This window comes from Bubalus kerabau, chromosome 13 (genome assembly GCF_029407905.1).
Source record: "Bubalus kerabau isolate K-KA32 ecotype Philippines breed swamp buffalo chromosome 13, PCC_UOA_SB_1v2, whole genome shotgun sequence".
NCBI classification, from domain to species: domain Eukaryota; kingdom Metazoa; phylum Chordata; class Mammalia; order Artiodactyla; family Bovidae; genus Bubalus; species Bubalus kerabau.
Genome location: NC_073636.1, coordinates 82,343,448 through 82,414,473, shown reverse-complemented (window position 1 = coordinate 82,414,473; position 71,026 = coordinate 82,343,448). Strand labels below are relative to the sequence as shown.

At 48.4% G+C, this 71,026-nt stretch overlaps 2 protein-coding genes across 4 annotated transcripts in view; one reads left to right on the top strand and one right to left on the bottom strand.

The window, feature by feature from the left end:
• Positions 1–1,604, bottom strand: part of PFDN4 (prefoldin subunit 4) — a 12,287-nt gene extending 10,683 nt beyond the window's left edge. The window contains exon 1 of one of the 2 annotated variants that reach the window (XM_055545348.1): positions 1,388–1,604. In XM_055545348.1, the coding sequence (XP_055401323.1) occupies positions 1,388–1,411 (24 nt within the window). In that variant the 5' untranslated portion in view covers positions 1,412–1,604. Of the gene's footprint in view, positions 1–312; positions 335–1,387 lie in introns of those variants that run through there. The other variant, XM_055545349.1, reaches the window with a different exon arrangement.
• A 24,143-nt stretch (positions 1,605–25,747) lies between these two features.
• On the top strand, positions 25,748–43,770 carry LOC129625148 (1,25-dihydroxyvitamin D(3) 24-hydroxylase, mitochondrial). Of its 2 annotated transcripts, XM_055543280.1 has the most exons (11): positions 25,748–26,005; positions 26,224–26,414; positions 27,200–27,293; positions 30,013–30,109; positions 32,461–32,552; positions 33,526–33,637; positions 37,408–37,553; positions 41,742–41,908; positions 42,669–42,747; positions 43,224–43,421; positions 43,519–43,770. In XM_055543280.1, the coding sequence occupies exons 1-11, from the start codon at positions 25,748–25,750 to the stop codon at positions 43,627–43,629; spliced, it is 1,545 nt and encodes a 514-aa protein (XP_055399255.1). In that variant the 3' UTR covers positions 43,630–43,770. The 2 variants fall into 2 exon arrangements, with proteins under 2 accessions (XP_055399255.1, XP_055399257.1); XM_055543282.1 differs by lacking the exon at positions 43,224–43,421.
• The last annotated feature ends 27,256 nt before the right edge of the window (positions 43,771–71,026 follow it).

The window sequence follows — 71,026 nt, the reverse complement described above, 5'->3', positions numbered from 1 at the left end:
ACCACGACTACTATCTTCCGTGGAGTTAAAGGTCATAAGTGACGGAGGGCTCAATATAAACAGAAAACAGGCCAGATGAATCTCGCTCAGCTTCTCAATCACCAAGCCCTAAACTCTACTCTGGAGCCCAACAAGAATTTGTGGATGACAGACCAGTAGAACGAGCGACTCGTCTTGGTTTGCCTGGAGCTGTCCCAGATTCAGCAACCCCTCTGTCTCGGACAACCCTGAACAGACTGGTCACCCTACACCAAGAGCGGGTGGCTAAAGTTGTGAGGCGGTGTGGAGCCGAAAGCAATCGAAGCACATTACCATGCGGTCTCAGAAGCGGACTGAAGGAAGCAGACAAAACCTACGGAGCCAATGCCTTCAGCAGCGGACTCTCATCAGACACCATGGAAGTTAAACACAGAGACTCTGGAGGCAGAACTTCCATCTTTATTTATTTCAACCCTAACTTTGCCTCTGTGGTTCAGGTTCTTCACTTGCAAAATAAAAATAAACGCAGCATGACCCTAAAAGGAGTAGAAGATTAAAATAACGTGTGGAATGTGCTTAGACCGGCGCACAGTACCGCCTCAGTACATCAGATGCTCTCACTGCCTTGCCCCTCTCCGTGTTCGTTTATTTCTATGCGGTATCAAGCATCGGTAGACTGACCGAGCGATAAGCCCTGAACAAGCGCTTTGCTTGCTTAGTGGGATAAAAGGTGGGCTTTGGGGAAAGACTAAATTAAACCTGGGTGTGCACTCGGGTTCTGCTTATTAGCTGAGTCACCGGGAAGCCGCTGATGGCTCTGTTTCTCCGTCCCTCCCCGGCTAGACTGGAGGGAGCAGAGGGGACATGCGGGCGGCCCGGCCTGCGGGGCGCGGGGCGAGGACGGGCGCCAGGGCTGCGGGCCCCGGCCCTGCGCGCCGACCGGCCCTGGGCCTCGGCTCCCCGGGCGCCGGCGGCCCCGCGTGAAGCCGCGAGGGTTGGCTGCACGCCGGCCGCAGTCGGCCCCTCCGGCCACAGCCCGAGGCGGGGCCCCGGCCTCTCCAGGGCCCTCGGCGCCTTCGGGCGGACCCTGCTCCTCCAGGGCGGGCGGCCGGGCCTGGGGACCCCGCGGCGCAGGGAGCCGCCCCGGCCGCCGAGCCCCCAACCCGGCTGCCTGCGCCGGCCCTCCACTCTGACCCCCGGCCCCGGCGCCGGCCGCCCGCCGAGCCCCAGCTTGTCCCCCGGCCGCCCGCCCGCCCACCTCCCCGGCCCCCCGGCCCCGGCCGCCCGCCCGCCGAGCCCCGGCGCCCCGACCTCCCCCGGCCCCGGGCCCCCGGCCGCCCGCCCGCCGAGGCCCCCGGCCCCCGCCCCCGGTCGCCCCCGGCCCCGGCCGCCCACCGAGCCCCCTCACCGCCTTCTTCATGGTGGCCGCCATCTTGGGACTGCGCTACGGCGCGAGGCGGGGAGGGCGGCCGAGCGGACCCGCGGCCCCGCGCCCGCCCTCGCTCGCCCTCGGCCCGGACCCGCGGCGGACGCAGCGCCGGCTCCACATCCCCCCGCCCGGGCCTCCGGCCGGCGGCTCCTCGCGCCCGGGCTCGGGGGGACCTGCAGCCGGGAAGGACTTGGTACGCGCCAATTAAAGGGGCAGGCACACCTGTGGGCCGACAGAAACCGCGGGCGGCGCGGCTGCGGCGCGGGCGGCGGGCAGCAGGGGGCGCCGGGCGCGGGCCCGGGAGACCGGCCTCCCGGACGCGCAGAGCCGCGGGGCCGCCTCCCCGACGAGCGCGGGGCGACGCGCGGGGAGGGGCTGCCCTGCCGGGCTTCATTCATTCTGCGCTTACTGTATACGCGCACACGTGTGCCTCTTGAGTCTTCACTGTCCTTTTTTGGGGGGAGGATGTTGGGGTCTTTACACTTTCAAAAGTCGTTGACGACCCCGGAGAACTTCTGTTCTATATTCATCGATACTTATCACATTAGAAAATAAAACAGAATTTTTGAATGTACTTGTTAATTTAAAATAATAAAAGATCCCTTCCATATTTATCATAAGCAGCACTTTAAAAGAACCATATTTTCCAAGAGAAAAAAAAATCTTGAGAAGACTGGCATAGTTATACATTCTTGCAAATCTCTTTAACAGCTGGCAATGAAAGCTTAGGTTCTCACACCTGCCTCTTTACTCACTTCCTGGCAATATGTTGTTTAATTGACACAGATGAAGAAAACCTGATCTCACATAGATATGAAGTTAGAAAAAGGAGGCCCTCTGGAGACCCCCTGAAAAAATCTCAGGGACAAGTTTGAGAATTGCTCTGGACGAGTGTCGTTTCTCATAGCCCCAGTTTCCTCTTTGGGAAATGGGGATTTGGGCTAAGTTGCTTCAGTTGTGTCCAGCTCTTTGCAACCCCATGGACGGTAGCCGCCAGGCTCCTCTGTCCGCGGAATTCTCCAGGCAAGAAGACTAGAACAGGCTGCCATGCCCTCCTCCAGGGGGAGAAGGGGACAAGGACGCCCTACAGCACCCCTGCTTCCCCACCACAGCACTCAGCCCCGCGTGGCCCTGCGCCTCTGTCTCGGTCCCAGCTCCAGATCCAAGCTCTTTGCACTGGGTCACCCCATGCACAGCTCATACGCACTCAGTATATATTTGTTGAATGAAGTTTTTGCTTTTTCAGTGTTAAATCTCTTCACAGGATCTGCCCTGTATTGGACTCTCCATCAATGACACTCATTCATTTCAAAGTTCATTAACTAGCAACATTTAAAGGTGCTCCAGAAACAGTGGAGGGGGAGATAAAAGATACAAGTGCAATATCAGGACTTCTCTGGTGGTCCAGTGGTTAAGACTTTGCCTTCCAATGCGAGAGGTTTGGGGTTTGATCCCTGGTCGGGCAGCTAAAATCCCACATGCCTCAAACCAAAACATAAAACAGAAGCAATATTGTAACAAATTCAATAAAGACTTGAAAAATGGTCCACCTCAAAAAAGAAAGCAAAGTCATCACAGATGGTGCAGAAGGGCGGAACAAGTGCAGGGCTGAGACAGAGAAGAGCAGGAACGATGGTCAGAAGGGGCTCTCTGGAGGTGGCCATTGAAAGTGAGGAGAAGATGGAAACTGACTTCATTTTCGTGGGCTTCAAAATCATTGCGGACAGTGATGCAGCCATGAAATTAAGACGCCTGCTCCTTGGAAGAAAAGCTATGACAAACCTAAACAGCATATTAAAAAGCAGAGACATCACTTTGCCAACAAAGGTCCATATAGTCAAAGCTATGGTTTTTCCAGTAGTCATATACGGATATGTGAGTTGGACCATAAAGAAGACTGAGCGCCAAAGAATTGATGCTTTTGAACTGTGATGTTAGAGAAGACTCTTGAGAGTCCCTTGCACTGCAAGGAGACCAAACCAGTCAATCTTAAAGGATATCAACTCTGAATATTCATTGGAAGGATTGATGCTGAAGCTCCAATACTTTGGCCACCTGATCCAAAGAACTGACTCATTGGAGAAGACTGTGATGGTGGGAAAGACTGAAGGCGGAAGAAGAAGGGGACGACAGAGGATGAGATGGTTGGATGGCACCACTGACTCAATGGACATGAGTTTGAGCAAGCTTGGGGAGATGGTGATGGACAGGGAGGCCTAGCATGCTGCAGTCCATGGGGTCGCAAAGAATGGGACACAACTGAATGAGTGAACAGCATTGAGAATGGGAAGCGTTACTTTTGGGGGACAGTCTCTCACAGAGGAAGGGAATGCCTGGGCTAGATCAGCAGCTCAGAGTCACCCTCTTCCTGTGTTCAGGCCTCTGTAATAAAACGCACCAGACAGGACAGCTTATAAACAACAGGAAGCTGTCTCACCACTCGAGTCTGGAAGTCTGAGGGCAGGACACCAGCGTTCTCAGCTGAGGGCCGCCCTCCGGGTTCACCGCCCGCACCTGCACCGCGTGCCCAGGGAGGAAGGGGCGGGAGCGCGCTGGTGTCCCTCGCAGGAGCGCCTAGCCCTTCCACCGAGGCTCCGCCCTCCTGAGCGCTGCGCCCCCGAAGACCCCGCCTCTTAGCGCGTCACAAGGAGCCCTAGGATTTCAAGGCATGAATTTGGGGGTGGGGGCCCCAAACATTCAGACAGAAGCAGATGTCATGGCTCCCAGCTGGATGTTCTGTCAGTCCTTGACCTTTGCCCCATGGCAGAGCGGTCCTCCTGGGTCCCCTCACCCTCCTGCTCTCTGCCCGGGTGCCCCTTCCCCATAAAGTCTCTTACTCTGTCAGCTCGTGTGTCTCCTCGGACACTTCTTTTCCAAGCGTTAGACAAGAGCCCACTTTCAGGCCCTGGAAGAGGGCCCCCTTCCTGCAACAGTTGCACCCTCAGGCATCAAGTCTTCATCTGAGAGGTGCAAAGGCAGAGAGGAAAGGGGTCCGCAAGCAGCTCTGTGCTCCGGCCTCTTCTGACTTGCTGTCCTGTGCTTTCTCGCTCTCCATCTTGCCTTCTCTCGCTCTCCAGGAGAGATGTATTTCCCAGACTCTCCCAGCCCCCTTTATGGTCTGCCTTACACCCACTTTGGGCTTCCCTGGTGGCTCAGACAGTAAAGAATCTGCCTGTGATGCAGGAGACCAGAGTTCAATCCCTGGGTCAGGAAGATCCCCCGGAGAAGGGAAGGGCAACCCACTCCAGTATTCTTGCCTGGAGAATCCCATGGACAGAGGAGCCTGCCAGGCTACAGTCCCTGCGGTCGCAAAGAGTCAGACATGACTAAGTGATTTTCACTACACCGACTTCAATCACTGGCCAAAAGCAACAGGATTAATGATTACCTTAAACAGTGATGACGAATTCCTCGAGGCTGGAAATGTGGCTTCCTGAAAACAAAACTAGCCCGGGCTTCTCAACACTACGAAGAGGAAGAAGGGAGCATTGTTGGGTCAGCAGCCAACAGTCATCACTCATCAGCTAGGGCTGTTCAGAGAGCCAGGGCAGACCGGGGTTGGACAGGGTCTCAAGGCTTGGGAGAGTGTCACTTAACCTGGGTGGATGGGCAACGGGCAGGCCCCCAACCTTGGTGCTGAATGGGCCGCCTCTGGTTCAGAGGTCTTTCTCCTTCCATTTCTCACCATCCCTTTCCCCCTCGGCTCCCCATTATACTCCTTGATATTGAGTATTTCCTACCTGTGTTTCTGTTGTGTGTTTTGTTTTTTTCCCCTCCGGCTTGAGACTGGCCCTATCTAGTTGGACCCACAAAATAAAGAAACCTAGGGTCCAAATAGGGACAATCAGAGACTCTAGGTCAGGAAGGAAAATCCCAATAAGCTCTTGAAAATACTGTCCCCAGTGGATGAAGGAACACATTCCCTTATACTGGACTGAAAACTGGCCGCCCAGTGACCGGATGCAAGATATGCTTTGTTTGGGGTTCTTTTTTGACCCATACAGTATTTTTTTTTAATTGAGCCAACATTTGAAACAGGAGAGTTCACTCAACAATATTCCAGTTTTTACAGAAACAGATTCACAGACTTAGAGAACTAACTTATGGTTAGTGGAGGAAGGATGAGAGGAAGAGATAGTTAGGAGTTTGGGATGGACAGGGACACATGGCTAGATTTAAAATAGATAACCAGCAGGGCCCTGCTGACGCAGGAGGAAGACGGGCCCCTGGGCTAAAGCGGTTGCAGCTTCACTCCCTGTGGTCTGAAATGCCGAGATAAGAATAGCAGGACAGAGAAGGGAGGGGGCCTGCCGAGACCACATATTTCTCCTTCTCCAGGTCAGGAGACCTGGCCCACCACACATGCGCAGAGAAGCTCCTCGGAGGCCAAGGGGTCAGTCAAGGGATGTTCTCTACCCATACGCTGTTCAGTAAAATCCATCTTGGCCAAGAGATGCCTGCGCACAGGTGGGAGGATCCCGAGATATACCAAACGTGAACTTTGAACCGGGCAAACCAAGATGACTGGCCAAAACCTAGAAGTGCCCCGTGAAAGGGACTCAAACTGCCACGAGGGCGTGACTCGCGGATGCTCCCCTGCATCTGTCCACACAGAATGTACTCTCTTCCCTCCTAATAAATAATTGACTTGCTTCTCTGCTTTCCGTCTTTGTAGAGATTCCTCTCTGCAAAGCCGAACGTCCAGGGCCCTCGTCACTGACCACTGGTCTAGGAACAGGTGCCTTCACCACGGCCACCAGCCTCCATCTCTGGCTGGGAACCCAAACCTCACTCCAAGCCGCTGCAGGCCGAGGCCACCCAATCACCGCCGCAGTGCAGAGAACTCTTCTTGGTACTGTGTAACAACCTGAATGGGCAAAGAATTTGAAAAAGAAGAGATGAGTAAACTGAATGAATCACTTTGCTGTACACCTAAAACAATCACAATAATGTTAACCTGCTATATTCTATATAAAATAAAAAGTTAAAATAATAATAATCGTCGAGTTTTTATTTCTCTCTTGCTGGTAAAAGCAGAGTCCTGGTGACCCTCAGCCTCCATTCCTGCATGCTGGCCACTGCTGGTACTGATCCGACGCGGACCCTTTAGCTCACAGGCCTTGTCCAGGGCACCCGCAGGCCCCTGCCTGCCTCGTCTGTGTGCCTACCTGTCAGGCCCTCCAGGTAGATGGCCTTCGCCACGCCCAGGCTTGGCCCCTGCCTGCCTCGCCTGTGTGCCTACCTGTCAGGCCCTCCAGGTAGATGGCCTTCGCCACGCCCAGGCTTGGCCCCTGCCTGCCTCGCCTGTGTGCCTACCTGTCAGGCCCTCCAGGTAGATGGCCTTCGCCACGCCCAGGCTCTGCTCTAGCAGACGTAAACGCGGGGGTCTGTGGGCGCCTCTGTTTTCGATCTGTCCTGTTGCAGATGCTACTGCAACGAGAAAGATGAACCCGACCAGGCGCCTTGCTTCAGGGAGCCTACAGTTGGCACGCACAGATCACCACAACCAGGGCGCCTGGAGCTCAGCCCTGAGACCACCTGAGGGTCCTGGCGAGGACGAGGCTGTGTCTGGCTGGAGTCGCCAGTGAAGCCTCTAGGACTGATCGAGATGGGCAGATGGTAGGCAGGGGGGCTACAGCCCTGAAAAAATAAACAAAATTCCTTGTCCTTATGTAGCGTGAAGTGAAAAAGTGAAAGTGTTAGTCACTCAGTGGCATCCAACTCTTTGTGACCCCACGGACTGTAGCTCGCCAGGCTCCTCTGTCCACGGGATTCTCCAGGCGAGAACACTGGAGTGGGTTGCCATTCCCTTCTCCAGGGGATCTTCCTGACACAGGGATCAAACCCAGGTCTCAGCTAGTAATGGGAGACAGACCATGTTCAAAATATATAAATATGTTACACAGTATGTTAGAAGGTGTTATTAAATATGCAGCTTTAATAGCTATAACAAGAACACATAAAAATCATAAAAGACTACGTAACTACCAGTATGAAAAGTGCATGAGGAAGATACAAGGATAGAATGTCGAGCATGTGGAGGTGGGTGGGGAAATTCTATTTGAATTGACATGTAAACTACAAAATTGTCCAGACACGTCCCAGCTTAATTTAGATTCTGTCACAAAGCAATAAGGAGCTCATTTCATAGCTGTCTGTGCATGAGTGCCCTCCAAAACCTGCAACATCCGTGCCAGGCTCCCAGTTCTAAAACTTAAAAGGAAAATTTGGAGATTTCCTTTGAGGACAAGAACAGTGAGGGGTAAAGAGGAGTCCAACATCCCTGTGGCTCAGCTGGTAAAGAATCCACCTGCGATGCAGGAGACCTGGGTTTGATCCCTGGGTTGGGAAGATCCCCTGGAGAAGGGAAAGGCTACCCACTCCAGTTTTCTGGCCTGGAGAATTCCACAGACTGTATAGTCCATGGGGTCGCAAAGAGTCAGACACGACTGAGCAACTTCACTTTCACTTTTCAACCTCTGTGATCATGTGGTGATTTACTCATAGGCAGGTGGATTATTTACATCTGAGCCATCAGGGATGCCCCTGACAGCCACTAGCTAATGAATAAATAAACATGCGTATGAGTGAGTGGGCTTCCCCGTTGGCTCAATGGTAAAGAATCCACCTGCAATGCAGGAGATGCAGGTTCAGTCCCTGGTTTGGGACGATCCCCTGGAGGAGGAAATGGCAGCCACTCCAGTGTTCTTGCCTGGAGAATCCCATGCACAGAGGAGCCTGGTGGGCTACAGTCCATAGAGTCACGAAGAGTCAGACATGAGTGAGTAATTAAGCACACACACACACACATGAATGAGTGACTGTGTGTTTAGGAATTCATGCAGTAACATATAATACAATATATCTGCCCATGAATTCATTCATTAACAATGTACAGGAGTCCATAGAGGATTTCCATTCCCTCTTTTTTTTTTGCTAGTAGATCTTTTACTATGTCCCTCACAGATGGCTATCCTGTGGGCTCACTGGCTGAATAGCTTTTCTTTCCCACCAGGTGGTGCTGTGACCTCAGAATCTGAGATTTTATTTCCTATTTGCAAACCCTCAGGAGGGCTTCCCTGATAGCTCAATTGGTAAAGAATCCGCCTGCAATGCAGGGGTCCCCAGTTCGATCCCTGGTTGGGAAGATTCCCAGGACAAGGGAAAACCTACCCAGTCCGGTATTCTGGCCTGGATGATTTCATGAACTGTAGCCCCAGTCCATGGGGTCGCAAAGAGTCAGACACGACTGAGCCACTTTCACTTTCAAACCCTCAGAACAGTCCGAGTTCTGTAGACACTCCACAAAGCAAGATTGCACAAAAGCAAGGAAACCTCTCTGTTTCCTGGCCAAAAGGTAATCCTCTCTCTTCAGTTTGAATTCTCAACTTAGTTTTTACTTGGAAAAAAAGTGTTAACATTTCTCCAAACCCCTCCAGAATGTACACTGGTTGAAGGTTTCTGTAAAATAGACCATGAAAGAAACTGTTTCAAGGTTTTGTGCTTACAGCAATATATGGAGAAAAAAGTCAGAACTTGTTATCAGGAGTAGTCACAGCATATCTTCAAATTAAAACATAAATTCCTGAGTGTGATTCATTCCACAAGAATTCACCCAGAACCTGGGTTGCATTCCATACTGAATTCCAGCAGCCTCTTCACACAGATGCTGCTCATAAAAAGATCTGTTCTATGGTGGAGAGGGGACACCTTACATATCTGTGACCACCTAATATCTCCTGAATACTTTTCTCTACATTTGGGGAAATTTCCAGGTCATGGGTGTCAACTCTCAATTTCAAAGCATCCCTTAAGCTAGGATGCAGATCTCTCAAATTCACTGGGCTTCTCTCCTAGCTCAGACAGTAAAGAATCTGCCTGCAATGCAGGAATCCGCCGGCAATGCAGGAGACCCGGGTTCAATTCCTGGGTCTGGAACATCCCCTGGAGAAGGAAATGGTAACCCACTACAGTATTTTTGCCTGAAAAATGCCGTGAACAGAGGAGCCTGGTGGGCTACAGTCCATGGAATTGCAAGAGTCAGACATGACTTAGCGACTAAACCACCAATCAGATTCACCAGTGGGAGACTTTGCTCTAAAAGGACAAGGAGAAGAGGTGTCCGGTGCCTTGGGGGCCCACTCCTGGTGATGAAGGCAGCCCAGCAGAGACAGCTGGGACCCTCGGAAGCAGCAGGGAGACAGCCCTCATAGAAGCCACGGCCTTGGTGACTCCAGCTCGGAGGTGCCAAGATTTCAGCGGCCTGCAGTCCTGCAAGGGTGCTTCAATGTCATCCCCAGATGCTTGCCTCCACTGTAGATTGCTCGGCCCTTACACAGGGTCTGTGTGCATTCTGACCCCCTTTTCCAAATCCTCTGTCTGCTGAATCTAACACAGGGGTTGTTGTTCGCCACAAAGACCCCAAAGAGATGTTATTTTTAGAGAAAAGTAATTCCTTTGTTAGTGTAAGTTCGGTCAAGACAATCAGGAAGGGATGGACAGACAAAAGGCTATCATACTCTTTAGTCTGTTGTGAGGTGCTGCTGGTTTGATAGCTGCAGAGGTCAAATTCTACCTGAAAATAAAAACATCCTTCCGACATGGCACAGCGTGCACCAATTACAGTCAGGGAACTTGTGCCGACGTTCACGGCTTTTTATTGTATAAAGCACGCGCTCACGTAATCGGTAGGTTGCATTTGAGTTACGCTGACACAGACTTCAGTGGCTGAGGGGAGACAAAAACCACACAAAGCCACCCCCAACCCCAAACCAGCACGGCCACCCACCAGCCCTGCGTCACAATGAGCGGCAAGGTGACAGGTATGAATGCAAAGAGCCGTCAAGAGAGAAGTGACAGCTCAGCAGGTGCTTAATGGTTGTAAAGCCTCAAAAGGCATCAGGACTAATCTCTGGAGAAACATGGTTTGCGTGGGGTGATTAGCAAAGGATGAGAAGGAAGATGCCACGGCAACCATTGCTGTGAGTCGGTGGCAGCGCTTCAGTCTTTCCTGGAGCAAAACACTTTACAGACCCTGAGACTGAAGAGAGGAATAAAAGAGAGGAACTACCCTAAGGGTTCGGCTTAGGAAACTTCGGTTTAGTCTTCCGTGACTCCTAATCAAAAGAGTGGCCAGTGATACATTTTGGTGACATCAGTGTCTTAACAGCTCCTGGGGCAAGAGCTTGCTGCAGGGAGTCGATCTGAGGAAATGATCCTGGGGAAGGAAGGGGTGGGGTTCAGAAAATTTTAAAAGGCGAGGATGGGAGGCCCCTCTGAGGGCTGGTCCCTGATCTGGTTACCCCAAGCAACTGGAGACGGTTTCTCCTGGGAACTCTTTGGAGAAGCTGTGTACCTCATGTCTCAGAATGTTCTCACCCCAGAGATGGCATTTCTCCGTTCATCCTTGTCTGGTCAAGGGTTGCCCTGCAGTGTCAAATCCCTTGCCCTTTCGGGATTGTTCTTGCCTCTTCATGTCTTCAGGAGTTTCCTGTACCCTGTGCGTGAGCGCTAAGTCACTTCCATTGTGTCCAACTCTTCACAACCCCATGGACTGTACCCACCAGGCTCCTCTGTCCATGGGATTTCCCAGGCAAGAGCACTGGAGTGGGTTGTCATTTCCTTCTCCAGGGGAGCTTCTCAACCCTGGGATCAAGCCCGCGTCTCTTGCATGTCCTGTATTGGCAGGCAGGTTACTTACCACTAGCACCACCTGGGAAGCCGTCAAACAGCATGAATCCTTGTTTGGACTTGAAGCACCATGACGACAGGCACCATATATGGGGTTTTTTTTTGTTTTTTGTTTTTTGTTTTTGCTAATCGTGCCTGAAAATTAGCACAGGGTTTGACCCCATAGATGACATTCACAAGTCACATGTGATCCACACATTCACACAGGGCCTCTTGTTCAGAAGATCCCCATACTTGGTTCAATGCTTTGCTGTTGCCCTATTGAGATTCTTAATAATGTTGTTTAAAAACCTTTTTATTTTGTATTGGAGTCTAACTAATTAATGGATTTCCCTGGTGGCTCAGACCGTAAAGAGTCTGCCTGCAGTGCAGGAGACACGGGTTCGATCCCTGGGTCAGAAAGACCTGAAGAAGGAAATGGCAACCCACTCCAGTATACTCGCCTGGAGAATCCCATGGATGAAAGAGACCTGGTTGCAAAGAGTTGGACATGACTGAGTGACTAAAGCTTACGACACTTATAGCTGATTAACAACGCTGTGATTGCTTCAGGCGAGCAGCAGAGGGACTCTGCCGTACACGTGACATGTATCCATTCTCCCCCAATCGTCGCTCCCATCCAGGCTGCCACACAACACTGAGCAGCTGCTGCTGCTGCTAAGTTGCTTCAGTTGTGTCCAACTCTGGGCAACCCCATAGACGGCAGCTCACCAGGCTCCCCCGTCCCTGGGATTCTCCAGGCAAGAACAGTGGAGTGGGTTGCCATTTCCTTCTCCAATGCACGAAAGTGAAAAGTGAAAGTGAAGTCGCTCAGTCGTGTCCGACTCTTAGCGACCCCATGGACTGCAGCCTACCAGGCTTCTCTGTCCATGGGATTTTCCAGGCGAGAGTATTGGAGTGGGGTGCCATTGCCTTCTCCAACACTGAGCAGAGTTATGTGCTATACTGTAGGTCCTGTTAATTAACTGTAACAAATGAACTTACAAAACGGAAAGAGACTCACAGACTTAGAGAATGAACTTATGGTTGCCAGGAGGAGCGGAATGAGGGAAGGGGTAGGTAGGGCGTTTAGGATGGACATGTGCACACGGGATAACCAGCAAGGAGCCCCTGCACAGCACAGGAAACTCTGCTCAGCGTTATGTGGCAGCCTAGATGGGAGGGGGTCTGGGGGAGACACACGTCCACGTGTACGGCACACTCGTTTTGCTGTCCACCTGAGACTGTCACAACATGGTTAATCGGCTGTACTCCAATACAAATAAAAAGTTAAAAAATTATTAAAAGTCTTAATATGGCAACAGCAGAGCACTGAACCAAGTGGGGGGATCTTCTGAACGAGGGGCCCCGTGTGACTGCCCAGATCACGTGTGACCCCGGATGTCATCCATGGGGTCACACCCTGTGCTAAGGTTCAGGCCTATGTTGGCTAAAAAACACTATGGCAGCGGTCCTCACGGGGCTTCAAGTCCAGGCAAGGAGTCATCCTGTTTATTTCATCAGGATCCTTTCCTGGGTACCTTTCAGTCTGAGTGCTGCCTATGGTGAGTTTGATTCTAGTAATTACTTTTTCTCATGCAGAAAAATTACTAGAACCTCCGGAGCCCAAATGCAGAAGTGCGGATCTGTTCCAGGGCAGGGGATGGGAGGGGCGGGCAGGCCGCTGGCTTCGGGGGTGGGGTAGGGGGTGGGTGCATGTGTCTCCAGGAAGTGGCTTCGAAGGGACCACCAGTATAATCTTAACATCAGGCGTCAACAACTGTTGATGTATACTCTGGTTTAATCCCAAATGCTGAGTATTCTGTGGCTCCAAGGAGTCTCAGCTCATCGCACAGGACGCTCCCACCCCTGCTTACAGCCTTCAGACCTGAGCGCCTGGACACGGCCACTGCGTCTGCACAGGACCGCCAAAATCCTTCATGGAGCTGTTGTTTAGTCGCTAAGTCACCTCTGACTCTGCGACCCCCTGGACTGTAGCCCACCAGGCTCCTCTGTCAGTGGGATTTCCCAGGCAAGAACACTGGAGTGAGTTGCCATGCCCCTCTCCAGGGGATCTTCCCCACCCAGGGACAGGACCCAGGTCTCCTGCATTGGCAGGCGGATTCTTTACCACTGAGCCACCAGGAAAGCCCCAAATCCTTGATACTTACTTGCTAATAGTTACAATATTCCTCACTTACGTTTTTCAGAGACGCCTCTCTACTGCTTCAGAGGCTTGCCAAGCACCAGTATCCACACAGGGAACCAGAGGGGCTGGAACTGCCGCCCAGGCTGGCTCCCCTGAACTGGGAGCAGAGGGCAGCGGCCGCCTCGGGGCGTTGGAAGGGGCTCAGGGGCAGGAAGTGCCCGATCCCGGTTCAGGTGTTCCTAGGCGGGACTTCCCGCTCCCGCCCCGTCGAGGATAACGCTGTTTACACGACAGGAATGTGCTCTTCCCATCCCTGGGTTGCTGAACCGCCCAGATCATGTTCCCACCTGTTAGACGCTTTCACTTTTCCTTGGGTTGTAATGGGTTCAGTAAGTTAACGACTAAAATCGTGAGACTCCTTCTCCAAAGACCTTAATTCTAAAGGAGTATCTTTATCTCCAGGAGGCGCTAGAGCAATTCTATTTAAAATGTAACAAAGGAAGGAGGGAACATGTGTATACTTAAGGTGCGAGCAGTAAGGAAGCTGCCTGCCCATGAGGAGACTTAATAGACGTAGGTTTGATCCTTGGGTTGGGAAGACCTCCTGGAGGAGGGCATGGAAACCCACTCCAGTGTTCTTGCCTGCAGGATCCCACAGACAGAAGACTCTGGTGGGCTGCAGTCCATAGCATTGCCAACCAAGAGTCAGCCACAACTGAAGCGACTTAGCACACACACACGTATATCTGATGCCCGGGTCTATTTTCCAAATGATTACATTTCTCCTCTAGGATGAAGACAAGGATTTTGACAGTCTAATAACGCACACATTTTCATTTTAGAGAAAAGCTATTTTATTAACTACTCATTCCACGCTTTAGACTCCAGACTTGAGATTTCATAAAGCGTCAGTAGCCCTGTGGACTAACCATGTTGTTGAATAGCAAAATGTCTGAGTCACTTATGTGGAAGAAGCACCTGAGGACCTCTCTTTGTGACTCAAGTGGTTTTGAAATCAAGTCACAAGCTCGGGCATGAGAATAATATATTTATTTATGTTGGCGAGATGAACTGATTGTGAGTGTTGTATATTGTATAAGTAAAAGTGAATGGACAGACACTCCCAGCCCACCAGGGAGACACTGTTAATGATGAACCATGATCACAAGTCTGAGAGCAGGGTGTGTGTATGTGTGTGTTGGGAGGGTGGGGGTTGGTCATGGTGGTGGGAGGGATGGGTCCTCTTGTCCACTCCATAAAGCACCTATGTATTTCAATAAAAAGTATTTTCCCTCCACTCCCATACCTTCAGATAGCTTTCCAAGTGTGAATTTAATGTTTCTACATTCTGGTGCTGCTACATTCAATTCTCATTGAATTCTGTGAGTAGAGAGTCTTCTGCCTCTGAAAACACCCTGTGGCCTTCTAGGAATGCCTCAAATTCCCTTAGCTGAGATTTCATAATTAGAGAAAGGGCTTCCCTTGAGAGGACATTTGTGGGAGAAACCAATTCAGAATGAAATCAATAAGCCCCACCAGATTCCTTTCTGAGAACTGATTTTGATAAAAGAAAGGGTAAAACAGCAAGTGTGCACTGGACGTGATGTTCACACTAGAAATGAAACCCTGGAATCTGAAGCAGAGGAGGGTTTACTGTAGGGCCATGCAAGGAGACAAGAGCCTCAAGCCCTAAAAAGCTCCAAGCTCCGCGAAGGGTTTTGGCAAAGCATTTTTAAAAGCCAGGTGATGGGGGGCAGGTGAGGGGAGGGGGTCACAGGACACGTGATCAGCTTGTACACAGCTCTCCGACTGGCTGATGGGAGGGAACAGGTGGTGTCACAGGGGTTAACTTTATCAGTCCTTCGGCTCCAGGAGGCCTGGGGCTTTGTGCTCAAGGTCCTCAAGTAGTTAACATCTTCCACTGGGGTGGAGGAGGTTTCACACCTGCAAAACAACTCAGAAAGCATGCATCAGATACTGTTACCTTGATACTTCCCGGAGGAGCTAAAGCAGAGGACGTGGGGAGGCCTGTCCCCCACCCAGGGAGGCCCTACGGGCTCTGCTTGGGTGCAGTCTGATCACACATGCAGTCAGATCACATCATTCCTGGTGATGACTTCTTTTCTAGTAGATCAGGGAACTGGATTTTCAGAAAGTCTCACACAGCTGAAAAGTGATAAAACAAAGGCCCAGTCAGGCCCGATCCCGAGCTCACGTTTGCAACGACATCTCAGCGGTGAAGAATCCGCCTGCCAGTGCAGGAGACTCGGGTTCCATCCCAGTTGGGAAGATCCCTGGAGGAGGAAATGGCAACTCACTCCAGTGTTCTTGCCTGGGAAATCCCATGGACAGAGAAGCCTGGCAGGCTCCAGGCCACGGGGTTGAAAAGAGTCAGACGCGACTGAGCGCGCACACACTCTGTCCACGCATGACTGTGTTTTCCTGAACTGCTCCAGGCCAGAAAGATTAATTCCTTTCCTAGCTACTGATGACTTTTCTTATTATTAACATTAGGAAGATCTGATAGCAACATAATGTTTAGCATGAGTGCGCTAGCCAGTACTTTCTGATGCAAGAGGGGAAACCCAGGTCAGAATGGAATTAGCAAGCACAAGGGGTGTGTTGTCAGGGGTGGATGGTCCCAGGTGATGCCACAAGGCTTGATGCTCTCTTTCTCACACCTCCACTTAGCTCTGCTTTCTTGAGTTGGCTTTGCCCTTAGGGCACCTTCTCTATCTACATGGTGGGTGTGTGTTCCTGCTCAGTCATGTGTGACTCTTCGTGAGCCCATTGATTGTAGCCTGCTAGACTTCTCTGTTCATGGCATTTTCCAGGAAAGAATATTGGAATAGGTTGCCAAGCCCTTCTCCAGGGGATCTTCCCCACCCAGGGACTGAAACAATCTCCTGCACTGCAACCAAATTCTTTCCACTGAGCCATCTGGGAAGCCCCATCTACATGGTTCAATCCAGTTCAGTTCAGTTGCTCAGTCATGTCCAACTCTTTGTGACCACATGGACTGCAGCACGCCAGGCCTCCCTGTCCATCACCAACTCCTGGAGCTTGCTCAAACTCATATCCATCGAGTCAGTGATGCCATCAAACCATCTCATCCTCTGTCGTTCCCTTCTCCTCCAGCTTTCAATCTTTCTCAGCATCAGGGTCTTTTCCAATGAATCAGTTCCTTGCATCAGGTGGCCAAAGTATTGGAGCCTCAGCTTCAGCATCAGTCCTTCCAATGAATATTCAGGGTTGATTTCCTTTACGATGGACTAGTTGGATCTCCTTGCAGTCCAAGGGACTCTCAAGAGTCTTCTCCAACAACAGTTTAAAAGCATCAATTCTTCGGCGCTCAGCCTCCTTTATGGTCCAGCTCTCACATCCGTACACGACCACGGGAGGAACCACAGCCCAGACTAGACGGGCCTTTGTTGGCACAGTCACGTCTCTGCTTCTCAGGAATGGCTTTACATGGTGGTTTCCAGCAAATCTGGGCTCTCAGTTGCCTCTTCCATTGGATTCATCTCTTTCCCAGTTACTTCAGCAAAAGTCCCAGGGTCCACTAATTTGACTGACTTGAATCATGGATGCACCCCTGATTGGTCATAAACCATGGTCCCCCTCTGGGGGATGAGATGAGCCCATATGACCACCCAGACTGCTGGAGGAGAAGCAGCACTTCCAACGGAAGTCAAAAGACAGTCCGGATCCTGGATTCCAAGCCCACAAATGCTCATCACGTTGATCCCATCCCTGTTTTCTTCTTTTTTAAACACACATCCTCAGAATAATTATACTTCTTAGGGGCTGGGGGACAGGCAGCCGTCTCTAAACTTATCAGTGCTCAAGAACATTGTGTGCAGCATTTGGTCGATCAAATGACTCACAGATAACTTCCACGTGCAACATTTAGGGACCTGAAAAAGGGACCAAAGTTCACCCCTTCCCAATGATTACCTTACAGAAGCTGTTCCCACCTGTGAACTGGCGAAAGTATGGAAGTTAGCTCTAATAGTATTATTCAGTTTAATTCTTATTTTAAGCAACTCTTGTATATTTAAAGAATTTTAACTCTCAAATCTGTGTCACCAAACAAAACACCCTTGAAATAATAATACGCCTCTCTGTAATATTAGAGCATGGCAACCAGAAAGCATTGGATAATTAGATTTGGAGAGGACAGTAGGAAATACTGTCCCTTTGTCTTTGGGGTGAATAAAAGATACGTGTGCTTCTGATCAGGATTCCTTCTGTGATTCTCTGTGTGGGTCTCCTTAAGCTGTTAGCTGTCAAGGGCCTGTCCCTGATCCCCCAGATCTCAGTGAGTCCAACTACTTCTCATAATTTGAGTCTCAGCTCAAATGCTGGTTCCTTAGGAAGGCCTTTGCAGCCTTTTGTTGTTGTTGTTTACTCACTAAGTCTCATCTGACTCTTTTGCAATCTCACAGAGGATAGGCCACCAGGCTCCTCTGTCCATGGGATTTCCCAGGCAAGAACACTGGAGTGGGTTGCCATTTCCTCCTCCCAGGGGCTCTTTCCAACTCAGGGATGGAACCTGCGTCTCTTGTGTCTCCTGCGTTGGCAGGTGGATTCTTCATCACTAGCACAACCAGGAAGCCCATAAGAATCCTACAGCCCATTTCATCTCCATCCCATCTCCCTGCTTTATGCCTCTTTGAAATTGTTCTATTTCTTTGATTACACATGTGTTGTCTGTCATGTGAGCTCCAAGAAGCCAGAGGGCTTGTGTGCGTTATGTGCCATTGTGTCTCCAGCTCCAAGACTGGAGGTGCTCAGTAACCATTTACAGAATGACTCCACGTCCAGTGAGTTCCATTCTACCTGAATTGAATAAAAAATCGAGAAATCAGTGGAAACGTACATGAAATTATCTTTTCATGGAAAAGCCCGTTATTCGGGAGGAATCTCAGTGACCATGTGCACATACAAGGTCCCAGGCCCTTCTATCCGGGCTTCAGCGGGATTGGACCTTAGCTGACTCTCCCCTCCCCATAACAGACTCATTTGATAGCACCAGGCACCAGAATACAAGAGTTGCTCAGCCGTCCTCTGTCAGTGGGAGAACCTGGATGTGAGATCTAAATCGTGAGGGCTATTTGGCATTTACTGCTACCCAAGGCTACCGCACAGAGTCGGACACGACTGAAGCGACTTAGCAGCAGCAGCAGCAGCAGCAAAGGCTACCTAAGTCCTCTGCTAGCTAAACTCCCCCCGCTGCCGCCCCAAAGATAAGAGTTCCCTTGTTTGGGGATTGCTCGCCTGGCCCACTTCACAAACACTGACAAACAATTGAATGTCTCCTTCCATTCTTCCCAGAGTTGACTCACCCGGACAGCACAGGTAGTTTCCATCCGTTCCGTTTAAGGTGTGAATGTCAAGTGGAAGTAGGCCTGTGGAGGTTCACATTAAAGCCTTGACAAAACACAGTCAGAGCAGATAATCCTGCATCTGAATCGAGAGACACAGAGAGATGTATCAAGGCAGGCTCTTGACAAACGGGACTGAGACAGAATGGATTCTGGGTCCAAAATAATGAGCAATAATAATCCTGCCATGGAATTTCCCCGATTTTCACTCTGATGGAATTAGCCAAATTATATCATGCAAGAAAGCATAGAATGCGGAACTATGTGATGATGTAATTTTGAAAGTTAACTATGAAATATATATGGTACTAATGGAATTTTTCAAAATCAATGGTTTTTTAATCATTAGCCAGCTTAATTTGACTCTAAAGCAGACAGATAAATCTATATCTTCCTTCTAGAATTAGTAATATTGTAATAATTATAACACCCTGGAAATGTTCCAGTGTCTCCTAGTTTATAGTCTACGGGAACTTGAATAGAATGTGTATTCTACTGTTGTGTGAAAATTGTATAAATTTTAATTATGCTGAATTGGTTCATGGTGCTTTTCAGTTCTACTGTATCCTATTTTTCTGTATATTTATTCTATTAATTTTTGAGAGTTTGATATTGAAACTCCAACTAAAAATCTTAATTTATCTATTTAAGAAATAATTGTAATATATAGCAGAACTATTTGTAACTTTGTTCTGTTTTTTCCAAGTCTCCTGTAAATGTGTTGTCATACTTTCCTAATTTAAAAAATAAAAAAGAAAGAGAAAAATCATCATAATAATAGCTAATACTATTTACCAAGTAAAAAGTACTGTTCAAAATAGTAACTCATTGAACTGGTGTTCTCCATTTTTAAGTGGAGATGCTCTAAAGAGGGCACATCTTCTACATACAGATCTCAGTTTCCTCAAACATTATTGAAAAAATGAAATAAAATATCTCTTTATACATAAGGCTTGTAGTTAAACACAGGAACTGTTCCACCAGGACCACAGAATCAACTAAGTTGAACACGAACAGCTGTAACACTTGAGGCATTTACACACTGTTATTTTGCAATACATGATTTGACAGTTATTTACTGAGCATCTTGACTGATTCAACCCAGTTATGGCTACTAAGGACACAGTGGAGAACAAGACAGACTGTCCTCCTGCCCTCAGGGACTCCCTGAAACAGGCTGGAACCCAAGTTAAAGACAAAACTTCAATGTGACAGTAACATATAAAAGCCACTGTTGTTAGTCCCGTTTTGCAGATGAGGACGAGGTGAACGACCTTGGTAATGTGTAGCAGGTAGACTTGAACTCACATCTGGCTTAACCACTGTAAGAAACAAGTTTACTTACACAAAAAGGGAAATAATACTTAACTTACAAATGGTGTGGGTAGAGATACAAATGGCACCCCACTCCAGGACTCTTGCCTGGAAAATCCCATGGGCGGAGGAGCCTGGTAGGCTGCAGTTCATGGGGTCGCTGAGAGTCGGGGCACGACTGAGTGACTTCACTTTCACTTTTCACTTTCATGCATTGGAGAAGGAAATGGCAACCCACTCCAGTGTTCTTGCCTGGAAAATCCCAGGGACAGAGGAGCCTGGTGTGCTGCTGTCTATGGGGTTGCACAGAGTCGGACACAACTGAAGCGACTTAGCAGCAGAGATACAAAAAACCTGGCAGACACATATTAGCTCTTCAATAAATTATACTTTGTAATAATAGTAAAAATGACTCATGACCTTGAATGCAAACCCCACGTTTTTCATTTCCTTAAAAATGGAGCTGCTCTTTTAACGAACTTTTACTAAAGTTCTCCCAGTGTATCTGCATTTTGGAGGCTTTAAGATACATTTTTCATAGTATAACTTTAATTTACCAACAGGGCTGAATTCTACCCAGAAATCATCAAGCATATACAGGAGTCAAATGGAGGTCTATGAAGACACTGGTCGATTGTGCTTCCCCTGATATTTCAAATATTCCTCTTAACTTTCCTGAGACATAAGTATAGTAACCCCCAGTTTGATGAATGAGGAAACTAGACTCAGAAAGGTTAAGTAACTTGCCTAAGGCCCCACAGCTAGTGAGTGCTAGAGCCCTGGCCTCAACCCAAGCTGTTGCGAGCCAAGCCATTCTTTTTGTCTTGTAGAACTGCTTCCTATATGACACCCAAATAAAACCCTCTGGTATTTACCATCAACCTCTTCCTCAGAAAACAAAGACTGTACTGATACAAATCCTTCTCATTTGGCGATGAGGAAATCATCAATAATCAATTGCCTATTATGTGCATATTGGATGCTGGCCAAGATAAACAGCACTGTGTCATTTGCTCTAGCAGAGACAAAAACAAGGAAACTGATGTCTGTAATTTCGATTATATTTTTTTGCCTAATTAGACAGAAAACCCAAGACCAATGCAACAGAGATTATGACCATGATTTGAGAGCCCAAACCTTGTTCATTCTTAATAATGTTAACAATAAGTGTTTCAGAACCTTTACTGTATGCTGGGGATTTTCAGTGCTTTGTCATCCTCAGAAAAACTCTACCAGGTAGGTACTCTCCGTTATGAACACTTTGAGATGAGGCATCTGAGCCCTGTGGCTCAGACAGCAAAGAATCCATCTACAATGCGGGAGACCAGGGTTTGATCCCTGGGTCAGGAAGATCCCTTGGAGGAGGGCACAGCTACCCACTCCAGTATTCTTGCCTGGGGAATCCCTTGGATGGAGGAGCTGGTGGGCTCCTCCATGGGGTTGCAAAGCACTGGACACGACTGAGCAACTCAGACACACATACACACCTGAGCCTTAACTGAGATAAAAGTAAATAATCCCTGGTTGATCTGGCTCCTAAGTGACTGAGCCGGGCTTTGCACTCACAAGCAATTCTCTGCTAGTCCTCCTCAATTATATGGTTCTCTGAGTCAAATTACACTGTTAAGTTGAACACTAGGTATAAGACCTGGGACATCTATGTTGCCTTTCTAGTGTGAAGTCTGCAAAAAGCAAGGCACACAACGTGATGTTATAGGCAATGTTTACTGAGCATTGTTCTGTGCTAAGAACTGTAGATGTATCATTCTCACAGCAACCCCACTGGGCTGGCTCTTTTTATCACTGCTCTTTCCAGGAGACTTGAGCTTTACTGTGTGGTTGGTTCTCACACCATCCATTCGACAGATGTGGAAACTCAGTCCTTCCAGATTCCACAATCAGAAAGGAGATCTCGGCGTTGAGCCAGAGCTTTGAAGCTCAGAACTGTGTGTTAGCCTGGGATACAGTTGAGACAGTTCTGGGTTTCTCAGCACAGAGAACACAGCCATAGCCTCACCCTCACTACACAACAAAGTCACACGCATGCGCACATGCACACACACACACACAGACTTTGTCATCTGCGGTCGCTGGGTGTGAGGGCTGGAGTATAATTATCTATTCAGGACTCGGTAAGAGTTCCCAGAACAAAACAGAGGGCCCGGGCCTGTCTCGGTAATGACGGTGGGCATTTATGAGGCACTCCAAGATCTCTCATTAGCGATTCCCAGCAGCATCCCTGCAGGGGTGACTCACCCGGGCCAAGCCAAGTGAGAGCACGCCCCTGGGACCGGCTCAAAGGACTCATTTTGCCCTGAGCTGCATCTCATCAAGGACGGGTAAGTGTGGATGTCAACAAAGTTTCAAAGGGCCAGCACTGCTTTCCTCTGCAATCCAGGCTTTTTCCACTGGACAGGAGAAAACAATTTCCCCAAAATAGAAATGTTTTTGCTGGCTATCATGAGACCAAGGATTGCCTGCCCTTCTAAGTATCTACTTGGCACTTATAAAGCAAAATGACGCTAAACTCATGTGAAAACCCTAGCAAATCTGAAATTCTTTTCCTTGCTGCTTAAGCACACATGCAGAAAGAGAAAGAAAAGAAAAAACAAGGGGGGAGGGATGGATAACTCAATAGCTGACATAACAATAGGATTTAGCATTTCTTGACCACTTACTACGCACGAGCATCACGCCGGAAGCCAGGCACGACTGGTGAACTACGTGGTCCTTCTTTTGGGGGCTGTTAGTTTCATTTTACCACCACTGGCATATGAAGCAACATTTGCATCGCACAGTCCTATATATACGGACCCCACCCACCTCTCTTATGGAGGTATTTGCATATAAGAAATATTTCCAATATTCTGAGAGATTACTGGTTTAAGAAAACGTGATATATTATAGCATGTTGTATATGAATGTACATAGTAAAGGCTAAAATCAGAAAATCTCGATCTGACTCCCACAGGAGCCTAGGGTAAGGTCTGTGTCCCAGGACAAATTATATAACTTTCTAAATTTCAAATTTATCTATCCATTTAATTTTTGTCATTGGGCTGAAATGGGAAATTCTATGTAAAATGTTTAGCTTAGTGCCTGGCTAAGTCATATTAAAAAGCAGAGACATTACTTTGCCAACAAAGGTCTGTCTAGTCAAAGCTAAGGTTTTTCCAGTAGTCATGTATGGATGTGAGAGTTGGACTATAAAGAAAGCTAAGCCCCAAAGAATTGATGCTTTTGAACTGTGGTGTTGGAGAAGACTCTTGAGAGTTCCTTGGACTGCAAGAAGATCCAACCAGTCCATCCTAAAGGAGATCAGTCCTGGGTGTTCATTGGAAGGACTGATGCTGAAGCTGAAATTCCAATACTTTGGCCACCTGATGTGAAGAACTGACTCATTGGAAAAGACTCTGATGCTGGGAAAGATTGAAGGCAGGAGGAGAAGGGGACGACAGGATGAGGTGGTTGGATGGCATCACCGACTCCATGGATGTGAGTTGGAGTAAAATCTGGGAGCTGGTGATGAACAGGGAGGCCTGGCGAGCTGCAGTCCACAGGGTCACAGAGAATTCGACATGCCTGAGCAACTGGACTGAAGTCATAAGCCCTTTGTCGTTGTTCAGTTGCTAAGTTGTGTCCAGCTCTTTTGGTGTCCATGGCTGTAGCCTGCCAGACTCCTCTGTCCTTGGGTTCTCCAGGCAAGAACACTGGAGTGGGTTACCATTTCCTTCTCCAGGGAATCTTCCCTATCCAAGGATCAAACCCAGATCTCCTGCATTGGCAGGTGGATTCTTTACCACTAAGCCACCTGAGAAGCACATCATGAACCCTAGAAAGTACACTCTGTAACATATGGTAACAAGATATAGTGTATATTACATATAGTATCTAATCTATAGCATGTGCTGCATAATATGTGCTATATAGTATATATATAGATACCTATGTAGATACAATACATCATATATAAATTATATTCAGATATCATGTTACTTCTATTAACATGAACAGTCACTGAACTGTAATCAAGACAAATCTGAAATGACAGAGTTCAAGCTCCAGTCGGATTGTAAAAGGTTTCTAGAAACCAGCTAAGAGTTTACAGTGAACTTGCCAGGGAAGTTTAACACTAGGGTTAAACAACAACAACAAAAAAATGCAGTCACGTAACTGAAAAGCCCTCAGCGGTAACAAAACTTCCCTCACTTCTTCCTTGGCGGTAGTTTTTGTACTGGATCAAAAGGGGGCAATAAGAACCACTTTAAAGCAGTCAGCAAAAATCTTCAACTTCTCTTTCTCAGTTAGTACAGAGAGTTCAACCCCTGCCCGCCACGAGGGCTCTAGAAGTGGGCGTGTGTGCGCGCGCGCGTGTGCCCCCCGCGCTTGCTTAAATTCGACTTTGTAGGGATAGGTGCGCAGAAGGCAATGGCACCCCACTCCAGTAATCTTGCCTGGAAAATCCCATGGATGGAGGAGCCTGGTAGGCTGCAGTCCATGGGGTCGCTAAGAGTCGGACACGAGTGAGCGGCTTCACTTTCACTTTTCACTTTCATGCATTGGAGAAGGAAATGACAACCCACTCCAGTGTTCTAGGCTGGAGAATCCCGGGGACGGGGGAGCTTGGTGGGCTGCCGTCTATGGGGTCGCACAGAGTCGGACACGACTGAAGCGACTTAGCAGCAGCAGCAGGGATGGGTGAGGAAGATGGGGACCGAGGCTCGAAGGTGCACAGGGAGGTCAGTGTCCAAAGAGTCGGAAGCGGAGGCCGAGCCCCGCCTCAAGGGCTGGCGGCGCTTCTGCCACCGATCGCAAAACCACTCGAAGCGGCACCAGCGAGTGGAGCGCCCGGTGGACGACTTGCCCAAGTTAAGACCCGAAAGTGAAATTACTTCCTCGGGTGCCTTTCACTAAGTCGCAAACCCTCCCCACCTCGGGAGGTGCAGAAACCCAAGCTTCCTCCAACGAGGTCCGTCCGGGCTGGCAGAAACTGGTTTGAAGGAGGCGCGAGGGCTCGGGGCCCCCGGCAGGAGCCCGCAGCCGCCCCGGTCGCACTCGGAGACCTCGGCCGCCCGGCCGTGCGGTTGTGCAAGCGCCGGGCGGCAGCCGCCGGGCGAGGGCGGGGAGGCGCGCAAGGCGCAGCCCCGATGAACTCCGGCGAGCCAGCCTTCCCCGGGGGTTATCTCCGGGGTGGAGTCTGCGGCGTTCCCGCCCGGGGAGCCGCGCACCGGTCACCCGAGGCCCGGGCGCCCTCGCTCACCTCGCTGACTGCATCCTCTTCCCACCCCCAGTCACCCCGCCCCGGGCCCCGCGCCGCTCCCGGCCCGGCCAGCCGCAACCCGGTCCGCCCCACCGAGCGCGTTCATTGGCCACCCGGGGCGGCCGGTCTCCATAAATACATGGTCCCCGGGCATGGAGCGGGACAGGGGGAAAGCGCAGCGCCAGCAGCATCTCTTCTACCCTCCTGGACACCTCCACTTCGGCTCCACAGCTGGAAGTAAGACTTAACACCAACAGGCGAACTCACGTCCGTCTTCCTTCTTGCAAGAGACAGCCAGCTCCCCACTGCGCTCCTCCAGCCCCTGTGGCCGGCGCTCGGCGGGCATCCGCTCCCTGAGACTGCAGCACGGTGCCGCGTGCAGCATCCTCGCCCAGCTCCTGACGGCTCTCTGTCCCCCTTCCGCCCTTCCCGCCGCACCTGCTGCTCCGCCTTGCCGCTTTTTCTCTGTGTATCAAGACCCCGAAGCTCGCCGGCGCCTCTTTAACAAGCTCGCCCTGCCCAGTGCCCACCTTCCCAGGAGCCCAGTGTCCTCCGCTGCCATGAGCTCACCCATTAGCAAGAGCCGCTCCCTTGCCGCCTTCCTGCAGCAGCTTCGCAGCCTGGGGCAGCCACCCAGACTCGTGACATCGACGGCGTGCTCGCCCCGTCGGCCGAGGGAGGTGCCCCTCTGCCCCGTGATGGAACCGGGCGAAGCGCAGGACGCGGCCACCCTGCCCGGTCCCACCAAGTGGCCACTGCTGGGCAGCCTGCTGGAGATCCTCTGGAAAGGAGGCCTCAAGAAACAGCACGACACGCTGGTAAGTGCCCCGTCGCGCCCCAGTGCCCTCTCTTCTCCCCGCCTCTCTCTCCAAACCCTCGCCGAGGCGCGCGGCGCGGTGCGTGCGGTGCGGTGCGCGCAGCTGTCCCGGCTGCAGCGGTCCGCGGTCCCAGAGAGGAGAGAGGTGGGAGGAGGGCCAAGCGCTCCAGGGACTGCTCGGGATGCGCGCTGACTTCGCGCCCCGCCCGGCCCCTGCAGGTCGAGTACCACAAGAAGTACGGCAAGATTTTCCGCATGAAGTTGGGTTCCTTCGACTCGGTGCACCTGGGCTCGCCGTGCCTGCTGGAAGCGCTGTATCGCACCGAGAGCGCGCACCCCCAGAGGCTGGAGATCAAACCTTGGAAGGCCTATCGCGACTATCGCGAGGAGGGCTACGGGCTGCTGATCCTGTGAGTCCGAGACGCAGGATGGGGGCTGGCGGCTGGAAGCTGGGAAGGCGCGGGAGTTAGGGTTCCCTGGGGCTGGACCCGCCTGGTGCAGCGAGAACACGGAAGCCCCTACCTGCTGCTGTCGCGGGCTCTGGCGTGGACTGGAATGGGTTGAAGGACAGCCGTGCTATGCACAGGACACTTGTGTTCTTTCTGACAAGTGGGCTGCGCCAGCCCTTTCCCGCAAAGAAACGCCAGAAAGGTATGAAGATTGTGATGTTCGTACCCTGGGCAGGAGGAGACTGTCAAGTCAGCCTGCCAGGCAATCAGGTTATACAAACAAAGTATCCCTTGAAATTCCATGACCCTCTAGCTCAAAGGCCAGAAGTTAGTTTGTAAATTTGAGGCGTTCGGTGCATGTGGCTTTCAACCCAATTCAATGGATTGAAAGATGACAGAATTTTCCCTCACACCGTTCTGTGTTGCTGGTGAGGTGAGTTCGTGCACCCGCTCTTACTGCTGGGAATTGAAGCCACTGGCCTTCCAGTTCAACCCCAGCAAGGGCACCCCAGAAGCCCTGGCTTCATCTTTCTGGCGTGATCTTTGGCTCAGAGGAAAGGAGCTTATTCATCGTATTGTCAGACCAGCCCCCAGTATTCCAATGCTAATATTCTCTGGCTATTGCTTGGCACAATTCTGTGTTCATTTGATTATATAGTTAATGCACTTACAGAGCTGGAGGGATCTCCGCTTCTTCATTCTTTTCCTTTCAATTTGCTCTAAATATAATTCTGCTTCTCTCCCAGGGAAGGGGAAGACTGGCAGAGGGTCAGGAGTGCCTTTCAAAAGAAACTAATGAAACCGGTGGAAATTATGAAGCTGGACAACAAAATCAACGAGGTTTGCAGACTGGGGCTCACTTTCCTGGTTTTCCTGGGGATGGGGGAACGTTAGTGGAGCTTCAAGCCACAGCCACACAGTGCAAAGGAAAAAGCAGGCAATCTGGATGTATCAGGACTCTTCTTTCCTCCTCATTCCTCGTCACTTCCTCCACCTCCAGAACTTTAATTCTTCTCACCTGTCTTTTAAAGTAGTGTCTTGGTGGCAGAGCAGTTAGGAGCATTGACTTCGACATTCTACAGTCTTAGATTTGAAAGTCAGTCCTGCACCCCCACCCCAGCTATGCAACCTGACTGTACCATTTAACTTCCTCAGTTTCCCAGTCTATTAACTAGGAGTTCACAATTTCCACTCCATAGATTTCTGTGCATGCATGCTAAATCACTTTAGTCGTGTCCAACTCTGTACGACCTATGGCCTGTGGCCTGCCAGGCGCCTCTGTCCATGCATGGGATTTTCTGGCAGGAGGACTGGAGCGCATTGTTGTAGCCTCATCCAGGGGATCTTCCTGATCCAGGGATTAAATCTGTGTCTCTTAGGTTTCCTGCATTTGGAAGTCTGCATTTACCGCTAGCACCACCTGGGAAACCCCCATAGGTTTCTGTGAGGATTAAATGAAATGATGCTATAAAATTCCTAGGTAGTGACATTTGAGCTGGGTTTTGCAGGATGAGTAAGAGTCTGCAAGCCAGAGAAGGTGGAGAAGGGCATTCAGGCAGAGAGAATAGCCTGCTGACAATATGGAGGCATGAGATGGTATGTTCAGAGAATAGTACCTTTAGGGCAGCTGAAGTGAAGCTTTCTCTGAAGTGATGCTGGGCAGAGGGCAGGTCTTAACAATATTTTTCAGGTATTTTTTTAAAGGTATTTTTAATGCCATGCTAAGGTATTTAGGCATTATCCTTTAGCCAACAGGAGGCCAAAGGAGGAAGGATTTAAGCAGATAGAGAACTCTTTTTACTCCTGTCTACTCTGGGTATTTATTTTGAACTGAACCCACACAGGATCATATAGGTGAAAGGTTACACATTTAAAAGCTTCCAGGAACCACGTGATTAACATAAATGTGTAAGGCAGGCCCAGTAGGGCTTTTAGCAAATGGAATAGTACACGCCCTTCCTAGAGGGGGCAGCTGCTCCAGCTCTGGCAAATCCTGCCACATGAGAATGTGGACCGAGAGGCACCAGAGTCGTTCATTATTGTTATTCTTTGAGGACTCAAGTGAAGTGAAGTGAAAGTTTCTCAGTCGTGTCCGACTCTTTGCGATCGTGTAGACTGTACAGTCCATGGAATTCTCCAGGCCAGAATACTGGAGTGGGTAGCCTTTCCCTTCTCCAGGGGATCTTCCCAACTCAGGGATCGAACCCAGATCTCCCGCATTGCAGGCGGATTCTTTGCCAGCTGAGCCACCAGGGAAGCCCAAGAATACTGGAATGGGTAGCCTATCCCTTCTCCAGGGGATCTTCCTGATCCAGGAATTGAACCAGGGTCTCCTGCATTAGAGGCAGATTCTTTACCGGCTGAGCTACCAGGGAAGCCCCTTTGATGACTAGTGAAAATTAATATGTTCACATGAACTCTCTGGATTTTTTGATGGGAGCAAATTCAAAGTACTTTTTCATGTGCCGTGGGCTACCACAACATGCCTATTAGTTTCGTCTGTGGGTTTTTTAGTCACTTGCACCCTATTTCAGGGCTTCCCTGGTGGATCAGTGATAAATCCACCTGCCAATACAGGAGGTGTGGATTCAATCCCTGGGTTGGGAAGATGCCTGGAGAAGGAAATAGCAACCCACTGCAATATTCTTTACTGTCTGAGCCTCCAGGGAAGCCCCCTAACCCACTCCCGTATTCTTACCTGGAAATCCCATGGACAGAAGAGTCTGGTGGGCTACAGTCCATGGGGTCTCAAGAGTCAGACAAAACTTAGTGACTCAGCACCACCACCAAGAGCTTACCCTACTCCAGACCCCAACGTGGCCACTTTTATGTGTCCAGGGGAGAGTGCCTTAGTCACTCTCTAAGCCTCAGTCTTCTCATCTGTCAGCTAGGAAATGGGAGTAAAGACAGTACTTTCTACATCATGACGCTGTTTGAGGATCAGCTAAGATAATACACTTTTGACTGCTTGGTTCTTCCATACAAGCCTCATTAAATGCAAAGCATTAGTCATCTAAAATCCCGACTGTGGAAACTGGCATTTAGGGACCTTCCACGACCTGCCCAAGGTGACAGAGCTGTTTAGTGATGGTACTGAGTCCAGAATTTACGGATTTCCTGGCTCTAAGCCTAATGTGCTTAATACAATGCCAACCAGCAAGGACACATTTGTGTGCCCAGCTCTAGAAATGGCCAGCCTCAGGGCAGCCAGAGCCCTTGAGATGCTGTGCCCACAGACACACTGGCCAGTTCCTCCTTCGTGGTTTATTTTCCATTCTGATTAGAATAAATGTTTTCCTTTTCTTAAATTTAGATCAAACACTGAAACTTAAGCTCCAGGAAGGCTTCAGGGAAAGCTCAAGAAATAACCCAGTACAAGGGTGTTGGGGCAGGAGGTGAGCTCTCAAGGAGAATATATAATTAGTGATGATTCAGAATGAATAACATTATGAGCAGTGAATATACAAGGTCACAAAACCCAAAGCTGGCTTACTGAACCTGAAACTTCTGTTTCCCTTCAGTGACTGAAATGTGTCTTTGGTAATTTCTTTCTTTTAAGGTCTTGGCTGATTTCATGGGTAGAATAGATGAGCTCTGTGATGAGAGAGGCCGCATTGAAGACTTATACACGGAGCTGAACAAATGGTCTTTTGAAAGTAAGTTGTCTTCTTCAGATCTTGTCTGTTTGATTTTGCAAGTGACTTTGAGGACAAAGGTGGGTCCATTGGCCATTCTCCTGTGATCACGCCCTGTTGCTGACTAGGCCAGGCCGTGGCAGCCCTCTGAACGCTTTCAGGGACTTCACGGCACTGTGCCCCCTGGATCGTTTATGTAGCCGTTCAACAAATGTTTATTCAGTGCCTGCTGAAGTGCCAGGCACTGCACTGGGGACATGGCGGTGAACAGAACAGGCTACATGCTTGCTCACGTGGAACTCAGATTTTAAAACCGGTGACAGCCAACTAATACACGTATTTTTGTGTGTACTCCATCAAGAAATAAGGGAGTCAGAAAGAACGCAGCTTCCTGGGTGAAGCAGGCCTGCTTGGTAAGGAGACATTTGAGGTGAGGCCTGAGGGGAGATGAGCAGCACGCCACCAGGGGGTCTGTGGGGAGACTGTTCCGACCGTGGAGTCAGGAAGTGCAAAGGCCCTGGGGTGGAAGCATGAGCCGTGTCTCTGAGGAACTTCTGAGGGTGCTGGCTGGAGTGGATGACGGGGGGCAGGGAGAGGAGCTGAGAGAGATTAAGCCTGGAAGCCCCCAAAAGAACTTCTACTTTAGGACCTTCCTGGTGGTCCAGTGGCTAAGACCCCATGCTCCCAATGCAGGGGACCTGGGTTCGGCAAAAGAGAAATCGTAGCAACTAAGATCTGGTGGAGCCAAATAAATAAAATACATTTTTAAGAAAAGAACTTCTGCTTTGAGTCAGATGTGGAGCCATGAGTCATTCTGAACAGAAGGGAGCTTGGTCACTGACTTTAAGGGCCACACTGGGGATAAAAGCAAAGCCCTCCCTCAATGTGCTCGCCTCCTGGTGGGGACGCAGTGGGGGAAGCAAGGCGCCTTCAGTGGAATGGGGAGCACTTGACTGAAGGGGATCAGGGCTGGCGGAGGGTCCCAGAGGCTGTCCGCAGCTGAGTGTGGTCAGGGCTGCTGCACGGAAGTGGGACCGTCTCAGCCAAGGCCTGGGATGAGCAGGAATGCCCCAGGTGACCGTGAAGGAGGGAAGAATATTCCAGGTGGAAGGAGAAAGGAGGAGAAAGAAAGGGGTTCCAAGTGACCAAAGCATATCCTGCAAGGGACGCGGATGGCAAAGCAGAGGATGGGGGGCAGGCAGTGGCCCTCACAGCCACCTGTATAAACCGGGGATGTAGGTGTGGTTTTGAGCCCAAAGTCCCTGGGAGTGATCGTAGAGCACTTTCAGCAGGAAGGTGCCATGGTCCAAGTCGCTGGAAGCCTCACTCTTGGCTGCTGATGTGCGTAATTGGAGAGGACGCCCCATTCAGAGGCTTTGGTCCTGACCTGTCTCCCTGATCAGATAAACCTCGCTTTAAAGTCACGGGCAGTCATCTTAGCACATAAGAAAGCTCCATGCCGATAAGAAATCCATAGGAGGTGTTAAGGGAAAGAAAAGTCAAGAGAGGGGATGATTACAGAGGAGAGAAGCATATGTTTTGGAAATGGTCCACTGGAAATACCCAAATGAAGGTGTATCACATGCATTTCTTTGCAAGTCAAGGAAAACCTGACCATGGTGGTTTACAAATTATCGTCCAACATTACGAGAAACCCTGAGGAGGCCAGTCCACAGCTGGCACTCAGTGGTGTCACTGGGACCCAAGTCGGTTCCATCTTCCTTCTCATTCATTCTGAGCTGGTTGCAGAACAGCTACCTCCTCTCCTGGTCTCACCTCTGCATTCTGGGCAAAGGCAGGAAGGGAAGAGGGGAAGGGCTTAGCTCTTCCCCCTCTGTCAAGAAAGCAAAAGTGCCTCCGGGAGGCCCAGTGGCCAGCCCCAGGTCACGTGACTGCTGCGGTTCCTCGGGAAGCCTGGGAATCGGGGAGCAGGGTTGTCTGAGATCAGTGCTGGCTTACTGCCTGAAGATGCATGCACTGACCAGCAAAGTAAACCAGCGTTCTCTTAGGGAAGAAGTAGGGAAGAATGAGCATGGGGTAGTTACTAGCAGTGTCTGCTGCATATGATGTCAAGGGTAAACTGAGAAAAGCAAGACATTCCAGGAGAGATTCACTCGGGTCTAAAAATGGTTGCATCTTCACAGTGGTTTTTCTGATCAGGAGGTTCTGCAGAGGACAAGTTGTTGGACCTGGAGATAATTTCTAGAAAGAGAAGAGAGTGATCAAGCCCCTTGGCCTTAGACTCTCTGCTTCTCTGTTCTTCGAAAACACCTCATTTTTATGGGAGACGGGATTGATCCTTTGGTAGCCAGCTAATCATAGACTCCAGTGTCTCACTGAGTGGGTAACAGTGTGATTACTTTAAATAACAGGCATCTGCCTTGTGCTGTATGAGAAGAGATTTGGGCTCCTTCAGAAGAACGCAGGGGAGGAAGCTTTGAACTTCATCATGGCCATCAAAACAGTAAGTGTCCCCTAGGGGACAGCAGTTTCCTTATTAATTGTTTACAGAACCCAACAAATGTGCATCCCAATGTTTCCCACATATATTTTATTATAGTAGTTAAGTGTTCATTTTAAGATGTGTTATGTATTTTCATGAATGTATGTGCATATATTGTTGTTGAGTTGCTAAGTTGTGTCTGACTCTTTTGAGACCCCATGGACTGTAGCCCACAAGGATCCTCTGTCCATGGGATTTTCCAGGCAAGAATACTGGAGTGGGTTGCCATTTCTTACTCCAGTGGATCTTCCCAACCCAGGGATCGAACCCATGTCTCCTGCCTTGGCAGGTGGATTCTTTACCACTGAGCCACCAGGGATACCCTTGTGCCTATATGCACATGTAATAAAGAAGCATGTTAAATCATTGGCAGGCAAGGTGAAAGTAGAACTTTCAACTAAAGGTCAGTTGATTAACTACTATCTTAAAGAGTCTGAAAATTTTCAGGTAAAATTTTCTGGATTGTTTAGGTTGTATATGGAGGCAGTAGGCACTGAAACCAGTTTCAAGAACGACTAAAGTTTGGAAACTACTGGAAATGGAAGTGGATATGAGGCTTATAGTTTTCTTTTTTTACATTTAGGTCATAAGATCAATTTTTTTCGACTCACTGTGTGGTTTGTGGGGTCTTAGTTCCCTGAGCAGGGACTGAACCTGGGCCACCACACTGTAAGCTCCAAGTCCTAACCACTCGACCACCAGGGAATTCCCGTAAGATCAAATTTTTTATGAACCCCATCCAGGGGGAAAGCATCCCAAAGCTGATTTTCATGTGTCCTTAGCAGGTGGGGACTGGTGCTGAGAGCCCGGGGCATCCCTGGGAGTCCAGCCTGGGGAGCAGAGGATATGGCTGCTGAGGACGCATCTCTCGTGGATTGCAGGTTGTCTGTGAGATTAAGAGCAGGGGGCTGAAAGGCATTTGTGTTCCCCACAGATGATGAGCATGTTTGGAAAGATGATGGTCACCCCGGTTGAGCTGCACAGGAGCCTCAACACCAGGGTGTGGCAGGCACACACACAGGCATGGGACACTATCTTCAGATCAGGTAAGGCGGCCGCAGGGGCCCAGCAGTCCTGGCTCCGGAGATGCTGCGGAGGTCTGGGTGACTGTCCTGGTCTCAGCACCCCGCCCGTGGCTGGAGCCGCTCCTCATGATTCTTTTGGACTTTGCAAGCGCTTGAGTCTGGGGATTGCCCTGGTGCAGATACATTCTAAGAGAAAGGCGGGAGGTAGTTTTCTGTAGTCTTTTTTGAGAAATAGGAATGATTAAAAGCAAGAGTTTCAGAGTTAAAGATTCCTGAGCTCAAGTTCTAGCTCTGTCATCGGGCATAGTGGCTTCAACAAATACACTTTTTTCCTTAAAAAAAATTTTTTTTAATGTTTATTGATTTTTATTTATTAAGTTGGATGCACTGGGTCTTAGCTGTGACATGTGGAATCTAGTTCCCTGATCAGGGATGGAACCCAAGCCCCCTGCATTGGCAGCGTGGAGTCTTAGCCACTGGGCCACCAGGGAAGTCCAAACTGTTTTTCACCCTCAGTTATCTTGTCTTTCAGTTCAGTTCAGTTCAGTCACTCAGTCGTGTCCGACTCTTTGCGACCCCATGAATTGCAGCACGCCAGGCCTCCTTGTCCATCACCAACTCCCGGAGTTCACTCAGACTCATGTGCATCGAGTTGGTGATGCCATCCAGCCATCTCATCCTCTGTCGTCCCCTTCTCCTCCTGCCCTCAATCCCTCCAAGCATCAGGGTCTTTTCCAATGAGTCAACTCTTCACATCAGGTGGCCAAAGTACTGGAGTTTCAGCTTCAGCATCAGTCCTTCCAATGAACACCCAGGACTGGTCTCCTTTAGGATGGACTGGTTGGATCTCCTTGCAGGCCAAGGGACTCGCAAAAAGTCTTCTCCAACACCACAGTTCAAAACCATCAATTCTTTGGTGCTCAGCTTTCTTCACAGTCCAACTCTCACATCCATACATGACCACTGGAAAAGCCATAGCCTTGACTAGGTGGACCTTTGTTGGCAAAATAATATCTCTGCTTTTTAATATGCAATCTAGGTTGGTCATAACTTTCCTTCCAAGGAGAAAGCGTCTTTTAATTTCATGGCTGCAATCACCATCTGCAGTGATTTTGGAGCCCAAAAAATAAAGTCTGACACTGTTTCCACTGTTTCCCCATCTATTTCCCATGAAGTGATGGGACCAGATGCCATGATCTTCGTTTTCTGAATGTTGAGCTTTAAGCCAACTTTTTCACCCTATTTTACCTTCATCAAGAGGCTTTTGAGTTCCTCTTCACTCTCTGCCATAAGGGTGTTGTCATCTGCATATCTGAGGTTATTGATATTTCTCCCGGCAATCTTGATTCCAGCTTGTGCTTCTTCCAGCCCAGTGTTTCTCATGATGTACTCTGCATAGAAGTTAAATAAGCAGGGTGACAATATACAGCCTTGACGTATTCCTTTCCCTATTTGGAACCAGTCTGTTGTTCCATGTCCAGTTCTAACTGTTGCTTCCTGACCTGCATATAGATTTCTCAAGAGACAGGTCAGGTGGTCTGGTATTCCTATCTCTTTCAGAATTGTCCACAGTTTATTGTGATCCACACAGTCAAAGGCTTTGGCATAGTCAATAAAGCAGAAATAGATGTTTTTCTGGAACTCTCTTGCTTTTTCCATGATCCAGCGGATGTTGGCAACTTGATGTCTGGTTCCTCTGCCTTTTCTAAAACCAGCTTGAACATCTGGAAGTTCACGGTTCACGTATTGCTGAAGCCTGGCTTGGAGAATTTTGAGCATTACTTTACTAGCATGTGAGATGAGTGCAATTGTGCAGTAGTTTGAGCATTCTTTGGAATGGCCTTTCTTTGGGATTGGAATGAAAACTGACCTTTTCCAGTCCTGTGGCCACTGCTGAGTTTTCCAAATTTGCTGGCATATTGAGTGCAGCACTTTCACAGCATCATCTTTCAGGATTTGAAAGAACTCAAGTGGAGTTCCATCATCTCCACTAGCTTTGTTCATAGTGATGCTTTCTAAGGCCCACTTGACTTCACATTCCAGGATGTCTGGCTCCAGGTCAGTGATCACACCATCATGATTATCTTGGTCGTGAAGATCTTTTTTGTACAGTTCCTCTGTGTATTCTTGCCACCTCTTCTTAATATCTTCTGCTTCTGTTGGGTCCATACCATTTCTGTCCTTTATTGAGCCCATCTTTGCATGAAATGTTCCCTTGGTATCTCTAATTTTCTTGAAGAGATCTCTAGTCTTTCCCATTCTGTTGTTTTCCTCTATTTCTTTGCATTGATCGCTGAGGAAGGCTTTCTTATCTCTCCTTGCTATTCTTTGGAACTCTGCATTCAGATGCTTATATCTTTCCTTTTCTCCTTTGCTTTTTGCTTCTCTTCTTTTCACAGCTATTTGTAAGGCCTCCTCAGACAGCCGTTTTGCTTGTTTGCCTTTCTTTTCCATGGGGATGGTCTTGATCCCTGTCTCCTGTACAGTGTCACGAACCTCCGTCCATAGTTCATCAGGCCCTCTGTCTATCAGATCTTGTCTTTGAAACGGGCTGATGATCAGCAGCATGAACACTGTTCACAGTAGCAGGGTGTGTCTCAGTGCAACCATTTTAAGTCTAATAAGGAGAATGTGAGACGCAGCGCAGCGCAGTGTCTCAGTGGATCAGAGCTACTTCTGGTATGGTGTGGAGGGAATATTTGGTGCTAAGAATTACTGTATGATCGCATGCACACACCCATTCACACAGACACACATTCACACATAGATACACACATTCACACATACACACACATGCACACATGCATTCACACGTACACACAGATTCACATACACATTACACACATTTACAGACACATTCACACATATTCACACACACACATTCACACATACATATACACACATTCACGTACACATTCACACACACATGCACACATGCATTCACACACATGCATATACACATATACACACATTCACACACACACACAAACACACATGTTCATTTAATTCTCACAGAAATCCTATACGATAGGTCCTCTTTTCGGACACCCCTGGGCGACGGCAAAGCCAGGCTCTGAAGTCAGACAGAAGGACTCCGGAGGGTCCAGCTCTAAGCGCCGTGCCGTTCATTGACGCTTCCGTTTTTGCCATCCTCACTGTGATTATTATGACGATGGCGCTCCCGTAATGGGTTGAGGGAAGGAGATGTGTGCCTAGCATGTGCTGTACCGACAGCAGAGGCGTTCGCCTTCGTGTCGGCCGGCGTGGGCCCTGCGCTGTGTGCGCGCACTGTTGTTCGGCAGCGGGGGTGGGGGGGTTCTCCTCTCTGTTGATCTGGGAGCCAGAGCCCCGTGTCTGTGTCAGTGACCGCATCTGCCTCATGCCTGGATGGGAGTCCAGGTTCTGATTCTAAGACTTACCCAAACCCCACCCCTGTCTCATGATGACCTCTCCTGAACTCTCAGCGCTCCCTACTCAAGACACGACCCCAGACCCAGCATCAGCAACACAGGGAAGCCTGCTGGAAACCAGACTTCCAGGCCCCCACTGGACTCCTGAATCAGAGTTTGCATTTTAAGAGGATTCCCAGGGGACTCTTGTGCTCATGCAGGCATTGGTCAGTCCTTGGCGTCTTAGCAACAAGGCAATATTAGCTTATCTAACAAACCGTCAGATTGCCTGCAAAGGCCCCTTGGAAGTTGCAGGGAGAATTGGATCCTGGGTTCTGCTTTGTTCTTTTCCTCATCCTGACTTTCAGCTGATTGCTTCATGCCTTTCCTCTCCTCCAATAGTCAAATCTTGTGTGGACAACCGGTTGGAGAAATATTCTGAGCAGCCCAGCATGGATTTCCTTTGTGACATTTATCACCACAATCAGCTTTCAAAGAAAGAGTTGTACGCGGCCGTGACGGAGCTCCAGCTGGCTGCAGTGGAGACGGTAAGGGTGGGCCTGGTTTGGGTTTACTAAATCAATGGGCTGTAAAATCTTTTCCATGACAAATGGTACATGGTCATTCAATTCACCCATTCCACAAGGACGCACTGAGCTTGAAAAGCTTAGCAGAAATAAGAAGTCTACTCGAACGTGTGGGAGACCCCATGCACAGCCTGTGTGTGTAAATGTGAGAGAAAAAGTCACGTGCTCTGCAGACAAAAAGGGCTTCACAGGTGGTGCTGTGACGATGCAGGAGACGTAAGAGACGCGGCTCGATCCCTGGGTCACGAAGATGCCCTGGAGGAGGGCACGACCCACGCCAGCATTCTCGCCTGGAGAAGCCCATGGCCAGAGGAGCCTCGCAGGCTGCAGTCCACGGGGTCACAAAGAGTCAGACACGAGGGAAGCAACTTAGCACGCATGCAGGGACAAAAATACAGAGCAGAATATCATTGTCATGACAAATATCAAAGTACTACAGGAATTCAGAAGCAGTAAAATTCTACACTGTAGCAAGGCAGGTAATCTAGGTTTTTAAACATTGGATATATTTTAGTTTTGCATTTTACCAAAGTGCCTCACTCTGGTGGTTGTTTAGTCTAAAAATACTGAAATACTCTCTGCTAGTCCAATATTTTTTTTCCACTTAAAATTGTCAACAGAGGGAGCTTGGGAAAGCTTGATCTCAATTTCAATGAAGCAGCTAATCTTATTTTATTTACTGATTAGTTTTTAAAAATACGCTTACTCGTGTATTTTTGGCTGTGCTGGGTCTTTGCTGCTGCGCACGGCTTTTCTCTGGCTGTGAGCGGGGGCTTCTCACTGCAGCGGTGTCTCTTGTTGGGGAGCACCGGCTCTCGGTGCGTGGAACTCGGTGGTTGTGGCAGACGGGCTTAGTTGCTCTTCAGCATGTGGAATCTGCCCAGACCAGGGGTCAAACCCATATCTCCCACACTAGCAGGTAGATTCTTAACCACTGGACCACCAGGGAACTCTGAGACAGCTAATTTTAAAAGCCAAAATTCTGTCCTCGCTATGATTGACATTCCTTGTAGGTACACAGTACAGCCAAACTCCAAACACAAATACTGGCAGGAGTTCAGGGGAGTTGCAGTATCTTTGGAGTGATAATATTAATATTCCTCGATGGCCCAACACCTCTCACACAACTGTCGTCTCTGAGAAAAATGTATACCAGGTCACTTCTGTTCCATGTTCCGTGGTGTTTCTGATCTGAACAAAAAGTAGGATTTTCTATATCACGGAATAGCAAGGTTCTCATTTCTCCCCATGCTCCAGAAGACTGTGAAAAGTGGGAACTTCAGCTCGTTTTCCCATTAAATCTCTTACCCCGAGAGGCTCCTGAGAGGGATAACAGTGAAGCTTCCCCCATTATTCTTCTTTTTCCATCTGGGATGTGAGTTCCCAGTGATGACATAGCAGTCATGACTTTGTTTTGTCCCCTGCTGTATTCCTAGGATGTGGAATAGAAGTTGGCACACAGTGGGTGTTCAGTAAATACTTGTTCAATAAATGAAAGCATTTAGGAACTATTGAGTATCTGCTATGTGTCAGGCACTGTTCTGGGTAGTTGAGAGACCACGAAGAACCAGTTTCCCTCACGGAACTTCAGTGGCCTTTGGGAACCAGCAATAGACAAGTAAACGACCATTGAGATGCATCATTTCAGATAGTGGCCCAGGCCCCGGAGCAAGACATCAGGGTGACATCATTGAGAGGCAGGGGAGGTTGTCCCTCTCTGAGGATGTCATACTGGAGCTGACGCTGGAATGATAAGAAGGAGACAGCCAAGGGAAGATGGGGTGGAGAAGCACTCCAAGAGAAGGAAACAGCACATGCAAAGGGCCTGGGGCAGAAAGAGGGTGGCCTGAAGAACTAGCCCATGGAGTCAGAGTTAGTCTGGGAGAAGCCAATGGGCTCTGTTAGCCAGGAGCCTTAGGAAGGTGGGGCTTCCCTGGCGGCTCAGATGGTAAAGAATCTGCCTACAATGTGAGAGACCCAGATTCGATTCCTGGGTTGGGAAGATCCCCTGGAGAAGGAAATGGCAACCCACTCCAGTATTCTTGCCTGGAGAATTCCATGGACAAAGTAGCCTGGTGGGCTACAGTCCATGGGGTCCCAAAGAGTCAGACACAACTTAGCAACTAATACTTTTCACTTGGTAAGATATTTGAATTATTACTCCTGTGATGAAAAGCTCTTGGAGCATTTTAAACAGGGGAGTAACTTGATCAAAGTGAGGTTTGGTAAAGTGGTCTCTGGGCTTCCCTGGTGGCTCAGTGGTAAAAACTTGCCTGCCCATTCAGAAGATGCAGGTTCAATCCCTAGGATGGGAAGATCCCCTGGAGGAGGAAATGGCAACACACTCCAGTACTCTTGCCTGGGAAATGCCATGGACAGAAGAGCTACAGTCCATGGGGTCACAGAGAGTCAGACGTGACTTAGCAAAACAGCAAGAGTGGGCTCTGGCTGGTGGATGGGGAGTGGACCCCGCCGAGAGAGCGGAAGTGGGAAGGAAGGCCAGCGAGGAGACGGGTCTCCTCCGCGGAGGTCAGGCCGGGATACTTCGCGCCCCTGAGGTTTCTGAGGCCGCTTGCCCTGCGTCCAGACTCTGCAGTTACCCCCACAGGCCAGGGCTGTCCTTCAAGGCCCTGGTGAAAGCTACAGTTATCTGCCTTTTGGGAACTCTGTTTGGTACTTGCGGTAAGGGACCCACTGATATGGGTCAATCTGTTTCTTTTTTCGTCCTGGCTATTCTGAACGTCGCATTTGGAAAATCAGAGAAATCTGAAAGTGTATCTAATTTGGTGGCTACGCCCTCTTCCTGTTTTGAAAATCGGCCTCTTGTAATAATGACATCCACGGTTTATTTGCAGCTGAGGCTGCCAGTCCTCTCACATGAAGAAGGCTTCTTGGAGGCATCTTCTTCCAAAAATAATAAATACCATCGGCTCCAAGTTGTCCTTCACTTTGCTCATTTGTGTGAGTGACACTTTGCTAAAGCGTCTCTGTGTCTGCCGAGAGAGGACACAGCAACCATTTTTATGGGGATATTTGGCTTAAATTAGCCAAGAATATGGAGAAAGCGATGGCACCCCACTCCAGTACTCTTGCCTGGAAAATCCCATGGATGGAGGAGCCTGGTGGGCTGCAGTCCGTGGGGTCGCACAGAGTCGGACACGACTGAAGCGACTTAGCAGCAGCCGCAGCAGCAGCCAAGAATAGGCTCAAAAACAAACATAAGACTACCAGTGGTGAGCGTTATGAAGCTAAAAGCTGCACATGCTGTTTCTGCCAGTATTTTTTCTCTTCTCATTGCCTTTGGAAAGAAAATAAAGGATGCCACTTAAAAGGCCATGAATGTCTTTGTCAGAATTGTGGCTGCTTCCTTGAAACACTCAACATGATGCTAGAATTTCTTATTTTGGTACTGGCTGCCTTCTACCACGGCGCTTTGCTTGAGGCTGAAACTCTGAGTATAGATAATGCCTTTTTATTTTATGGTAGCTTTTGAGGGTGTGGCAAAAAAAAAAAAAAAAAGCTTTCTTTTGAATTCCAGAAATGCAGTTTCTTGTGCATTTGCACTGAAAAATTTTTAAAAACCCCATTTTTATTAGTAACACTCCTAGGATCTCCATCTGTCTTTCCCCACTCAGTTTTTATGTTATTATTTATCTTAAACAACTAACAAATTTTATTTTGAGTTAATTGTAGATTCACATGCAGTTCTAAGCAACAGTAGAGAGGATTCCTTAATCCTTCATCCAGTTCCCCCCAATGGTAACACTTTCTATAAGATAAACTTACAACAACCTGAAAGTTTATGTTATTACAATCACCTGTCTGACTTCTCACTTCGCAGTGTACATGTCCTCATCTATGTTCCGTTTTTATACCAAGCTACATTTTATGTCCTAACGCAGCTGTCTATTCAAAAAACTCTCTGATTCCCTCAGGAAATAAGCTATTATTCACGGATGTGTTTTATAAGCTGAATCTGACTTTTCATACATGGTATTTGTTTGAGACACAGCCAAGAAGAACCTGTGAAAAGGCATCACTCATGTGTTTTCATGGCAAGGTGATAGGCACCACCTTTGCTTCAGCTGATACAGGCTTCAAGGCAGTTTATTTACAGAAAACTCAAGTTTATGTCCATTTGGCTTTCAGACGGCAAACAGCTTAATGTGGATTCTCTACAATTTATCCCGTAATCCCCACGTGCAACAAAAGCTTCTTAAGGAAATTCAGAGTGTGTTGCCTGAGAATCAGTTGCCACGGGCAGAGGATTTGAGGAACATGCCATATTTAAAAGCCTGTCTGAAAGAATCTATGAGGTAAGAACACGTGCCTAATACGAATGTCAGACGGCTGTTCTCTCCAATGCATAATAAGGGATCCCCCCCCTTAGTTGATTCATAAACATTTAGCAAGCTACCAAAAAAAAAAAAAAAAACCCTCCAGGACCATACTCCTGTCCTATGACTCATTCCTTAAATCATTTGGGCAAATTCTATTAAATCTTGGAAACCCAGAGTCTGCCCCCTTTAAATCAGTAATAATAATACTTGAATGGACACTATAAGCAATAATTAAGATTAGGGGCACAAATGAAGGGAGCGAGATGAAAGCTCAGCGAGGAACCGTGTTATTATACGACAAGACATAGAGACAGGCTGGTTTCTGAGCCTCTGTATAAAATGGTCTTTCAAGATTCTTTTTCTGGAAAACGAAACCCATAAAGTCTTAGGATTCGAAGGAAATGTCTTTAACTTTATGAAGGGCAGGTGGAAGAAACCCGGGACAAACAGCAAGCTTGCCGGCGAGCCGTGTAAACGCGACGTTTGAAGTCGAGAGTGAATCGGGACCAGCGCCGTCAACAGCCATGAGCTTACACTGGGGGTTTAACCACACAACAAGGAATAAAAGCAAGAGGTGTAAATACTGGGAAGAAAGAGAACTGCTTTGTAAAGAGTTGGAGCCATGTCCCCTTTAGGAGAACTTAGGCAGTGATTGTTTATTTAGCCAGACTCCGAATTCCCTTGAGCTAAGACTTGGTCTGTGCCCACCTTGACATCTCTGATTTTTTGTTTTCAGGCTTAACCCGAGTGTCCCATTTACAACTCGGACGCTCGACAAGGCAATGGTTCTGGGGGAATATGCTTTACCCAAAGGAGTAAGTAAAATGTATATAATCTATACCCTACAGAGCTTTGAGAGACACCCTCTTCAAATGCCCTGCAGACCTCCTGAAACGTTTCTACTGGGAGAGCATTCATTTAGAAAAATGGAGATTGCAGTATACAGTTGATGTGTCCTGTAGTCTAGTATTAGGAATAAGGGTTATGGAGACAGAGAGACCTGGATGCAAGTAGAGACTTGAGTGAGTTACATAACCTCCGTGAGCCTCAGCTTTCTCATCTGTAAAATGGGAATAATAATAGAACTCACCACCTGAGGTTGTGAAAATGAGATGCAAAGTTTAAGGTTCTTGAAGTGTTTCTACCACCCAGCACTTTCCCAGCATGCACTGCATGCTGGCATTCGTTGTTGTTATACATTTGTGGGTTACTTTCACATTTGTAAGGTGATGGCTTTTGCAAATCTTGCTATTGAGATGTTTAAGTGCTTTATGTTTCTGTGTGATTGTAGACTGTATTGGTTCTAAATACCCATGTGTTGGGATCCAGTGAAGAAAACTTTGAGGAGTCAAGTCAGTTTAGGCCTGAACGGTGGCTTCAGGACAAGAAAAAGATCAGCCCTTTTGCCCATCTTCCATTTGGTGTTGGGAAAAGAATGTGCATTGGTCGCCGGTTAGCTGAACTCCAGCTCCACCTGGCGCTCTGCTGGGTAAGACCCTGGCAGCGTTTCCGAGGCTGCGCACTGGGCTTTCCTCGAGGCAGGAGAGGAGGGGCTAACTCCACTTTCCTGTGCTCCTGTGTTTCAGATTGTCCGCAAATACGACATCGTGGCCACAGACCTCGAGCCTGTGGAGATGCTGCACTTGGGCAACTTGGTGCCCGGCCGGCAGCTCCCTGTCGCCTTCTGCCAGCGATAAGAAGCCTCAGGTGGGCAGCAGGGGTGCAGAGTGGCCAAGCGGTGAGCCGAGCTTGCGAGTCAGCCGGACGTGGGTTGGAGTCCCTGCTTACTTGGTTCACCCGGTGACCCGAACAGTTACTTAACCTTTCTGCCTGAATTACTTTTTTCATTTGTTACATGGGGACCAAAATAGTATCCATCCAGAAAGTTGATATGAGTACAAAATATATAACCCAGAGCCTAGCATCAAATGAGTGCTCCAAAATTCAAGCTGCTGCTCATGGTTTTTGCATGTGAATATCAGGGCATGGGACTTCCCAGGTGGCACTCCTGGGGAAGAACCCACCTGCCAATGCAGGAGACGTAAGAGACACAAATTCGATCCCTGGGTGGGGAAGATCCCCTGGAGGAGGGCATGGAGACCCACTCCAGTGTTCTTGCCTGGAGAATCCCACAGACAGAGGAGCCTGGCGGGCTGCAGTCCACAGGGTCAGAGAGTCGGACACGACTGAGTGACTTAGTACACGTGCTCACATCGGGTTGGGGACACACTTTTCCAGTAAAGGACCAGTTGGCAACATCTTAAGGCTTTGCAGGACATAGAGTCTCTCTCATGCACTTAACTCGCCTTGGTACAGCCTTAGACAGCTGGTTGCTGAGTAGGGTTGGCTGGTTGTATTGGTTTTCTACTGTGGCCATAAAAAATTACTGAAAGGAATTACTCACAAGTTACTAAAACTTGTGTTATGATATAGCGTTTATGATTTTATCCTTCTGTAGGTCAGAAATCCAACACAGCTCTTGCCAGCCTTATTCCAAAGTGATAATTTCCTTGATGAATTGGTGTTTTTTAGTCTACTTATTTTCCCCTAATCCACAGTAAAATGAATTTTTAACTATTAAAGTGATAAAAAGTTAACCTGAGGAATCTCAAGATCAGCTTCTGTGGAAATACAACAGCTCGGACAGCTCTATAGAAGAAGACGCCAGCGGGGAAGCCCAACCTCAGTCACCCAGCCGCTTCAACAGCGCCACCGAGAACCTGCCTCGAGCTAGTTGCCGTTCGTTAAGAGCGAGTTGAGGGGGACTTGGGCTTCCCTGGTGGCTCAGAGGTTAAAGCGTCTGCCCGCAATGCGGGAGATCTCCGTTCAATCCCTGGGTCGGGAAGATCCCTTGGAGAAGGAAATGGCAACCCGCTCCAGTATTCTTGCCTGGAGAATCCCATGGACGGAGGAGCCTGGTGGGCTACAGTCCATGGGGTCCAAAAGAGTCGGACACGACTGAGCGGCTTCACTTCACTTCACTTCACTTGCTGATAGGTGGATTATTTGGGAAACGTGCAATTTCAGGTGAAATCTCTGAATGAGGCCCAGCGAATTCCTCCCTACGCGCCTGACACTGCGGCTGACAGGCGCTCAGTCGTGTCTGGCTTTGCAACCCCAGGGACGCAGCCCACCAGGCTCTTCTGTCTGCGGGATTTTTCTAGGCAAGAATACTGAAACGAGTTGCCATTTCCTACTCCAGGGGATCTTCCCCACCCAGGGATCGAACCTCCTGCATTGGCAGACAGGTTTCTTTTTTCAAGCACTAGTACCACCTGGGACGCCCCAGGTGTCTGGAACCATTAGGCAACTTGTCACATTCTGAGCATGGCAACAAGCAGAGCTGAATCAAGTAGGACCACGGAGGAATTCTAGCTTCATTGTGAAACTCCCCGTCTTCAGCTTGGACACCACGCACGGTTCCTCTGGTAAAACACACGAGCCCAGGGCACGTACTGGTTTTAGCATTTATTTTTGCTAATCATCCCTTTTGTTTAATTATACTGCTCTGATGTATAATTGGAGTATACTTTATATTTCAGATTTTTGTTGTTGTTGTTAATCAAAACAAAAGCAGCAATTTTGACCCTCCTGCAAGAAGGAAGTTTTGGGCTTCTGCACGACTGAAAAGCAAAGGTGGAAAACCATGAAACGACACGTAAAGAGCACTCAGGCTCAGACGTCACACTCCGTCTTCTGCACAGTTGCCCCAGAAGCCACACTGTCTGTGTCGCTGATGGGGTTAAGATTGCATCTGGCTCAGGGAAAGCAGACCGAGTGCTGGAAGACCAGGCCCTCCACAGGGAACACACGCTGCACACACGTGACTTACGTAACTGATGTCGGCACGCCCTGACTGCACAGACTTGCTCGTCTTGCTGTTTCGTCTCGCATCTTCCATGACACGATGGAGCAGCTGGGTGCTTCTCTGTTAGGCAGAGTCACTGCATGTCTCTGTCCCTGCCATGTCAGACTCCCCGCTGGAATCTTCGCTTCTCAAAGTTTACACTTCACAGTGGAAGACCTCCTATAGCTGGATTGTCAGTGGCTCAGCGTAATACTGGCAATCCATTTATTGTAACTCTAATATAACGTTTGGGGAAATACTGCGTAATAATGGAAGCAAAAGTAAATATTTGTTCATATTATCTGGTCCCTATAAAACTTTTTTTTTCTTATTTTGAAATGGAAACATTATTGAAAAATTAGAGAAAATCTCTATGTTAAGAACAACTTTAATGATGTCAAAATTCCTATTCAAGGATGTGTTAGTGATTTAACAGTGTGTCCTTGTGTTAAAGGATCCTGAAATTATTTAATTATGACATTGCATCTATGTAATCTATGATATTAAGGTGTGGATCAGGTTTTTAAATTGTGTGTGTATTCTAATGGCAATTTGCTTACATCATTTAAAAAAATGTGTATATATTATTTTATTTAGGATCTGAAGTTTATTTAGGGCAATGTTCTAAAGTTTAGTCACAGCTTAAAAATACTCGGTGAGGTTCCCTGCCTTAATTTTCCCAACTGTAGAATGGGTCAGTAGTAAAGTGTGCATGCATTATAGACTATGTAACTCATGGTATGTGATTTGAACTCCTTGGGAAATTGTGATTTCATAAATGGAAAATACATACAGATTTAAGCAATACTTATAAAACTTTCTTAAAAAGTATGTTTACATATCGTCTATGTGCATGGTTTTACTACTTTTCCTAAAAGCATACCATATATTTCTGTATATTTGATAAATATTTCCCTTTTTAGGTTGCATCTTTAGACTATTTCATAAGTGTACATGTATATCTTCATACATGAACAAATATGTACATATCATTGAAATGGGTATAAGCTTCCTGTTGTGAAAGTTTTTAGAATTATAAATCCACATGTGTTGTCAGATTTCTTCTGTAGATCTTCTTTGAATTCTCTGAAAGAATAAAATCTTTAAAATACAAGATGTTTTCTCCTTCATTGCATGTCTTACAACCAAAGTTAAACATTCAAACTTTGTCCCACTCGAAAATTTTGTACAATGTAACATTACAATAATATAGCAGTTTTACCAAAAGATGCTCATTGAATGGCAAAATACTTTTCCTATTTTTTGCTGTTTACATATGTTTCCAAGTCCATTTCCTTCTGTCTGCACCACTGCCTCCTGCATGGTGGACCCCTACAGAAACCGCCAACCAGTCTCCATGCCCCTCCCTCCATACTGTCTGCTGTCTACCGGCTGTGTATTGGTCTCTCCAAAACCCAGGCCCAACCGTATCCCTGCCCTACTTTGGTGGCATTCCATCGCTCTTCCATTAAGACCTGAGTCCTTAGGCTGGACTTCAGTGTCTTGTAGAGTGCAGCCCACTGACCCGCAGGCCTCCGAGCCATCCCTGCCACACCCCTAAGCCCTCCCCCCCATGCCCCCAAGCCCTCCGCGCCCCCAAGCCCTCCCCGCCTCGCCCCCGAGCCGTCCCCGCCGCTCCCCCACCTCAGGGACACAGACTTCAGCCAGTTTCTTCCAGGCCTCACACACTCTCTGCAGCTGGGTTCTCATCTGCTGTCCTTCCACCTTCCTCCCTCTGGCACACTCATCATCCAAGTCCAGCCCCAGCTTCCTGGAGGGAGTCCTCCTGGATGACTGATAACCCCCAGGGACACACTCACTGTTTGTAGTCGCTCAGTCCTGTCCGATTCTTGTGACCCTCGGACTGTAGCCTTCCAGGCTCCTCTGTCTAGGTGATTCTCCAGGCAAGGATACTGGAGCGGGTTGCCATTTCCTTCTCCAGGGGATCTTCCCGACGCAGGGATCAAACCTGCATCTCCTGCTAGACAGGCGGATTCTTCACCACTGAGCCACCTGGGAAGCCAACACATTGACTCTTGAGAATGTGCTAATATTACCTCTGCTTTACAGATGTGGAGGGGACTGATGCTCAGAGTTTAAAGAACCTTTGTTCTTTACACCAAAAACTTTTTCTTACTGATTATATTAGTGACACTCCTGAACTTCATGGGGACCATAAGTGTGGGCACACGTCCCCAAAGGCATCCTGCTGACATCCTCACGCACACCACACCGCCTCCTCTCCGAGGCCTGGCAGACGGGGGTGGCACAGTGCTCAGCCCAGGTGAACGCAGCTCAGGCCTGTGGCGACTGGCGCCACCCATCTGTGCTGCTCAGTTGCCTGTGGCTTATCCGTATGTCTCCTCCAGTCGCTATTCTGTCTCGCTCAAGCCTGCCTCAGTTTTCAGCTTGAACAAAAGTCTAATGGATGCTTCAGGGAAAGATTGAAGGCAAAAGGAGAAGAGGGCTGCAGAAGATGAGATGATAGCATCAGTGACTCAGTGGACATGAACTTGGGCAAACTCTGAAAGATAATGAGAGACAGGGAAGCTGGGCATGCTGCAGACCCTCGCAAAGAGTTGGACACGACTTAGTGGCTGAACGGGATTCCCTGGTGGCTCAGATGACAAAGCGTCTGCCTGCAATGTGGGAGACCCGGGTTCAATCCTTGGGTCAGGAAGATCTCCTGGAGAAGGAAATGGCAACCCACTCCAGTATTCTTGCCTGGAAAATCCCATGGACAGAGGAGCCTGGCGGGCCAAAGTCCATGGGGTCACTAAGAGTTGGACATGACTGAGCGATTTCACTTTAGTGACTGAACAGCAAATGGTAACCCAGTTCATGATGATACACTGGGAATGCAATCCATTTGGCTTTTGTGATGGCCAGGTAATTGAGAGGGGCAGGGGGAGGGAAGAAGAGGGAAGGGGAAAAAGGGGATTTCCTTGGTGGTCCAGTGACTAAGACTCCATGCTCCCAGTGCAGGGGGTCCCAGGTTTCACCCCTCATCAGGGAACTAGGTTCCACATGCTGCAAGAAAAGATTCCAAATGCCACAACTAAGAAAAGATCCCACATGATAAAGCTAACACTCGGCACAGTTCAGTTCAGTCGCTCAGTCATGTCCAACTCTTTGCGACCCCATGGACTGCAGTACGCCAGGCCTCCCTGTCCATCGCCAAATCCCAGAGTTTACTCAAACTCATGTCCATTGAGTCGGTGATGCCATCCAACCATCTCATCCTCTGTTGACCCTTTCTCCCACTGTCTTCAATCTTTCCCAGCATCAGGGTCTTTTCTAATGAGTCAGCTCTTCCCATCAGGTGGCCAAAGTATTGGAGTTTCAGTTTCAGCATCAGTCCTTCCAATGAACATTCAGGACTGATTTCCTTTAGGATAGACTGGTTGAATCTCCTTGCAGTCCAAGGGACTCTCAAGAGTCTTCTCGAACACCACAGTTCAAAAGCATCAATTCTTCAATGCTCAGCTTTCTTTATAGTCCAACTCTTAGCATCCATACATGACTCCTGGAAAAACCATAGCTTTGACTAGATGGACCTTTGTTGGCAAAGTAATGTCTCTGCTTTTTAATATGCTGTCTAAGTTGGTCATAACTTTTCTTCCAAGGAGCAGGTGTCTTTTAATTTAATTGAAGCATCAATTAAATTGAAATGAAATTAAAAGCACCTGGCACAGCCAAATAAATAAGTAAATACTTTAAAAAGGGGAGAGGAAGGAGAGAATTGAGAGATCAAGGAATCTCCTTGACATTTGTAGCCAAGATTCAGCACATATGATCGGCACTGCTCTTCTGAATAGTAGAAAATTGTTTATTTCATTTATTATTATTTAGGTCAACCACTGCTTATCAGCAGGGCTTCTCAGGTGGCTCAGTGGTAAAGAACCTGCCAGGAAACGCAGGAGATGAGCGTTCAGACCCTGGGCTGGGACGATCCCCTGGAGAAGGAAATGGCAACCCACTGGGGTATTCATGGAAAGCCCATGGACAGAGGAACCTGATGGGCTACAGTGCCTGGGGTCACAAAAGAGTCGGACATGACTGAGCCGCTAAACAATAACAACTCCTTGTAAGCAGGTGGTGGAGCAGAGCAGCATTATGTGCACCTTTAACCCCGAGACTCGACCATCCTGGCTCAGAGCAGAGGGCTGATGAGGGCAGAAGCGAAAACAAGTGATTCCAGTAGCCTCGTCAATGAGGGGACCCAGGGAGTGAGATCCAGGCCCTGTCTCATTCGCCCTGCACATCTCAAAGCGTGAGCACCTTGCTGCCCTCTGTATGGTTCTAGAAATGGAGGGTGTGCATTTTTCACATGCCTGCGTGCCTAGTCTCTAAGCGGTATCTGACTTTGCAAGTCCATGGACTGTAGCCTGCCAAGCTGCTCTTTTCCATGGGATTTCCCAGGCAAGAACACTGGAGTGGGTTGCCATTTCCTCCTCCAGGGGATCTTCCTGACCCAGGGATCAAACTCGAGACTCCTGTGGCTCCTGCACTGGCGGCAGATTCTTGGCCACTGAGCCACGTGGAAAGCCCTTTTTCGTATGACACAGCCCCGAGACAAGCTAACCACTTCATGTTGCTTCAACTTCTTCCAGCCCTGGAGGGAATGCTAACTGGGTGGACTGATGAGAGGTGACTTTATGATGCAGCTTGGAGAAGGAAATGGCAACCCACTCCAGTATTCTTGCCTGGAGAATCCCATGGATGGAGGAGACTGGCGGGCTACAGTCCATGGGGTCACAAAGAGTCGGACACAACTGAGCAACTCCACTTTCACTCGTGGGTGGTTTAAGGGATGTGAAAGGTATCATAACTCTAAGCAATGCTTGCATTCCTTGGTTGACTTGAGAACTCAATTCTCCAATGTGCCTCTTCTCTAATCAAAGGCTTAAAGTCCCCTGCCTTGTAAACTCCACCTTGCTAGTGGGAAAAACACAAATTTGGAGGTATTAACTTCAGCTGGGTTTTCATCCTCTAGGCTTCAGCTCCTAGGTGTGTGACTTGAGTTTACTCAGCCTCTCTGGGCCTCGGCTATTAAACAGAGACTGAAACACCTCATGTGCACACGGTCTCCTGGGGATAAGAAAATTCGGCGTGTGCCTAGCTCAGCACTTGGCACAGGGCAGGGGCAGTGTCAGAACTCATATTTCTGGTTCAAAGCCAAAAATGAAAAACAGCTCCCTTTATAAGGATTGTTGCTGTTTAGTCACTAAGTCATGTCCGACTCTTTGCAACCCCATGGACTGTGACCCGCCAGGCTCCTCTGTCCATGGGATTTCCCACTTAAGAATACTGGGGTGGGTTGCCACTTTCTTCTCCAGGGGATCTTCCCGACCCAGGGATCAAACCCACACCCCTGCTTTGGCAGGTGAATTCTTTACCCACTGTGCCCCCAGGGAAGCCCTTACACCTCACTTTGAAACTCTATTTTGCAACTCTTAGGAACTGACTACACATTTCCCTTTGGCCTTCATGGAATCGCACTGGGTTTCAGTAACAAACTAAAATGCACAAATATTTAATTAGGGCGATTAACATTTATTGTGTTCAAGGCCCTTTCCTGTACCTTGTCTCAGCTAATCCTCAGATAGCCTTGCCAGGGAGCTAGGAATCTTCCCATTTTTTAATAAGCTTGGAGAAGTCAAATATTTCACTCAGGAACACACTGTAAACAGAAAACTCAGACCTAAACCCCAATCTCTGACTCCACAGGCCTTACTCTTTTCCCTACACTTTGTGGCATTCAGAGAATGTGTAAATGGGTGGGTCAAGTTAATCTACCAGCATGTATTTGGCAAAGCCTATTGAACAACTTTGGTTGAAAGCCAAGGCTCCGTTTGTGATTCAGCCTAATTTATTGAACTTTCTCTAATCGCCTGAATCGGACATTGACCCAAATGACATCATCACTTATGCTGTCCGTGATTGCTCCGTCCTGCAGAGCCTCCCTTTATCAGCAAAAAAATATCTGCAGAATGCTTCATCATCTGGATGCCTTGCACCTGGGCTTTCCAAGTAGCATCAACTCCCAAGTACCGATGCTGTAAAGTTAATTAAAAGATTTGCCCACTGGCTGCTTTTTCCTCCCAAATGTGTTTGCTTTAGTGCACAAGGGCATCAGGTACTTTTTGCACACTTGGAGCAGAAAGGTGAGATGAGAGGGAGGAAAGAAGTCTGGAAGTCAAAATTGACATTAAGAACCAACTGCACATACTTGAATGAGAAATGTCTTGCATTTTTTTTCTGTGCACTTGCTTCTATTTAATCCGGTGATTTCTTCCTTTGGTTTGGATGCTGCTGGACTTGTAATTCGCTCTAGTCTCTTTACACGGCGACAGCTGCCGGGGGCCAGTCTGTCTGCTGATGTGCACAGGCCCGATTGGTGGGTGACGGCTGCCTGCAACACAGCAACGAGAAGGGTTGGAAAGCTAAGTCCAGACACATAATTGTTAAGCACTAATTGTGCTTATATTATATTATCAAATTATGTTATATTATATTATCAAAGCTATGGTTTCCCAGTAGTCATGTATGGATGTGAGAGTTGGACTATAAGGAAAGCTGAGCGCCAAAAAACTGATGCTTTCGAACTGTGGTGTTGGAGAAGACTCTTGAGAGTTCCTTGGACAGCAAGGAGATCCAACCAGTCCATCCTAAAGGAGATCAGTCCTGGGTGTTCATTGGAAGGACTGATGCTGAAGCTGAAACTTCAATACTTTGGCCACCTGATGGGAAGAGCTGACTCATTAGAAAAGATCCCAGTGCTGGGAAAGATTGAGGGCAGGAGGAGAAGGGGACGACAGAGGATGAGATGGTTGGATGACATCACTGACTTAACGGACATGAGTTTGAGCAAGCTTCAGGAGTTGGTGATAAACAAGGAAGACTGGCGTGCTGCAGTCCATGGGGTTGCAAAGAGTCGAACAGAACTGAGAGGCTGAACTGAACTGTGCTTATATTTATTAAGCACTAATTATGTTCTTGGCACTGTATTCTCTGGTTGCTCAGCGGTAAATAACCCGCCTGCAATGCAGGAGACTTGCATTCAATCCTTGGGTCATCAAGATCCCCTGGAGAAGGAAATGGCAACCCACTTCAGTATTCTTGCCTGGGAAATCCCATGGACAGAGAAGCCTGGCAGGCTACAATCCATGGGGTCTCAAAGAGTCGGACACGACTTAGCAGCAACAACAACGTTGATTTTTTTCACTGTATTTATTAAGGGTGCTTATTTATCCTTTTTCTTTTTTGTGTGTATTTCTATTATGGATTTTTGGCTTGTGGATACCATGAGGTTTTTTTTTTTTAACATTTATTTATTTTATTTGGCTGTGCCAGGTCTATTTCCCTGACCAGGGATTGAACCAGGGCCCATGCGTTGGGAGCGTGGAGTCTTAGTCACTGGACCACCAGGGAAGTCCCTATCAGGTTTTATATGGCGTATATATGTGTACACGACTGTGTCATGTTGCTGGTCTCCTAATTTTAAGTACATGTTTAACAACCGTGGATTTTTCTCTCCTCACCATTACTATTTTTAATATTATATTTTACATCTAATTGTTTTGTGTATCCCTCAACTGCCTATTGTGGATAGAATGATTTTGTCTACTCTTGTCTTTTAACCTCCCTACACGCTTTGTATGTGGATGGTTTTCTCCCTTTACTGTATGTTTTCCTAGCTTTACCCAGGAGCGTTTTCATTTCATCTTTTCTTATCTCAAATAGTGACCTTTTCTCCTTCTCTTAGAGAATTTCCTTTTTTCTTTTATTATTGATTTATTTATTAGCAACACCGGGTCTTGGCTGAGGCACACACGACCTTGGGTGCAGCCTGTGGGCTCTAGCTCCCTGACCGGGTTGAACCTGGGCCCCCTGTATTGAGAGCACAGCGCCTCTGCCACCGGACCACCAGGGAAGGCCCCCTTTAACATTTCTCCTAAAGACAGCTTGGTGGTGCTGAACTCTTTTAGCTTTTGCTTGTCTGGAAATTTTTTGATTTCTCCATCAAATCTGATCAGCAGCCTTGGTGAGTAGAGTATTCCTGGGGGTAGGTTCTTCCCTTTCATCTCTTTAAATAGCCCTTTCCATTCCCTTTAAATAGATCATGCCACTCCTTTCTGGCCTGCAGAGTTCCTGCTGACAGATGGGCTGTAGCCCCTGGGAGTCTCTGTCTGGCATTTTTTGCTTTCCCCTTGCTGTTTCCGTATTCTCTCTTTAACTGTCATCTCCACTACAGTGAGCCTCGGTGTCTCCAGCCCTGGAGAGGTGGCTTTTCGCAGGAGGCACCCTAGTCCACAGCACACCTCTCTAGTCACCCGGCTCTATGCCCCAGCAGTTCCCCAGCGAGCGCTGCATGGGCCCCTCTGTTGCGGAGGGCTGACTATGCGGGTGGTCTGGGAGGCGTGGTCGACCGCCTGTCTGCTTGATTGCCAGGCCTTGCCTTGTGCAGAGGCTGCTGGTTGCTGCTTAGGGGGCCCGGATCACAGGGCAGCTGCCTGCAGAATCCCAGGAACCCCCAGGGCTTACGCTGTCTCCCTGGTGGGCAGAGTGTCCAGGAGACTCCGGGGCTGTTGCCCACCCAGTGCCGGCTGAAGCCAGGACTTGGGGTAAGTTCCAGACTACTGGCAGGCAGAGCTGGGTCCTGGAGTCTGGTCGTGTGGCTCAGGGACCCCAGAGCTGGTGTCAGCTCGCTGGTGGAGGGGCTAGTTCCTGACACAGTGGAGTATGGGGTCTGGGATATCCCAAAGCTGGTGTTTACCTGCAAGGGATCAGAGCCAGGGTTCAGCTGGACCCCCCAGCTGGGGGACAGTGGGTTGTTTTTTTTTTTTCTTTTTTGAGCCTATTGTATACTAATGAATTTCACTTGATGTTTTTTAATGTGTATTTATTTATTGGACTTCCCTGGCAGTGCAGTGGATAAGAATCTGCCTGACAATGCAGGGGACGCGGGTTTGATCCCTGGTCTGGTAAGATCCCTCATGCTGCAGGGCAACGAAGCCCGTGGAGCACAGCTGCTGAGCCTGCGCTCTAGAGCCTGGGACCCACGGGACTGCAGCCCACGTGCTGGAGCCTGCGCTCCGCCCCAAGAGAAGCCGCTGCAATGAGGCCTGCACACTGCGACTAGAGAGACGCCGCCGCGCTGAAACTAGAGAAGCCTGTGCAAAAAGGAAACACAAAAGTCAGCGCAGCCGAAAAAGAAATTTATTGACGCATTTATCTCTCTGACTGTCGCGAGCCTCGGCTGCTTCACGTGGGACCTTCGGTTCCGTGCACAGACCCTCTGCTCGTGCCCCGTGGGCTCCGGAGCTCCGCGCTGCAGTAGTTGCGGCCTGCGGTGCTCCTTGGCGTGTGGGATCTTAGTTCCTCCACATGGCAAGACAGATTCTGTGGGGTTTTTTTAATTAATTCATTAGGCCTGAGATCATAGTGTTTCTTGCGTCTGGCACCTGCCCCCTGGTGGCCGAGGCCGGCCCTGCACAAACAGCCAGCTCTCTGGAGGGCAGGGCAGGGCCAGACGCGGAGGGGCTTCTGGAACTGATGCCTGAACTCCGGGGGCAGGACTGTGGGCTCGGGGGCCTCTAGGCAGCCACCCTGCTGGCGGGTGGGGCCAAGTCCCTGGCCAGTTGGTCACGTGGCCTGAGGCGTCCACGCTGTGCCCACGGGTGGTCCAGTGGGTGCAGCCTTCCCCCGACGGTCCACACGGTCCCGAGGGTGTCCCCCTCTGGTGTCTGTCCCCAGCTCTGGTCCACTGGCTGCTTTTGCACACGGCCAGGGGCACGTGAGTGGCTATGGGCCATTTTATTGTTGTTGCAAAACGTTTGAATCATATGCACCCGTTTTTTTTAAAAAATATATGTATTTAGTCAGTTTTGGCCATGTTAGGTCTTAGCTGCATGAAGCTTGTGGGGTCTTCCGTTGCAGGGCGAGGGCTCTGTGGTCGTGGCGGCATGCGGGTCCCCTGCGTGGGGAGGCAGAGTCTTCACCGCCAGACCACCAGGGAAGCCTCTGTTTCCCCCAGTCCTGGGGGCTCCCAAAGTTAAGCCCTGCCAGCCTTCAAAGCCAAAGGCTCCGAGGGCTCCTCTCCCCAGCGCAGGACCCCGGGCTGGAGAGCCGTATGGGCTCCGAGCTCTGGCTCCCACGGGAGAACCCCCGCGGTGTAACCGCGCCCGCTTCGGGGGTCTGCATCCACTGTACTGCCGGTCTGCCCTCCTCGTCTGCCGTGGTTCCTTCTTTATGTCTTCAGTTGTGGAAGATCTTCTGTGCTGGCTCTGGTCTTTTTCTCTGATGACTGTTCTGCAGATGGGTGTGAGTTTGGTGTGTCCGTGAGCGGAGCTGAGCTCAGGGTCTTTGCACGCCACCCTCTCGGCCCCAGCCACTCAAGGGCGCAAACAGCCTTGACAAATGATGTGCAGGATGAATTTTGGAGGTTTGCACACAAGTAATCTTTATTCCTGCTAATGTGTGCTTACAATTATCTTCCATAATAATGCTAACTACTTTAAAATTTCTAGGAGTACTATTAAATTTGCTTTTAAGTAAGTTGATTTACATTTTATTAAAAAAAAATCTTTTGGCTGCAACACGAGGCAGGCGGGATTTTAGTCCCCCCGACCAGGGGTTTATGTTTTAAAGGGGGGTGATAGGGAATGATGTCAGGCCACCAGCATGAAAATGGCCCCAGAGTGTGTGGGAGTGAGGAACTACTAGAATTTAATAACCCTGGAGGAAAGGGCGAGTAGATGCTCCATTTCACAGATGAGGAAACAGGCTTGGAGAGTCATAACTGCTTATGGTTCTCAGAACTCATATGCAGTGGGGCCGGGATTTGACCCCAGGAGGTTTGGCCGTAGAGCCCAGACACGGAGGTGGCCTCTGTGTTTCCCACCTCCTGTGAGCCCCATCTTTAAATAATCCCCTGGAAGGAAGGGCAAGACTGGCTTCTGACACTGTGTCAAGGCTGCTGGGGTGTCACCCCCTGATTTTGTTATAAAGGATTGTCACATCAGTCCTCCCAGCAAACTCTCTTCTGTTGGTTTTATGAGTATCTGTGTTGGGGTGTCCACAGGGCAAGAAAATGAGGGTAGCCTCCTATTAAAAAGGAAAGTCCAAAAAGAAGTCTGTGCGTGTCAAGTCACTTCAGTCTTGCCTGACTCTCTTGTGACCCCATGGACTGTAGCCCTCCAGGCTCCTCTGTCCATAGGATTCTCCAGACAAGAGTGCTGGAGTGGGTTGCCATGCCCTCCTCCAGGGCATCTTCTGGACTCAGGGGCTTGTCTTTTGTCTCCTGCATTGGCAGGTAGGTTCTTTACTACTACCACCACTTGGGAAGCCCCCCTCGAGAAAACGAGCAACTAGCTCGTTTTAAGGCCACAAGACTAGCTCAGAACTGCCTTCTAAAGACACAGTGTTGACTAGATCAGAACCATAGACGCAGCAGAGTATGCTGCCATTGTGGTCTTCATGAAATCCCCGAGACAAACTTCATCTTTTTTTTTTTTCTTAGAGTTTCTGGATAAAGGTGCTGAGTCCAACTTTGGACAAACATCCATTCAATTTGCCAATTTTTTCCATGGTTCAATAGCAAGTGACCTGCAAAAAAAAACCACATTAAGACTTTAAAAATCTACAAGTATCGGAAGAGCTTAAAATAGTTAACTCATCAACTAGCCTGGAATGTACTTAGGATAAGTTTGTCCAACATGTTCCTTGTTAGAACCAGAAAAAAAAAAAAAATCAGAAAACAACTTCATTGAAGGAAAGGACAGTTCATATGTGGAGGTCAATATCAACCTTCCTTGGTAATGAATGGCTCTGGTAGTTACTCGTGTTCTGGCCAATCTGATGAAGTCACATTTTATCCCTACACGCCTAAATGACTTTGTTCTAGAGATCCTGGAGGCTTGAAAATTATGCTAGTCTTCTAAAATAAACCAGGTAACTTGCTTTCTTTTCCTGTTTCCTAAAAGGCTTTAGATTATCAACACTTTAAAAGTTATAAAACCTATAAAACTACACAGGCGTAGGCAGGACTGACTACATAATTTGCAGGATCCAGTGTCAACGAAAAGTGAGGAAATTCTTGTTTAAAAAGATTTAAGAATTTCAAGATAGTGGCACAAAGCATGAGACCAAGTGCCCATCTAAGCTTGGGGTCCCATGTGCCTGCCCGGGGAAGGCCCCACACTTGTGGAGCCAGCCCTGACATGGGCAAGGAGGTGTTTGACCACTGCACCAATTGCTGTATTGATTATTGGTTTATCCAGATTTTCTTTTTCTTCATTTACATTTCCCCCCACCCAAAGCTCGACTGAGGCTGGAGGAACCCTCCCAGGATGGCTCCCTCGTGGGGCAGCAAGTTGCTGGCCGTCTGGAGGGAGCCTTAGTCTTCTCTAAGTGGACATCTCTACAGAGTTTCTCACATTGACCTAGAGCCCAGCTGATCTGTCCCAGCGAGAGCAAGGCAGAAGTCACATTTTCTTTTAGGACATACGCTTGGAAGTCACGAGTCATTTCTGCACTAGCCTGTTGGTTATAGAGTCTGCCCTGCTCAGTGTGGGAGACCACAGGAGAGACGAGCCCCGGTGGTGGGCGTCTCGGAGGCGGGTATCACTGTCCTCCTCTAGAGAAGCTAATGATGGTAACAGTGCGAGTCGCGGACCAAAGGGCTTACTATGCACCAGGAGTATAGTCCGCACTCCGTGCATATTACTTATTTACTTATTTGTTTGGCTGTGCCACACAGCTTATGGGACCTTTAGTTCCCTGACCAGGCATCGAGGCCAGGCCCTTGGCAGCCAAAGCACAGAGTCCTAACCACTGCACCACCAGGGAATTGCCCCACGTCTTAAACGCACAGCAAGGGCAAGAAGTCACTACCGTTACCAACCACAGGGCACACATCAGTAAACAGGTTTGGAGAAATTAAGTAACTTGTCTTCTCTTTTGTATAAAATAGTTTGTTTTTTTTTTAAACAATTATCTAGACCCACCCAGGTGAATCAGACTTCCCTGGTGGCTCAGATGGTAAAGCAGCTGCCTGCAATACAGGAGACCCGGGTCAGGAAGATCCCCTGGAGAAGGAAATGGCAACCCACTCCAGTATTCTTGCCTGGAGAATCCATGGACAGAGGAGCCTGGAGGGCTACAGTCCAACAAGTCACAAAGAATCAGACACAACTGAGCGACTAACATGCACCCTGGTGAGTCCGAGTTCTCAGCAGCAGCGTTAGTGACGTTAAGGCCAAATAATCCTTTATTGGAGAGCTGCTGTCCTGCGCACTGCAGAATGTGGAGTAGCACCCCAGGGTCTCTACCTGCCAGATGCCAATACCAACCTCTCTGAATGGTGATAGCCAAAGATGTCACCAGACGTTGCCAATGTCCCCTGGGAGGTGAAGTCACCCCAGTCGAGAACTACTGCTCATGCTGCAGTTTTTCTCTGTTGAGATATCATTTCAGTACGGTGCAAAATTTCAAGCGTTAGATGCAAATTCCAGTCATTGAATTGAAAATGAAAAGAAGCATGCATTCATTTCACAAACATGTATTGTCTCCCTAGAGACCTGTACACAGCTGTAAAAATGCCCATACTGGCGGTCATGAACTGTCCAAGATATGTAGGGATGAGTTATTAATTGTTGGAGATTAAAATCTGCACTATGGATTAGCAGTTGAACAAAGAATTGGCTTGTCAGCTCAGATGGGACTGGCCAAATTAGGAATTACAGGAGCTACTGAGCTAACTGTAACAAAAGGGGCAGTTTACAGAATGCATTCCATTTACCCAATTCAGAAGGAATTCCACCTGCCTTTGAAGCAAACAGAGCTAAGGGAATGTATAGATTTCCACACCAGTGTTGGAAATTGCCCTGGGAATCTATTCATTATCAATGTGCTTATCTTGCAATACAAACAGTTTCCAGGGATCTCATAAGACAATTAAGAAAAATGATTTGTGATCATGACATTATTGCTCAAAATATGTTGATAATTTAGTTCTAAACATTGGCTTCAGGAGACATGTTTGTCTCAACAAGTTCATACATTTTTATCTGCTATTGAATAATTAAGTCACTGATTGCTGGGGCTGCTGCTAAGTGGCTTCAGTTGTGTCCGACTCTGTGAGACCCCATAGATGGAAGCCCACCAGGCTCCCCCATCCATGGGATTCTCCAGGCAAGAACACTGGAGTGGGTTTCCATTTCCTTCTCCAATGCATGAAAGTGAAAAGTGAAAGGGAAGTCGCTCAGTCGTGTCCGACTCTTAGCAACCCCATGGACTATAGCCTACCAGGCTCCTCTGTCCATGGGATTTTCCAGGCAAGAGTACTGGAGTGGGGTGCCATTGCCTTCTCTGAGGTCGCTGATTAACTGGGTACAAATGTTATAACTGCCACAAAGGCTATTATTCATTTGAACATATGGAAATTCCTCAAGTTTCTAGCAGTTTCTAGCAACTTGTAGAAAGTTAAGCCATCAAACAAAATAAAAAGGGCTATGCGCTCTCTAGCTGCTAACTTAAATTTTGCGCGTCAGAATTGGGATTCAGGCAGACTTGCTCTTAGCTATTTTGCCAGAACCTAGCTTAGTGTCTGGTACATCAGTTCAGTCGCTCAGTCATGTCTGACTCTTTGTGACCCCATGGACTGTAGCACGCCAGGCTCCCCTGTCCATCACCAACTCCCAGAGCTTGCTCAAACTCATGTCCACCGAAAACTTAGCTGAAACTCACGTCCAGCAAAAACCTTAGTTGAAAAAAAAAAAATGAATGATCTTCAAAAGTTCATTAACTTCATTTCCTAGAAGACTGTCAAGAAATGTCATTCTGGAATGGATTTGAAGTCCCGTGTCTTATCCTCCACCATGTTCCAAATAATCTTTTAACACCTTCTGATATAAATACCTGAACCACCAGCTCATCCTTTGACTCTGAGTGCTGATTAGATTTCGCACTGGGGTTGAACCCTATTGAGCTGGCCCAATGCTTGCCTCCTGGCTCACCTGAGGACAAACGGCGAGCCTGCCAAACTTCACCGTACTGAAGGGGAAATTCCTATGACAGGTCTGCATGTCTGGCATCCTGAATATGCATTACAGGGGGTCAGCCAGACCACCAAGTCCACTGTCTCTTCAGTCCAAACTGACTGCAGGCTGGACTTCGTGAAATCACCAAACTCTGTGAAACGTTTCAAGGAGTAACTGCGTTCTGTGGTAATAAAACAGGAGTAAGAGCAAGGACCGTGGCTGATAACATACACTGAAAATTTGTGTGACAATTATTACGGCTAAATCCGTTTTTCTTTTCTGTTTGGATGTCTTCCATTCCTTTTTTCATCAAAACTTAGCTTATTTCCTTGATTTGAGCAGAAGTGAATGTGTAACAAAATACAGTTTCTCAAATTAATACAGTATCACTGAACTCAGAGTGTGGCTTGTGTACGCGTGATAGACGCAGCCATGAGCCACCGAGATTCCTTACTTCCTCACGCGTAAGGGGAGGACACGTGCTTTAACACTGTGCTGTGTTGGTTCCCACTGCACACCAGCAGGGTCAGCTCCACGTCCCAGTGCCCCTCCCTCGGGAGCCTCCCTCCCACCCGCCACGTAAGCCATCACAGAGCCCCGAGCTGAGGTCCCTGTGCTACACGGCAGTTTCCCGCTAGCTGTCTATTTTTAAGTTTGTTTAAAGCATCAGCTCACTTTAGTTTTCATTTGACCATGGGCGGTGAGGTGGAATGGCCTCCAGCGCTCAGATGAGGAGATGGAAGCTTGGCAAGGTTAAGGAACGCGCCGCAGGTCACAGGCCCAGGAGCCGTAAACCTCATCTTTGAGCCCAGTGTTCTTTGGGACCCCAGAGCATGGGCTCTCAATTTCCGCGATTTATGTCTTCAAACGAGTATCAGAAGAAAACCATGAAAACAGCAGACACTGCATCAGCTTGCATTCATCCTTAGAAGGTGCAGAGCGACAAGCTGCCCATGTGGGGTCCCTTCTGTCCCATGTGAATCAGGATGACCTGTGTGACCAGTGGGTGTTGTGAAGTGGTGGTGTGTGATTGCCAAGGCTGGGTCAGAAAAGGCACTGTGACTTTCACCTTGCACTCTCCTGGATCACCCTCTCTGGGGGAGCCAGCCACCACGTCATGAGAACACTCAAGACGTCCTGTGGAGAGGTCCACAGGACACAGAACTGAGGCCTCCTGCCAGCAGCCAGGACTGACTACCAGGCCTGGGAGTGAATCAGCTTGGAGGTGAGTCCACCCCCCCCCCGCCCCCGCCCATTCACACCTTCAGACAACTTACAGTTATCTTGACTGCAGTCTTGCGAGACAAAACTGTCCAAAAACCCCTAAAATCTTTTTGGTATAATTTGTTACACAGCAACAGCTAACTAATATAAAAGGGGAAGATGTCTTCAAGGGAGAGATTAAAACGGTGAACCGTGATACCTAAGGAAGGAAGGAAGTGAAGAAATGTAGGCTGTGCAGTTGGATGGATATACTCAATAAAGTCAAAACACCCCAATGGTGTACGCAGCCCAGGCCGATGCACTCTGACATAATCTCTTGCTCACTAAGCATATTCCATCCTGGTTCCACTGATGCCGCTGCTGTTCTTTCAACAAACCACACTCACTCCTGCCTGGGGGCTTCTGGCAATTGCAGATCCTTTACCTGTTACATTCTTGCTCCAGATCATGGCATTGCTGCTTCGTTCTCATTCTTTGAGTCTCAGCGTTAAAATAGCTTATTCAGAGAAAACCATCTCGCGCAATAACCCCCTACTCCCACTGAGCTATCTTGTAACGTCACCCTATTTTATTTCCTTCATATTCCATAGCCCTGTCTAAAATGATTTTATGTATTTGCTTGTCTAGTTACATGTCTCCTCAACAAGAGTGTAAGAGGGCGGGGGCCTGGAGCTTCCCTGGCAGTCCAGGGGTTAAGGCCTTGCCTTCTAATGCAATGCGCACAGGCTGACCCTTTGGCCATGGTGGGGTCATAATGTAAAACTGCTGGGTGAGTAAAAAGCAGCAGACACAGAGGACAGCTTGAATTCTGACTTACACAAACAGTGCGAGTTCTGACCACAGGGAAATGCCAGTTAGACAGTAACTGGGAACACTGAGAAAGCAGAGGCGGGACGAAGACAGCTTCCGCCTCGGAGGCATGCATGGCTCACCTCCGGGAAGGACGCCAAGCGCAGCGGAACCAGATCGCAGCTTCCGCGTGGAAATGGCGCTGCAGGCACGTTAACAAGGGTCCGGACGGGTCGGGGAGGAGGCGGGAAGGTGTCTCACGCTTGACCAGCCCTCCGTCTAATCCGACCTGGAGAAGCTTCAGAAGGACCTGCGTTCGGTTCATCATGACTTCTTTGGCCCCTGAATATGGCCGCACAGTGAAGCCGGTGTTACCTGGGAAGCCACTCCTCCACTTGCACAGAACACAGAGCGGCTTCAAAGACAATCCCCCCAGAACGTGAGTGATCGCGCGTCCATTCGCCGCCGCGCATCACTTTACGTTCCGCCCTAACTGGACCCTCTGAGCCCGACATTAACCCGCTGTGGGCAGCTAGAGCCTCAGTTGCCCCCAATTATGAATTTACAAGCTGTTGACGCAGCACGTGCAGCCATTTTTTAATCGTTAGAGGCAAGCCCAGGAATAGTGTGGATTCTGCGTCTGCAGTGGGGCAGCTCAGGCTTCAAGGTTCTGAAACGCAATCCATCTGCATGAACCACTGTCCTCCCAGAGCTCAGCGCACTGGAGAACCGTTAAATTCATGGGCGATGTCCTAACCAAAGAAATTAATTTCTGTCTTGAAAGGGAAACAGGTTCCCCTCTTTCAGATGGAAGGCATAAGTGTATGTTTTGAAAGTTGTTAGCACAGCAATAAGGAATTCACCTTCATATTCAGGGACTGGGGTGATTAATAACCAATAATTCTTAATAAGAGTCTGATTTATTGATACGTGACAGCTGTCAGCCCACAAGCATTGTGTATAGCAACTGGAATGTCTTCATTTCATTCAACCTGAAACACGACTCTCAGGATGGTTCCATGAGTCACTTGAGTGGTGTGACCAGCCTTAGAAATTGCAAACAGCAGACCCAAAAAGGATGATCAAAGGAAATGAGAAAATATATCAATGATCATTTTCTGACAAAAGATGTACAATATTTATGGGGCTTTCTTTTTCCTTTCAAAAAATATTTTGGTCTTTTTCTTTTCTTACTACACAATGTAAGTAGTACATCATGATTCTTTTTGATCGTCAAGACCAATAGTCATAGCCTGAAAAGATCGTCTTATGCAAGTCTCTCCATTTCAAAATTGGAACTGTCTTCCTGAATCCATCTCCTTTCACTGGAAAAAAAAGTTCATGAAAAAGCTCTTTAGGATTTTCGGTGGAAGTTTAGGACTTTTGTTAGGCTGAGGCAGGCTCCAAGGATAGGAGAGACACTGAGCAAGAGAGGAAGAGGAGGAGAGAAGGTTAAGAATAGAGAACTGGAAGAGAAGCCAGAGAACAGGAGAGATGCTGAGAGGAAGCAAAGAAAGCCAATGAAGTCCGTGTGCTGAGCAGCAGGTTCCACTGGTGGGGAGAAGCCCACGAGGCGGTGGCTGGGAAAAGGGGCTTGAGAAAGGAAGCCCCGTGTGGAGGCTTCGCTGGGATCAATCACACCGCCCTTATTCATTTCTTTGCTTCCCCAACCGCATCCGTTTCTGCCCTCCTGTCTGCCTGGGAAGCTGACCTCTGTGGTCCTCCAGATCCTTTGCCAGTGGCTGTATTTGGATTCAGCCAGCAGGAGCAAGTCTAAGCAGGAAATCAGAGGATGGGAAGTGAGACAGGCCAGAACATCGCTTCTGTCACCCCTCGGGCCACATGTCCACCACTAGCTTCATCCCATGAGATGGCATCTCCCTCTAGGAAGCCCAGCCTCACCATCAGCCTTCACTGGGCACCTGCAAGAAGAATTTCCTCCTCTTGCCTTTTCGGGCTAAGTCGTCAGCACAGGCAGTGCTTCAGAAAGGTCTCTCGAGTCAGTGAAAGAAGCGAAGAAACAAATGTTTGTAACCAGCAGTTAGTTAACAGGTGCTCCCAACATGAACTCATTTCTCCCCGAAAAAAGAAAAGGACTAATTCCCCTTTTCCTACAATGGCAGATAAAAGACATCATCATTGCATACTAAGCCCAAGCTAATTTTTTTAAGTAAAGACAAAGCATTCTACCAGACAGAGGAAATTGAAGCCCTGATGAGATGGCCTCTCAGAAGAAAGAAGTGATTGTTTTTTCTTTTTTAAAAAACTTTTCATTTTGTATTGGGAGATAGATGATTAAGAAACAACGCTGGGATAGCTTCAGGTGAACAGCAAGGGACCCAGCCACACACACACACGTGTCCATTCTCCCCCAAACCCCCGCCCCCCCATCCAGGCTGCCACGTAACACTGAGCAGAGGCCCCTGTGCTGAACAGCAGGTCCTTGCTGGTGATCCACTTTAAATACAGCAGTGTGTCCATGTCCATCCCAGACTCCCTAACGACTCCTTCCCCCATCCTTCCTCCCAGCAACCAGAAGTTCATTATCTAAGTCTGTGACTTCCTTTCTGTTTTGTAAGTTCATTTGTATCATTTTTTTAAGATTCCACATATAAGGGATGTCTTATGATATTTCACCTTCTCTGTCTGACTTTGCTCAGATGGGTCGGTCCATCCATGTTGCTGCAAATGGCACCATTTTTCTTTTTTATGATTGACTAATATTCCATTGTATATATGTACCACATCTTCAGAAAGAACTAATTTTTTATTAGAAAATAAAAACATTTAGAAATAAGCCAAAAGAGTGTGAACTAAAGCCTCAGACGTAAAGGTGGCAACCAGACTCATTCTTCCACAAAGCTTAACTGGAATCCGAGGACTCTTCTCTGAAGCACACTCCCAGACCAACGTGTGAACTCATTGCTTAACAAAGGAAGCAACCAAGAAAGAGGACTCAAAAAATTGTGTTGAATCCCTCTGCCGAACACTGGATTGCCAAAATATTTAAACCAAGGATCTTCAGGCATCCTGGTGAGATATTTTTTCCCCATATATTTTGGCCCATAGCCCAATTATAAACCCCCTGAGTTAAATTACGTTCCAGGAAAGATCATCCCCAAGAGCAGTTGTGATAAAATTACTGGGTGAACTCATCAGGAACTTTGTGTGCAGCAAATTAATAAATAAAGTCAGAATGAGGAAAAGTGTCCACTGTGAATGGGGCCAAAATCCCTTCTTGGGAGCAGTTTATCACGAGCTATCTGACCTACTTTTCCCATCAGCCACGCCTTCTGCTAAAATTGTATTTGAACTCTGGGGTTCACATCACAGACTTAGGACTAGCTTATTATCTCATAATTTTGAAGAAGACTAATAAATATAACCAATTTAAAAAGTGGTCAATTGGCCAACAATAAGTGATGGAGAAAATGGAAGAGAAATTTGAAGAGAAATAAGATAATTAGTTTGGAAAACAATTTTATAAAGACTTAACATGCTTCTCAAAGGCTTTCCTGGTGGCTCAGTGGTAAAGAATTCACCTGCCAATGCAGGAGACACAAGAGACGTGGGTTTGATTCCTGGGTTGGGAAAATCCCCCAGAGAAGGAAATGGCAACCTGCTCCAGTATTCCTGCCTGGAGAATCGCACGGACAGAGGAGCCTGGCAGGCACACAGGCAACATCCTTCTCAGGGTTGAAGACCTTTATGTGTCAGACCCAGTAAGCATGTCAAAGCTTGAAAGGATTCTGATTTGACAGTAGCACTCTTTCTCTTGAAGAAAGGGCTGATACACACAAGAATCTCTGAGGCCTCTTCCCCAAATCCAGTTCTCATCCGCAGTAAACCAAGACTGCGCTGTTCCTCACGCAGCCTCGTGCTGTTTCCTGAGCCCTGACTGGGGTAATTGCAGACTGTTATGGGAATGTCCTGAAACACCTCAAGGGAGGAATGTGTTGCATATAAACCGGCTCCTCCATGGAAATCCATATAAGTACATCGTGTCTGGTCCACGGAACATCAAGATTCCTTTGCTCTCTCCTCCTCTCTCTTCTGCACGTCTGGGCCAACTCTGCAATATTCATGTGGGGACAGGAGTTCATTCTTGACCCAAGGATGATCAGTTCACATGGTGAAAAAGGTGAGGGAAACTCCCTCCCGTTCCCCTCAGCTACCAGCTTGTCAACAACCTCAGGAGATGCAGCCTCTTTGAAATGCACCCCAGAGTGTTCACCTCTGCCCCTACCGAGCTGCTTCCTTTTAGGGACCCTGCCGAAGACGTGTTTCCCCCCACTCTCTCCTCTGAGTGTTCTTCGACTTTTAGAAACAATTGTGTGTGCTCAGCCCTCAGTCGTGTCCAGCTCTTTGCGACCCCCTAGACTGCAGCCCGCCAGGCTCCTCTGTCCATGATATTCTCCAGGCACGAGTACTGGGCCAGGTTGCCATTTCCTTCTCCAGGGGATCTTCCCGACCCAAGGATCGAGCCCAGATCGCCTGTCTGGGCAGGCGGATTCTTACCCCTGTGCCAGCTGGGAAATGCTAGTGGCAACAACTCAAACACCTCAGTGTTTTCTGGGCCATAGAAATTAGAAGGGGCTGATCTGAATTCTTCTTTCCCCTCTCTTCTTCAAATCCATAATTCTTTCCAAATTCCATGCCGCTTAAAACATGAGCAAGATACATCTTTCACATAAAGTGCGATCTTGTTTTCTTAAGGATATGCCCACCACAGATAGCTTAAGCTTGGCTTGACACACAATTACAACAATTGTGTACCACCAATTACAACACACACAGGCACCCACACACATAATACATACATGTGTGTTTAGCCTTAGAAGAACGTCAAGAATGTGTTCATTTATTGATGAGGTCATAAAACATATATTCCCCTAAAGGTTTTCATCTCAGCTACTTTAAGGTTGATGGAATTAGGCTCTGATTTTTTTTTTTTTTTCACAACACCCTGAAAAAATAGTTGAGACCTGAAAGAAAATCATGTCCTACCTATGAGGAAGAAATGTCAAAATGACATGTAATAGATGTTTAATAAGTATCTAGAAAATACAAAATTATGTCAGTAACCAGTTGTTACTCAAGTTAGTACTGATACATATACATATGTGTGTATAGTATATACTTATATGAGTATGTATCAGTATTAACTTGATACATATACATATGTGTGTATAGTATGCACTTATAGGAGTATTTATATATATATAAAAATATGATTTAGTGTGGCATGTGCTTGAAGTTGAATCTGTTATGGTGTGTGGTAGAAAACTCCAGCTGTAGAAAGACCCTCTCTTATTTTTCTAAAGTTTTACTGAAGTATGGTTGATCTACAATGTTGTGTCCGTCTCAAGCGTACAGCGAGGTCATTCAGTCACACACATGTGTGTCTGTTCTTTTGCAGGCTCTCTGCCCTTATAGTTTATTACAAAATACTGAGTACAGATCTGTGTGCTACACGGTAGGCCCCTGTTGGCCATCTATTTTGTATATAATTGTGTGTATCTGTTAATCGCAAACTCTTAATTCATCCCTCACCCTGCCTTTCTCCTTTGGTAACCATACATTTGTTTTCTGTGTCTATGGAAGACCCTGACTTTGGAGAAAAGAAATTTATGGGGGAAAAAAATGGGGTGGCGGGCAGATTCAAAGATTCAGCGGCATTTTGGATCAGGCATCTAAAGAACCGCCCAGAGCAATCATTCTCTGCTTTCTGTTCATCACGCTTTGCGCATATTTCTTGTAATTAGCTGCCTGCCTGGCCGTTCTCACAGCACTCATGCCCCGGGTGTCTCGTGAGCACTGTGACGCTCACCTTCCTCTCTGAGACTCAGCCTGGGGCGCGTCTTCTAAGCCCTGCCGGGCTCGGCTCTGGCACCGAGAGGAGGAGACAAACCAGCGGTGTCTCCCCGCCCGACTCCCTGGCAGGAGGCAGCCTGCTCCCCGGGGAGGGTGAGGACGGCCCGGGGAACCGGGTGACCTCCACTCCCCGACCCGGGCTGAGTGAGTCACACCCAGACCTGCCGTTGCTGCTCCTCGCTGGGTCTGGCAAGCCTGACAAACAGGCAGTTTGCCTTTGGATGTGTCCAGACACAGGAGTGATTCAGCCTGGCCCTCTCTGGAGGGAGCGTGGAGAAGCTCTGGAGGGCAGGCAGCCTTTGTGCGGTCTCTGCTCCACAAACCCGGGATGAGGGCTCTTCAGTCACTCCCCCGCCTCTCTTTCCCTGAAAGAACCAGAGGATGAATCACCAGCTTGAAGGAGCCTGTTCTTTCCTTCCTAATAAACAGAATTCAGCCTCCAAGCCCCACTAAACATTCCCTCTGACGCCGCCTGTCCCCCCACAGACGGAAGGCGTCGGACGGCGAGGAGCGTGGTTTGCCCAGGTAAACACGCTTTCCTTGTCAACTGCAGGCTGCTTTCCACACGGGGGTTCTAAACCTGGGAGGTGGCTGAGGCGACATCTGTGAACTCTGGAGAGACCGTCGCCATCTGGGTGGATGTGTGTGTGCGCGGATTTTTCGGGATGAGATTCACAGCTGGGAGCTCGTGCTTCTTAAGCGTGTGCTCGGAACCAGGCACTGTCCTCAGCACTCATTTAACCCTCCCAACTCACGCAGGAGTTAGTGCTGCTATCTTCCTTATCCCCATCTTGCAAATCTCAAATTAACCAACCGTTAAAACCAACCAACAACCACCAGTCAGACCCAGGACGCTGGATCCAGCTCGAGAGCTCCCCGTCCCTGCACCGCAGCGCCTCCTGCAGTGAGACAGAGGTAAAGCAACTGATGTGTCCTCGGCTCCGGCTTCCCTGGTGACCCAGGGTAAAGAATCTGCCTGCAATGCAGGAGACCCAGGGTTCAATCCCTGGGCTGGGAAGATCCCCTGGAGAAGAGAAGGGCTACCCACTCCAGTGTTCTTGGGCTTCCCTGCTGGGTCAGATGGTAAAGAATCCACCTGCAATGTGGGAGACCCAGAGTTCAATCCCTGTTGGGAAGATCCCCTGGAGAACGGAAAGGCTACCCACTCCAGTATTCTTGCCTGGAGAATCCCATGGGCGGAGGAGCCTGGTGGGGTATAGTGCATGGGGTCGCAAAGAGTGGGACATGGCTGAGCGACTAACACTTTCACTTTGACTTAACTGAACCTAGTCTGAGTGGGAAAGTGTAAAGAGAATTTAGACCCAACAAAGGAGAAATGGAAAGTGATGTGGGTTATCTGTTGCTTAGGCTACCAGGTTATTTAGCATACTTTCCTGGGCTTAGTAGGTACAGCTTATGTAAAATCTCACGAACAACAGCTGCCTGCAAAATTCATCTAATATCCCCAGAAACTGGGTTTCCTTCCTTGGATCTTCGATGTCCCCAAAGATACTCTGTCTCCCCACCGTCGTTTCACAGAGAGTATATTCTCTAGGGACACACACAGCTAGGGAGATGGGTCTTCATAGGCACAACAAGTTCACATTTAATGAGACAAGCATTGTCCACAGTCCACTGTTTCTCTCTCCCAGTGTAACGTAGGATACAAATTTATTCTTGGTTCCCAGGTAGTTCAATCAGTAAAGAGTATGCCTACAATGAAGGAGAAAGTGAAAGTTGCTCAGTCGTGTCCAACTCTTTGCGACCCCATACAGTCCATGGAATTCTCCAGGCCAGAATACTGGAGTGGGTAACCTTTCCCTTCTCCAGAGGATCTTCCCAACCCAGGGATCAAACCCAGGTCTCCCGCATTGCAGGCGGATTCTTCACCAGCTGAGCCACAAGGGAAGGCCACAATGCAGGAGGCATGGGTTCAATCCCTGGGTCAGGAAGATCCCCTGGAGAATGAAATGGCAATTCACTCCAGTATTCTTGCCTGGGAAATCCCATGGATAGAGGAGCCTGGCGAGCTACAGTCAGATGCAACTTAGAGAACAAACCAGCACCATCATCGTGGTCACAGGCTCTGGTGGAAGGAGTCGAGCTCTGGAATCAGTCCTGTCTGTTATTTAATGGTTGGAAGCAAGATGCCCACAAAAAACACTAGCCATGGAGGTGCTAGCGCCCCTCGTATTATTTATGCCGGTTTTGGACTGTTTATCGGCCGGACACTGTGCTAGGAGTGCACATGCTTTACATCGTTTAATCTCCACAACTTTCCACGGGACGGACTCTTATCACCTATGTTTTGCTGAT

Coding starts and splice junctions, on each gene's coding strand:
- LOC129625148 (XM_055543280.1), top strand. CDS start 25,748: ATGAGCTCACCCATTAGCAAGAGCCGCTCCCTTGCCGCCTTCCTGCAG. Junction 37,554..41,741: donor AGCTGGCTGCAGTGGAGACG/GTAAGGGTGGGC, acceptor TTTGGCTTTCAG/ACGGCAAACAGCTTAATGTG. Junction 43,422..43,518: donor TCCACCTGGCGCTCTGCTGG/GTAAGACCCTGG, acceptor CCTGTGTTTCAG/ATTGTCCGCAAATACGACAT.